At 34.1% G+C, this 70776-nt stretch overlaps 5 protein-coding genes across 10 annotated transcripts; 3 read left to right on the top strand and 2 right to left on the bottom strand.

Annotated features, from left to right (window-relative positions):
* Positions 1-10754: 10754 nt before the first annotated feature.
* Positions 10755-15356, top strand: LOC132635421 (butanoate--CoA ligase AAE1-like). Its single transcript, XM_060351802.1, has 2 exons — positions 10755-11037; positions 13657-15356. Exons 1-2 carry the CDS (start codon positions 10834-10836, stop codon positions 15121-15123), a joined length of 1671 nt encoding a protein of 556 aa, XP_060207785.1. The 5' UTR covers positions 10755-10833; the 3' UTR covers positions 15124-15356.
* Positions 15357-16529: 1173 nt separating this feature from the next.
* On the top strand, positions 16530-20394 carry LOC132635419 (replication protein A 70 kDa DNA-binding subunit A-like). Its single transcript, XM_060351801.1, has 2 exons — positions 16530-16939; positions 17748-20394. Exons 1-2 carry the CDS (start codon positions 16653-16655, stop codon positions 20044-20046), a joined length of 2586 nt encoding a protein of 861 aa, XP_060207784.1. The 5' UTR covers positions 16530-16652; the 3' UTR covers positions 20047-20394.
* Positions 20395-20982: 588 nt separating this feature from the next.
* On the bottom strand, positions 20983-25619 carry LOC132635423 (uncharacterized). Its single transcript, XM_060351804.1, has 6 exons — positions 25539-25619; positions 25146-25232; positions 24962-25057; positions 22834-22937; positions 22622-22758; positions 20983-21297 (listed from the first exon to the last, which is right to left on the bottom strand). Exons 2-6 carry the CDS (start codon positions 25203-25205, stop codon positions 21215-21217), a joined length of 480 nt encoding a protein of 159 aa, XP_060207787.1. The 5' UTR covers positions 25206-25232; positions 25539-25619; the 3' UTR covers positions 20983-21214.
* A 1123-nt stretch (positions 25620-26742) lies between these two features.
* Positions 26743-31067, bottom strand: LOC132635422 (uncharacterized). Its single transcript, XM_060351803.1, has 4 exons — positions 30901-31067; positions 29129-29283; positions 28663-28956; positions 26743-27701 (listed from the first exon to the last, which is right to left on the bottom strand). The coding sequence occupies exons 2-4, from the start codon at positions 29270-29272 to the stop codon at positions 27054-27056; spliced, it is 1086 nt and encodes a 361-aa protein (XP_060207786.1). The 5' UTR covers positions 29273-29283; positions 30901-31067; the 3' UTR covers positions 26743-27053.
* A 34066-nt stretch (positions 31068-65133) lies between these two features.
* On the top strand, positions 65134-70005 carry LOC132635418 (probable methyltransferase PMT21). Of its 6 annotated transcripts, none has more exons than XM_060351800.1 (8): positions 65134-65269; positions 66852-67153; positions 67244-67392; positions 67492-67687; positions 68185-68395; positions 68479-69154; positions 69265-69342; positions 69449-70005. In XM_060351800.1, the coding sequence occupies exons 2-8, from the start codon at positions 66878-66880 to the stop codon at positions 69663-69665; spliced, it is 1803 nt and encodes a 600-aa protein (XP_060207783.1). In that variant the 5' UTR covers positions 65134-65269; positions 66852-66877; the 3' UTR covers positions 69666-70005. The 6 variants fall into 6 exon arrangements, with proteins under 6 accessions (XP_060207783.1, XP_060207781.1, XP_060207780.1 ...); XM_060351798.1 differs by lacking the exon at positions 65134-65269 and adding an exon at positions 65447-65639; XM_060351797.1 differs by lacking the exon at positions 65134-65269 and adding an exon at positions 66055-66206.
* Positions 70006-70776: the final 771 nt, after the last annotated feature.

The raw sequence follows: 70776 nt of genomic DNA, 5'->3' as shown, positions 1-70776 counted from the left end.
GTCGAGCTTCGAGTCAACACGAATCAACTTCCCCCTCCCAAACTAAGAATTTTTCTTTGAGTGCAGGAACTTAAAATCGCGAGATCAACAGTCAAGTCTATCAATCAGGGCCATTGTGGCCTCGCCTCAAAAAGCCATACGGCTTTACTTCCAACCTTGTCTTTTAATTTATTTTTTGTCAAAATAATTTTGTAACTTTATACACCTGTTTTTGTAGGTTGACGAGATCGAAGGCGAATTAAATCAGGATTACGTGTCCTAAATTTGGCCTGTCACGATACCATCAACATCATGAGCCAGACGGCTATTCCACCACTTTACTCCATACTTTATCAATTATTTTATCATATACTTTACCAGCTTTAACCATTTTACTCTGAACTTTGCAGGAATCATTGTTGAGTTTCCAAAGACAGCTGGAGGCATCTCCCAAGACCGCTGGAGGCATCAATATCACACCCCGACGATAACTATACATTTTAGGCTCGTCCGCCTTTAATAGGACATTTTAGGCTTATCCGCCTTTAATAGGAACATCATTTTTTCAAAAGCATCGCATCACATATGCACTACTGATTTCAAATGCCCGACAAAGGGACAACATCATTGTTCGCAAACGCACAGCATTTAGGCTCGTCCGCCTTTAATAGGACACTCTAGGATTGTCCGCCTTTAATAGGACACTTTAGGCTCGTCCGCCTTTAATAGGACATTTTAGGCTCGTCCGCCTTTAATAGGACACTTTAGGATTGTCCGCCTTTAATAGGACATTTTAGGCTCGTCCGCCTTTAATTGGATATCATTTCTTCAAAATGCCTCACACGACATATGCATCATGTCCTCGAAAACAACCGGAGACATGCTTGGGTTCGTCCACCCTAAAATAGGATACTTGGGTTCTTCCACCCTAAAATAGGATACTTGGGTTCTTCCACCCTAAAATAGGATGCTTGGGTTCTTCCACCCTAAAATAGGATACTTGGGTTCTTCCACCCTAAAATAGGATATTGGGTTCGTCCACCCTAAAATAGGATACTTGGGTTCTTCCACCCTAAAATAGGATATTAGGTTCTTCCACCCTAAAATAGGATACTTGGGTTCTTCCACCCTAAAATAGGATGCTTGGGTTCTTCCACCCTAAAATAGGATATTTGGGTTCGTCCGCCCTGAAATAGGACATATCGGGTTCTTCCACCCTAAAATAGGATATCGGGTTCGTCCACCCTAAAATAGGATACATCGGGTTCGTCCACCCTAAAATAGGACATATTGGGTCATTCTACCCTAAAATAAGAATTCACATTTTATCTTGAATTTTACAGGATTGGCGTCGAGTCTCTGAAGACAACCGGGGGCATCATTCGGCTATACAGTCTCATATGCATAAGCCATACGGCTACACTATGAATCTACTCTCTACTTGTCATTTACTTCACCAATTCTAACGATTTTTCCTTGAACTTCAAAGGAGACACGTCATCAAATCTCTGAAGACAACCGGAGATGTATCATCAAGTCCCCGAAGACAACCGGAGACGCAACATCAAGTCCCCGAAGACAACCGGAGACATAGCATCAAGTCCCCGAAGACAACCGGAGACACAACATCAAGTCCCCGAAGACAACCGGAGACATAGCATCAAGTCCCCGAAGACAACCGGAGACGCATCATCAAGTCCCCGAAGACAACCGGAGACATCGCATGGCTATACGGCCTCACTCGCATAAGCCAAACGGCTATACACTTACTTTACTCCTTACTTCATTTCTTTATTTCATCATCTACTTTACCTACTTTAACGAATTTACCTTAAATTTCGCAGATATCATTTATCATCGAGTCCCGGAAGACAGCCGGAGACCTTATCACTATCATCTTCAACTGCAACTAGAGATATTATCACATCCTCAGCATACGCATCATGCATTCATTCAAGTCCCTGAAGACAACCAGAGACAACATTGGCCACACGGCTTCATTTTCATTCCCACGCTCATATTTACTATCATTTTACATTCTTCACAATTTTACACTTTCAACTCTATTACTAATTTTGACATGAATTTCAGTTTCGGCAGAAAATACAACCTGCAGGGACGCAACACAACGTGGAACTTTATCTTACGCAGTGAACTGGGGAAAATTTGCTGAAGAGGATTACCAAACTCACAAGCAAAGGTCACGAATCTACTCTCGAACTCGACTCCGCCTACATCCATAAACATGTGCTACGTAGGTTATCCAAAAATTTCTTTCATATTCACCGCTAAAACTCTACTGAATCTACTCTTTTCACAATCTCATATTCCTTTCTACATTCCCAGTGTCTCCCTAACTCAACACTGGGGCATCTTTGAAGAATACGCATCGTGCTTAGTAGAGTCCTACTCAAGGGTGTATTGCCCGCCACATTTATAACCAGGAAGCTATAAGCATATGTTCCATTTTCGTCGCCTGTCTACAATCCTTGCAAAGTTATAAAATTCATAAATAACATTCTCCCAACAGGGTTCGACCATAATTTTCCATACTTCCTTCGGTCCTCATAATATTTTCCATCAATTTTTCCTAAACCGTACTTTCTTACAAACTCATATTCGTCAGTCCAAACAAAATTGGCTACTACGTCAACTTCTTCGCCCGAAGACTCTTACATCATCTCCGGCCGAAGAGGGGCATCTGTTGACACCCAATTTTGTCCCTCTTTTATTTAATTTACCCGGGTTTTTAAATTTACTAACGAGCTAAATACTTTATTTTTCGCGATATTTTATTGCTACTACTATTAATATCACAACTTTTATTTTTTTTAACATTATAAGCATTACTTTATCACAAATTTCAAACGGTTAGCCATCGTCTCGTTTTCGGGTTCGGATTCGTCAAATTAATTACAAGGCAACACTTTGTAAATCCTTACATTCTATATACTGTTGACACCTAATTTTGTCCCGCATCTCCTCCGAAATACCTATTTATACTTCTGGTATTTCGAGAAATTAAAAAATATGCATTTAAGTTTTACTATAATTATTAGTCTTTTATTAACACCCACGTTTTATTTATTCTTCTGCAGTTTATTATTATCATTATTATTGTTATTATTATTATTATTATTATTATTATTATTATTATTATTCTTAAATTATCATTTATTACTAGTTGTCATTTATTATTATCATTCTTGTTATTTCCATTATTATTATTATTATTATTATTATTATTATTATTATTATTATTAATTACTAATCATTATTATCAGCGTTATTTTTTGTTATCAATTATTTATCATCATTATCATCGTTATTTTATTATTAATTATTATCATTATTTTATCAATAATTGTTATTTATCGTTATTATTTTTTATTTATTAATTTCTATCATCTTTATTATTATTATTATTAATTATTATCATTTTTTATTATCAATGTTTGTTATTTACCATTATTATTATATCTACTATTATTTTTTTTATCACCATTATCATCAACATTATCATTATTACCATTATCATTGTTATTTATCAGTATTACTACCGCTATTTATTTGCTACTATTATTCAGTATTATTGAAATTTGCATTTCTCAACGTTTCTACCAACTTCCGCACACACATCACATTTATTTCGCACATTTAAATAATAGCGTTTGTTATTAAATATTATTGCACGGTCATTTGCGACATCATATAATTTTTACCCGGGTCTTTTTATAATTACATATTTCCGTATTAGGTGATATTCTGGCACCCTTAGTACATCGTTAATCAAAATGAGTCTCTTATTCAAATTTAGAAGCCAAACTATTTCTTGCACTCGGTCCGTATTTTGACTTACCGGACCCCAAATCAAAGTCCGATTAACTCCTAATATCTTTTAGACTAAACCATATTTTTTATCTCAATTTTTTAGACCAGGCTATGTTTTTAATTCTAGACATTTCTTTCAATACTCAGTCCAAAATTTGACCCAGTCCACAAATGGACGGGGTCCGGCCCATTTTCACTCAAATTAAGGGAAAACCCTAAAGGGTTTCCCCCTTCACTCTTTCCTTTCCTTTTCCCTCCTTCTTTCCGCCTCCCACTCTCATTTCCCATCTCACTCCGCTCCCTTCCACTCGCCGCCTCACGCCGCTCCCACTCACCCCCTTTCCCTCCTTCTTCTCCGCTCCCCACTCACCCCTGTCCCCCACTTGTCTCTCTCTCCCGCTCCTTTTTTTTCAGTATAAAAACAACGAAAACAAACTAAGAAAAGGAGAAAAGGACGGATTGAGTTTGTTTGGGATACAACAAGAATCACCCAGAAATCTTTAGCATTTTTTAGGACTTTCATTTTGATTACGATTCTAACTTTAAGATTGGTAAATGTTCGTTCTGTCTTGGTGGACTTTGGCTGCGATAGAACTCTTCGAATCCATTTTTGTCGATTCCTAATCTGTTAACGTTCGAGTGTAGATTCGACGACTTCGACACCCTAGTTCATTGCGCACAAAAAAGGTAAACTTCGATGCCTTATCACTCGTAAGCTTTAATTTCTGTTTTGGTTAAGATTTTTAGTTTATCCTGCTGTATGTTTAGTGATTATGTAGTTTCGTTGTTGTCGCATTATTTGTTTGATGTTTGGGAGCTGTTAGGATAGGATATTAATCGTTAGTCGAATTTGAAAGGTGTCTGTAGTAGTTTGGAGGCTTAGACTGAACTTTCCATGATTCATAATTTGTTCCAGAGTCAGATATACATATGATATACAGTAGGTTACCGGGATAAGAAGAAAATATACATTCAATATATATTCGATATACACATCACTGTGTGTATATCTTAGGTATACTCCGTATGTAATTAGAACAGGCCAGCATTGCCTTGCTTTTACTCTATTTTTTCAGGTAATATACCCTATCATAAATGTAATCCGCTTAGATTTAAATACAATGAAAGATTACCTAACATGTCGGTATTGGTTGTTGAAATGTGTTTGTTTCCAAATCTGAATTCTATGTTTAGTTTCCTTAACAAGTCGTTTATCAAACCTTGTTCCATTTTCAGTTGGTTAGATTAAGTTCAGCATCTTAGTAGTATTATGCAGGCTACTGTTTACTTCTAACTAATTTAGTCTTGCCCTGGTCGTTAATGATTATCTCTCATTGCGTTTGTTTCTTGGAACTGAATTTGCATTTGAACTAATAGCTAAATATATCTACATTGTTTAATTTGTCCTGAATCAAGTTTAGTATCAGTCCACCATGTAGAATACTAATTCTTTATCTCCTTTTTCCTTGTAATGTATGTATGAACCTTCATTCCTGTGATAACACTGCATTCTGTTTTTCTCTTGATTTGTTGCTGGGCCTGGATGTGAACACCCTCTATCTATGCTTAAGTCAGTATCTCCTAGTATGTTTTGTATCTCTGTACTGTTTTCATGACTAGTTTGATCACAGAGTGCATGTTAATCTTAGTCAAATTCTGAAACTTTTGTGCACTAGTTGAGCTTTACCATGATCTGTGTAAAAATTTTGGGTATGCAACTGTGTTTAAATAGATTAGTAATTCCTTGACATGCTTCTGCTAGCTATAGGGTATATCAGGTATTTCATTTTTCATATTTGCCACTGTCCTATGCTTTCTTTTTGTGCCCTCATGTCTGAATGTCACCCTAATTATTCTTGCAATTGATAGGCTTCTCATCTTTTCCTCTGTGGCTACAAAATGAGACGCAACTTCTATGGACCAGATATTGATCTTATGTTGTATGTTGTCTCAGTCCTGAAACCTGAAACTCTTGGGAACACACACCTTTTCCTTCTGTTTTACATTATCTGAACTATTGGAAATTGTTCTAATTCTGTTATTCCATGGATTTTTTTTATTCGAGTGCTATGTTCGTTGTGCCCTCAATAACATTGGGCTGCTGTTTCTCCCATTTGTGACTTTATGCTTTGTTCCTTTCCTATACTTAAAAGAATAGAAATGCTTAACTGTTTTGTCTAGTTGAAGTCTGACTGTACACTATCATCCATGCTATTTTGAGTAATTTGCTTGGTTTAACACTCTTGCCTAGACCAGCTTAAGTCATGGACTTAATTTCTATGCTTAATATGTGTGTGTCATGCTAATAGGTCGTTTCCTCTTTCCTTTCTGGAAATCCTATATGCTCAATACTCTTTTGAATGTTGCTGTTATCATTTGAGTTGTTCTGAGTTTTGTTTCGAGTTCCCTGCGCTCCCTTGTCCCATTTTTGGACATGTTTGTTTTTTTTAGATGGACCATGACAGTTTGGGGTCATCCAAGCCTTTCCCGGTGTTAGCCATGCCTGGGATTCATGAAAATTCCTTGGAACTTGTGCGGCATCGGGAAGATGGAGAGGAAGTTTTCCAACCTTAACCTTTTACACATCCTTATGAATATGTATGCATGAGATATATTTAAATATACACAGAATATATACAACCTGCTGATCTGGTTTGAGTGTGTATTTTACATATTCGTTGATCATATACTAATCGTTTCCTCTCGTTTTATGCATGATCATCTCGCACACGAGTCCGAGAGACTCGTTTTCTTCCGTATTTTGGCGTTGGGCTAAAAGCCCAACATGATTCCATTCTCTATTCAGCCCAGCCTGCAGCACCAATAGAAGATAAAATTTGGGCCAAGCCCAACATCAGCAAACAGATCCGCAGCAGCGCATAAATCTGCTGGGCTGAAGCCCAGCAGTGGCCCAATAGCAAACAGCAACAACACGAAAATGGGCCTGAGCCCATTTGAATCATTTTGCCCTTTTTTTTTATGTGTATTTAATTTATAATTACCTGATTAACACTTTACTTATTTTATTTGCTTAGATTAGGTGAACCTTAGCGAAATCAGTGGGGTTTTGATTTTAGTAAAATAGGTAGAAAGAACCAATAATTAATTTCATAGTTTCATTTTTCATATTAAATTAGTTACAATACCTACAATATTTATCTATATTAGAACAATCGGTTTTTCAAGGACGTGAGGTCGTAAATATATATTTTGAATTAAGATCACGTTTCTAGTCTTACATCACGGATACACAAAAAATATAAACTCAAATACATTTTATGAACACACTTTTTAATCATGCATATTTTAGCGCAAATAATGTTAAATAAAGAGATAAAAATATAGAAAGAAATTCATGGACTTTTTATCATATTTAAGTCTAGGCGTTTTTATATTATCATATTCATGTAATATCATTTTTTACTTGAAGATCACTTTTGTCAAACTATCCTTTAAAAATGCTATTATTCATAAGCAAATCATCCCATTTTACAAATCTTATTTTTGAATGACATTATTATATTTTTATCTAATGCCTTAGCAATATCTTCCAGTCTCATTTAACATTTAAAATCTTCTTTTACGCAAATTATTATGTTTTTTTTTATATAAGTATTACTTTAAACAACACTATTATACTTTTATTTAAAACTTTAACAATATTTATAAATTGTATTTCTAAACAACATAAAAAATAGTTTTTTATACAAATTATTATTATTTTTACAAGTTCTATTTTAAATAGCATTCTGACATATCTATCTTTGGCCATACTTACAAACTGCTTTCCTTTTCCTATAATACTATATTTACACTCAGCCTAATTAATCATAAGTCCGGTCGGTTAACCATTGTTAATGGGTCTTAAAGGGTGCCTAATACCTTCCCTTTAGACTAATTGAACCCTTATCCAGAATCTTAAATTTCGCAGACCTTAAACAGAATTAACTTTAGACATAACTTTAATAAACTTCAGGTGTCCTAATTCACCGTAAATAATTAGGTGGCGACTCCTTAACATAACACAAACAAAAAACAGGAATCTCCAATACGTCATACTTCTAATTTTAACCTCCGGGTAAAAATGGGGTGTGACATCAGGTTCTATATAAAGTATTGACATTTCGGAGTCTTGACACACGACTAATCATTGGTCAAAGTATGGAAAAAAACACTAAGTGTTGCAAAAAATAAAGTTGGCCAATTTTTATTTTTTTTGGTACTGTTTCTATAACGTAGTATTTTATTGCGTTATAGGAAAAAAAAAATTAACTGCTTCTATAACGCAGTAAAATACTACGCTAAAGGTAGTTTTGTAACATTTTTTTTGTTGGAATATTTTGGTTCAAAGTAATTTTTTGGGGGGCATTTTGGTTCCGGACTCACCTCCATCATCACTCTCTCTCTTTCCACTCCCTATTCTCTTTTCTACTTTCTTTTTTTTGTCTACTTCTCTCTCTCTTTCTACTCTCCTTCCCCAAATACTCTTATCATTTCTAATCCCTCTGTTTCAATTTAAGTGAATCTATTTTCTTTTTAATCCGTGTCAAAAAAAAACTTTTTTCCATATTTGAAAATAATTACCTTTATGCAATGATTTATAGCCACACAAAATATATGTGTCTCATTTTACACAACAAGTTCAAAAGACTTTTTTTTTTTTTCTTAAACTCCGTGCCCAGTCAAATAGGTTCACATAAATTGAAACAGAAGGAGTATTTCTTTTTCTACTCTTCAATTCTTTATTTCCCTTCTAATTAGAAAATGAGAACCTGTTAATTTATAAGGGTGCTTAACCAAAGAAAAAAATTATAAGGGTGTCCTCCAGACCTTCATGAGTCAGCACTATTTCACAATTTGGTTAAAATTAAACTGATCCAAATCGATTAAATAAATCGTTAGTTATTTGGGGTTGATTTATTTTGATTTTCAATTCTTAAAATCCTGTAATATTTGGTTTGATTTTATTACAAACAAATCGAGCCAAACCAATAAAAGAATATGCACAACTTTAATAATTATATATATACAATATATTAATTTTTATAAATAATTTTAAATACTTTATTTTTTTCATTACTTTATCTGTATCTCGATTAAGTTAATATGGTTTACACCTGTAAGCCCATTTCTTAAAAGAAATTCATGAATTCAAACTCATTTATTCAAAAACAACTATGAGATTTACCTAAAAGAAAAGGTTGTACTTCGTATAAACTTTATTCACTTGATTAAAACTTATCTTAAGCATTTTCTCCAGAACCAAGGAAAATTATTTCTCCCACAATAAAGGGTAATAACAAATTCTAAGTTGGAAAGAGATAAAAAAAAAAAAGTCTTTCAGCAAAACAAAAATGAAAGAGAGAAATACCATTAGATTTCTTAAAACACTGACCCAAAACGATAAAAACCATACAGATGGATATGCATTATATTTGATTTCATTTGGTTTTAATAATTAAAAAGTCGACTACATCAAATGGATTTTTGTAATCGAAAATCGACTCAAACCAACCCATGAAAAAAGTCGACTACATCAATTAGATTTACCTCTTAAACCAAATACTATCGGGATTTTAAGAATTTAAAACCAAAATAAATCAACTCCAAATAACTATCGATTTATTTAATTGATTTGCGATCTAAATCGATTTAATTTTAACCAAATTGTGAACACCTCTAATGCTGACTCATGAAGGTTTGGGAGACACCCTTATAATTTATTTATCTTTGGTTAAGCACCCTTATAAACTAACAGGTTTTCATTTTCTAATTAGAAGGGAAATAAAGAATTGAAGAGGAGGAAAATTCAATTCCCTTTTCACTGAGGAAATAAAGAAAGAGAAAAGATAGGGTATTTGGGGAAAGAGAGAGAAGTAGACAAAAAAAGAAAGTAGAGAAGAGAATAGGGGCGTGGAGAGAGAGAGCGATACTGGAGGTAGGGTCCACAGCTCCATATGTAAAACAACAACTACCCTCACGCAAGTATGACGTGGTGTGCCACGCACACCAAAAAATTTTGATCTGCTATACTTGTTGGAAAAATATTACTACTGGTATTTAATATCTCAAAAAGAATTATTATGTCTACAATTACAATTGTAAGACTATTAATTCTATTTTTCAATAGTCTAATGAGATATTTACTTCCCCTCCTTGAATAGTCTTTATTGGCCATCATTCTAACATTGCTCTAATCCCTTCATCCCAATTTATGCGATATAGTTTCACTAGGCACAAAGTTTAAGAAAGAAAGAAAGATGTTTAAAACTTGTGATCTAAAACAAGTCATATATATTTGTGTGGTTGCAAATCCCAAAAATGAAAATGGAGGGCACAGTGAAATGCTCTGCAAAACTTAAATGTTGAATTGATGAAATAATATTTCTACCCTTTAACTTTTGGGTCATTTGCACTTTTGTCCCAATTTAATGTTGGTCTTTAATTTCTGCCTCTCAAGGTAAATAATTTTTTCGCTTGACATAAGTTTATATTTTGAATGATAATATCTCACAAATTATGTCCCGCTCCCTTAAATAACTTATGTCACGCTGGGTATAAGTTCGATTTCTAAGGGCCAAAATTAAAGACCATCTCATTTGAAGGACAAACGGTGCAATTTCTTCTTCCGTGTGCGACTAAGAGCCCGTTTGGATTGGCTTATAAGTTGCTTATAAGCTGTTTTCAACTTTTTTGAGTGTTTGACTGGCCAGCTTAAAGTCATTTTGTGCTTAAAATAAGCTCAAAAAAATAATTGGGCTCATTTGACTTAGCTTATCTAAAGCAGCTTATAAGCTGTTTTCAGCTTATAAGCCAAAAAAAATAAGTTAGACTACCCCAACTTATTTTTTTTAGCTTATAAGCTGTTAAGCCCATCCAAACAGGCTCTAAATATGTATACTAATACAACTTATCTACTTTTTCCTAACCACGTGATGCCTCTACCATTTATATATCGAATAGGAACCCATATTATGTTGTAGAAACCTTAAAACATTTCACCTAATCTGCAAATTCCGACATATGAAAATGGAGGGCACGGTGAAATGCTCAGCAAATTATGTGCCACTGAGTCCTATAAGTTTCTTGGAAAGATCAGCAATGGTGTATAGTGATAGGCTCTCAATTATTCACGGTAATATCAAGTTTACGTGGAGAGAAACCCGTGATAGGTGTCTCCGAATTGCTTCTGCTCTTACCCACCTCGGAATTTCTCGTGGCCACGTCGTATGTCCTTCTCTCCCCTACTTAAATTTGTTACGGTACTACTGTTACATTAATTTCAATTCTTACCGCTTTAAAGTTGCAATTTTTAATTGGTATGTGTATATATATATATATGCATCTTTTTGCTCCATGATTGGGGGAAAAAGCGTAAAAAGATACTTCTTCCGTCCCAAGTTAGGTGTCTTGAGCACAAAATTTAAGAAATAAAAAAAGAATTTTGAATAACTTTTTTTTTCCTTGATAACCGTGGTGTCGGGACCACTTGCGCGCACCTCGGCACTAATTTCACGGGATACCTGCCACCTCCCACCTAGAAGCGGAGCCTAGGTTCAGCTGAATCTACACCCGAAGGGCTAGCTCCGCCCTTGGTCCCACCAACAACAATTACCAGGTAACTCTATTCGCAAAGGCTAGAATAGATGGGAAGAAATCACCGAGTGTTTGTCTCGGTTGGGAATTGACCTGAGACCTTATAGTGCTCAATCCACTTCATTGACCACTGGGCCACATACTTGGGTGTTAGAGACTTTTGAATCTTGCGGTCCTAAATTAAAGATGTGTGTAATGTACTAAAATATAAACTTGACATATGAGATATTTGAATTGTTAACTTACTAAATATAGAAAAAGACAGCCTTTTTGAGACTGACCAAAAAGGAAGCAAGAGCGCAGCTAGGTGGTGGCTAAGGAACCCCCTTCGGTGAAAATTACCCTGTATATACAAGGTTAAAATTATTTTTTATGTATATATAGTAGATGTTGAACTCCCTTCTTCATTTGTTTACTCTTTATATCCCTTGGTGAAAATTCTGGCTCCGTCAGTAAGACACTTAATTTGGGACGGAACGCAATGGAGGGAGTAGTTTTTATTCATATCTGGTCTTTGTTTGTGTTGGTAACTTTGAAAAGTGAAGATAAGTTAATCTAGAGATTAGTGTAATATAATAGATTATTTTCTGGCTGCATTTGGTGGATTGCACGCTTTCTTTATATTATATTTGTCGATCTCTGGTGCATGTCTAATCAGCATGTTCTTTTATATTTTGTTTTAGGTAATGTAAGTTTGTCTTTGATACTAAACAAATCAAATTGTTGAGAATCATTGTACTTAGTGTAAGATATAGAGGAATCCACCAGATTAATCAGAAAAGTATCAAATTTGTGGGATGGAGCATGGATAAGCTATTTGGACAAGAAGCAAAAGAATCTTTAGACCTAATTTTAAATCTAAGAAGCCGAGTCGGTGGGTTGGTCCGGGTGGAGAAAAAAAAAACGAATTGAACTTAAAATCTTTTCTAGAGATATTCATTTTCCTAGCGAGACAGATAAGATATTCAGACATGCCGGTGTTTTGATACCACCAGGAACACGAAAAAGAAATTCCAAGGAATCTAAAAAAGTGAAAAACTGGATCTATGTCCAACGGATAGAAACGTAGCTAACCTCGATTTCTTCTTTAGTTGACATTGTCAAGAAAATGCCTTCTTTATGTTAACCCTTTTCCAATGTAGGATTGCGATGAAGTGCAGCTAAGACATGAAATGTAATATATGCCACTTCTTTAGAATTATTGAGGGAAAAGGATACAAGTGCCTCAATGTGATGTGTGTCACTTCTTTAGGGCTATTGGGAAAGGGGGTTTTGGAGGCGATATAGCAATGTAGGATATGCTTTTCCTCTTTCTTCTCCCTCTTAGGTGGTGAGATAATTTGTATTTTATTTTGAATACATCTATGATGAGTTGATTCTCTCTTTATGTTCCTGCTCTATGCATCAGATAAGGTAGATAACCCTTCCCTAGAAGGCAGAAGTAATTGGCCTTTAATTAACCCATTTTCTACTTTATAAACCATAACAAGACACCCTCCCTCATAGTGCATTCGTTTACCTTGTACTATTTCAACCATGTTGGCAGAAAAATGTACAAGCTCAGTATTCTTTGAAGTCAACTTCTACTGTTACATAAATTCTCATTTATGTTGATGTAACTACATCAAAGAGATGTGACATGGATATGGTTACTTCGTGCAAATTCTTCAAACTACACTATAAATTAATTAAAAAAAGCGTATATACCAATGTTGGATACTTACAGACATCCACATCGAGTACGTGCTACACTTTTCTTTTTATCAATGATACGGTCAGTCAGTGGCGGAGCCACATAGAGCCGAGGGTGTTCATCCGAACCCCCTCGGCGGAAAAAAACACTGTTTTTACAAGGTTAAAATTATTTTTTATGTATATATAGTAGATGTTGAACTCCCTTAGGCTTCTTCGTATGTTTACTTTTTTATATTTTAAACCCCCTCGGCGGAAATCCTGGCTCCACTGCTGCGGTCAGTTATTAAATTATGAACTCAGACTAAAGATGACAAATTTTACACAAAAGGCTTGTTCAAAAAAAGGATGTGGCATTATGACTTAGGTGTCAGTGGCAAATCCATGTAACACCGTTCACAAGATAACATATCTTGGGAGCAGATAAGCATTTGGCTCTCGACCACGTAGTCATTCTTGTTTGAGTTATCTAGATGCTTAACGTTAGCTAGCTTTTCTTATATTTTTACCAAGAAGGAAATGAGCTCTCATTCAGATCCCATCTTTTGTTCTGAGCAGGTTGCAGCGTTGGCTCCAAATATTCCTGCAATGTATGAGCTACATTTTGGAGTACCAATGGCCGGGGCAGTTCTTTGTGCACTTAATACTCGTCATGATTCAGCAATGGTCTCTGTGTTACTTAGACATTCAGATGCCAAAATCATATTTGTAGATTACCTGTTGCTCGATATTGCTAAGGGTGCATTAGAAATTCTGTCAAAGACAAGTGTCATGTTGCCCCATCTAATTCTGATCTCTGATAGAGAGAGTCAGTTATCCAGTAATAACAAGAGGAGCTTGGCTCCAGAAATTCTGGAGTATGAGTCCTTTTTAGCTACTGGAGAACCTAATTTTGAGATAGTATGGCCAAATGATGAATGTGATGCTATTGCTCTCAATTATACCTCAGGGACAACATCGAGACCAAAAGGGGTCCTCTATAGTCACAGAGGGGCATATCTTAACTCTCTGGCTGCAGTTATTCTCGCTGAAATGACTTCGATGCCTGTCTACTTATGGACCCTTCCAATGTTTCATTGCAATGGATGGTGTCTTACCTGGGCTGTGGCAGCACAGGGTGGCACGAACATTTGCTTGAGAAGTGTCACCGAAGAAGGGATTTTCGATAGCATAGTTCAGCACGAAGTGACTAACATGGCTGGTGCACCTACGGTTTTGAACATGATAATAAATGCACCACGAAGTGTCCAAAGACCACTCCCAAGGACAGTAAATGTTATGACAGGTGGTGCACCACCTCCACCTCAAGTTCTACTTAAGATGAAGGAGCTTGGTTTCAATGTAACTCACGGATATGGTCTAACAGAAACCTATGGTCCAGCAACTGTTTGTGCTTGGAAACCAGAGTGGAACTCTCTGTCACCTTATGAGCAGGCTAAGATTCAGGCGCGTCAAGGAGTGAACCATCTTGGCTTGGAGGAAATAGACGTAAAGGATCCTGAATCAATGAAGAGTGTACCCTCTGATGCAAATACAATGGGCGAGGTAATGATTAGAGGAAACACTGTGATGAATGGTTACTTAAAGGATCTCAAAGCCACAGAAGATTCTTTTAGAGGGGGTTGGTTTCGAAGTGGGGACTTGGCTGTGAAGCATCCTGATGGTTACATAGAATTAAAGGATCGTTCGAAGGACATCATTATATCTGGTGGAGAAAACATTAGTACAATCGAAGTGGAGTCTGTAATCTTTAGTCATCCAGCTGTTCTTGAAGCTGCTGTAGTGGGAAGACCAGATGATCACTGGGGTGAGACACCCTGTGCGTTTGTTAAACTGAAAGATGAATGCAATGCCAGTGCTAATGAGATCATCAAGCATTGCCGTGATCGTTTGCCGCATTACATGGCTCCTAGGACTGTAATTTTTGATGATTTGCCAAAAACTTCAACAGGAAAGACTCAAAAATTTGTTCTGAGACAGAGAGTCAAAGCCATGGGAAGTGTTCAGAAAGCTAGCAAACTATAATGAATTGTGGTGTTGATATGGGACTGACTTAGTGGAAGTTTTATTGTTCTAGACGTAAGTTTGATCATATTGCATAAATACGATTTGTGCAACCAAACCAATAAAGGGTGCCCAAATACATATTTCATTGTTGCGTGTTAATTATTCGGAAGTAAGAAATGTGACGAAATCCAAAAAAATGGTTACACCAAAATCGCACTTAATTAGTCGTATAGATATATGTTTCTCATCAATGATCACTTACATGAGAGCTTTAGCTTGATTAGTTAAAATAAGTCTTAATGCACGCACGATTTTATTTAGACACTCGAACTAACACATGATAAAGTGGTTCAATTAGACACATGTAGTTCAAATTTTGGAAGAATTTTTGTGTGTGTTAGATAGTTAAAGATAATCTCACAAAATATATCACCTCCTCTAATTATATGCATCAATACAATTATACCAAACCAAGTCTCCAAGTGTTGCTCATTAGACAATTACACCAAACCAAGAATACAGCTAGCTTTGACTAGAGTTCTCACCTCTTTTCACTTTTAGGTTTATCTTTTAAGAAGTAAATTCATGGTCATTATTTTCCACACTAGGAGATTAACTAAATCGCAACGGCCTATTGGGCTAGCAGTGGTGTATTTAAAATTTTAATTTAGGGTTCAAAAAATAAAAATGTAAATGTGTTAGCCCTCTAAAATGTACTATCAATCTAGAATAAAGTTAAAAATTAATGTTGTTGCTGAGAATCCAACCCTAGACATTGGGAATATTTTGAACATATTGAGTTAGCCTTTTGCATGTTGTTCAGAGTACTCAAATTGATATATATGCAGAAACAAAAGAAAATCTATCTGTAATTTTTTGCCTAGGGTGTTCGGATCCCGCACTCCAAATCCGCCTGTGTGCTAGAATAATTATTTTTGTGGTTCAATTGCTTTGTTTTTAACTTGATAGTCTAAGTAGGCGTATGGCCATGAAACCAAATATTTTTCACTTTATTTGGAATTTTGAAGTTGGAGTTAAAGATGGAGTTGTATCTGATTATAATTTTTGTAAAAAATATTTAATTGTTTGAATGTATTGGAAGTAGAAAAAAAAAAAGTAAAAACAAGGTTTAGGTGTTTTTTCAAATTTCAATTATAACTTCATAGAATTTTCATGGCCAAACACTGATTCCTAAATAAATTAAAATAATTTTCCAGAAAAAAAGTAAAAAATTCTCTTGACAAACATAAAAAACCTAAGTGACTTCCTTTGCAATTACTCCATTCTTTAGAACCTTCCATCAAAATCTACAAGCGTCCCCACCCTTTTTTTTTTTTTTAATTCGAAAAGCTTCTCTTAGAAGCCTCAAACACCGAAGCAAAGGCCAATTCCGTCATTTCACAAATCACAAAAAAGTAAAAACCTCTTCCTTTATTTTCATTTTCGCGCCCACACCCTCAACTTCTATCCCGCTTCCGTCATTAGGGTTTCGAAAACCTCTTCCCCTCCACTTTCCCCCACTATCTCTTTCAGTTTGGGCGTTAAAGATGCCGCCGGTAAACTTAACGGAAGGAGCGATACCGATGTTATCTAACGGTGAATGGCAAGAAAATGAGTTTCAACCGGTGTTACAGATCACAGATGTTCGGTTAGTTAACACTCAGAATCAGAGTAATACTAATGAACGTTACAGGATTTTGATATCCGATGGACAGTATATACAGCAAGGGATGTTAGCTACGCAAAAGAATCAACTAATTAGGTCTAAACAGATTCAGAAAGGAAGTATTATTCAGATGAAAGATTTCGTTCGTAATGTCATCCAAAATCGAGTGTAATTACTCTCTACTTTTCTTTCTATTTATATGGTTTAGATAGTGCCGTGAATGTTGACTCAATTAATAGTTATTATCTCAGACTGTCACTTTCTTTGTTAAAGGAAATTGGAAACAAGAAGAAAAGGTGTCTTTTTGAGAGACTTTCTTTTAGATGATCAATTAACACAAAGATGATATCATGGATGCTATAGGCATTATTTCATTCATCTAATCTGGTGCTTTATAAACATAATAATCCAAGAATAGGCTCAACTTGGTTTTAAACATCTGTATATATGAAAACTTTTTCCTATTATAACAGGGTTCCTTAAATGACGATGGTTTGCTCCTGCAGTTGGTATTTTGCATCTTTTTTCTAGGTCTGTAGATTGGCCCAATTAGCAAAGTTTTGCTACTGCAGTCGGGATTGCAACTGTGTAGGTAACTTAGATAGGCATTTACATGAATAGCAATTCAGTGCCCATGCAAATTTGTACGTTTCTGGATATCATTTTGGTTTCATAAACTGCTAAGAGCCTAAGACTCTCTGATTAGTGGAATCACATCTTATATGTATATTCTTAGACCCTAATTGTTAATTTTCTTCCTCTAAGGTGAGTGTGTGGCACCTTTGTATGATGAGACACTTTGAAAAGATAATTACTAGCAAACAGCCAACTATACTAGTAATATCCAGTTACACTTTCCTATGAAGGAACTGCATATATAGATTTTGTGTATTTCACTTTTCGTAAATGCTTGTGAATCATACTTGCAGTTTTAAGTTTCTGTTTATTGATATGTACTGTCTAATTCTTCAAACAGGATCATTATTATCATTGAATTGGATGTTTTAGTTGAGGTGTGTGATCAAATTGGAGAGCCAAAGCATTATCTCAAAACTGATGGTAGTACTCCTCCAGTGCCACGGCCAGCTGCCCAAGTGCAGCCTTCCGCCAATCAATTTGTCGGTGTAAGTGGAAATTCTCAATCATTTCCTGCTGTTTCAGCTACTTCAGTCTCAACTCCAAGACCAAATATGACTGGAGGGGTGCAATCTCCAGAGACAAACCGTAGCAGTGTTTACAGTACTCCCTCTGTTGGGAATTTGGACTCTGGACGATATGGTTCAAGTGCACCTCTTTACCCCAGAGCAGAATCTGGTCCTGCGATTTCACGGGCTCCAGTGAATTATGTGCGGCCGCCACAGCCTTCTTATCAGCAGCCTCCTCAGTCTTCTTATCAGCAGCCACCACCGATGTACTCAAACAGAGGACCTATAGCCAAGAATGATGCACCTCCGAGGATTGTTCCAATTGCTGCTCTCAATCCATATCAGGGTCGGTGGACTATCAAGGCCAGGGTAACCGCAAAGGCTGAACTCAGACACTACAACAATCAAAGGGGTGATGGAAAAGTATTCTCTTTTGATCTTCTTGATTCTGATGGAGGAGAAATAAGGGTGACCTGTTTTAACTCTGTAGCTGACCAATTTTACCACCAGATCGAGCCAGGTAGAGTTTATCTAATTTCAAAAGGAAGCTTGAGACCAGCGCAGAAAGCTTTCAATCACCTTCCAAATGATCATGAAATTATGCTTGAGACCACATCTGTAGTTCAACCTTGTTTTGAGGATGACAGGACTATACCTCAGCACCAATTTCATTTTCGGCCAATCAGTGATATTGAAGCCATGGAGAACAACAATGTGATAGATGTGATTGGTGTGGTGTCTTCAATAAGTCCATCTACTTCAATAATGAGGAAAAATGGTACAGAAACTCAGAAAAGAGCCCTCCAGCTGAAGGACATGTCTGGCAGAAGTGTTGAATTAACTTTGTGGGGAAATTTCTGCAATGCGGAAGGTCAAACACTTCAGAATATGTGTGATTCTGGGGCTTTCCCTGTTTTAGCAGTCAAAGCTGGTAGAGTAAATGATTTTAATGGCAAATCTTTAGGTACTATATCTACAAGCAAGTTGTTTATCGAACCAGATTTTCCTGAAGCTCTGAAAACAAAGGAATGGTTTGAAAGGGAGGGAAAGAACGTGCCGTCAATGTCACTGTCACGAGAAGTCAGCAGCATTGGTCGGACAGATGTGCGGAAAACTATATCTCAAATCAAAGATGAACGGTTGGGCACTTCTGAGAAACCAGATTGGATCACTATAAGTGCCACTGTTACATTTATAAAGGTTGACAATTTTTGCTATACTGCATGTCCCCTCATGATAGGAGATCGACAGTGCAACAAAAAAGTGACAAATAATGGGGATGGGAAATGGCGGTGTGACAGGTGTGATCAGACTGTTGATGAATGTGAATATAGGTACATCCTCCAGTTCCAGATTCAGGACCATACTGGCTTAACATGGGTTACTGCATTTCAAGAATGCGGTGACCAGATCATGGGTATATCTGCAAAAGAATTGTATTTCATAAAATATGAGGAGCAGGATGATGATAGGTTTGCAGAAACCATGCGTAATGTTTTATTCAACAAGTTTATATTTAAATTGAAAGTGAAAGAAGAGATGTTTAGTGATGAGCAGCGAGTTAAGTCAACAGTGGTCAAAGCTGAGAAGCTGAACTTCCAATCAGAGACCAAGTTTCTGTTGGACTTGATAGACAAGATCAATGGGCAGGAATCGAGCACTCTACCTCCCATGACAGATAATGCAACTCCAAGGTCAGGGTTTAATAATGCTGGATTTGGGAGTAAACTCAAAGAACTGATGAACCCCATTACAAGCTATGGTGGCAGCAATAGCAGTATCAGCAGAGAGAGTGGACTGCAGGGAAATCGGCCTACTGGCTCGCAGTTTGCTCCGACTGGTTCTTCTACAGGCATGTATATGAGCTGTAATAGTTGTGGTGGAACGGGCCATAGTGCCTCAAACTGTCCAAGCGTCATGAGTGGTCAGAGCCAGGCATATGGAGGTGGTTTTGGCAATAGGGCAACTTCAGGGATCAGCAGTGGGGGTGCTTCCGGTGAGTGCTATAAATGCCATCAGTTTGGACATTGGGCAAGAGATTGCCCAGGTGTAAGCAATGCATCTTCTGTCAATAACATGACACCTGGAAGATACGGGAATACTCCAAGGCAACACGTTGGCGGATTTTGATGAACCTTTTGAGTGTATAAAGTTGTCCTGTACCGGTAGATGCCTTCTCTTAGGTACCTTCATGGATCATATTTTGCTTTAGAGAATGAGGCTTGCCTATCGCCATCTGACTGTACAGTGGCCACTTGGGGCTGAAATATTGGGCAGACTGTCCCTGGATGGAGGGGTCTGTAAGTCTAGTCCTTGTTTTGAGGAGTAACATTTTGTTGCTCTTTCCCTGTAAATTATTTTCCTGTTTTAAGTGATCTCTTTCTTTTTAGGTAATCTTTCTTTGTGGTTCGACCTTTTAAGATAATAACTGTGTTACATTGTAGACTGTTATGTTAATGTTATCCCATCTTTTTCATCCGTGACATGTCATCTGTATACACGTCTTGAATATCTTATAATTGGGTGAGCTTCATGTTCGATAGCACTCAAATGTGATTCTAAACGTGGAAAGACCAAGATGAACAATGTTTTTCTTTTGACGAGTAGTCGGAATTCTCTTTATTCAAAAGGCTTTCTGCCCGAACAAAATATTTCAATGGGCAAGTAGGTAATATACTTGCTCCGCCTGTAAGGGAAAATCTGAAAGAGCAAAAAAGTAAGTAATTTGGCTTTCTACCATGCATCCGCCTGTTGGGATAAATCTGCAATGGTTTACTGAGTTTTCATGTGTTTCTCTATTTAATCTTCTGAGGGTTCCTCCAGGAAATTTCCAAGATTTAACCAAAGATAGGAAGAACAAAGGGCACGTTTCATTTAAAATGTTCAAGCTTTTTATCAGGATATTAACGACGAGTATCGAACTGCGAAAAATTTCAAGCATGCCTTTATTCAAGCTGTTGATATTAATCTGTTAAAGTCATTTACAATTATTTGTACGTATCAGGTTTGTTAACATTGTATCCATGGTTTCCAATTAAAAAGAATCCCCGGATGACTCGTTCAACAAAAAGGAAAAAGAAAGAACTTGTATTTCCTTGTGCATACTCGAGTTTATTTTCAGACTTCAGTACCCATAACATCGACACTAACTTTCAAAGAACGTAGCAAATTCTGTTGGTCTAAAGCCAAACAGTGTACACTGAGTTTCTTACATGAAATAAATGACCATAAAGTAATGCGTGAGGAACTAGCTTCTGCACCACCTCCATATGTAGATCTCTAAAGAAAAACAATCTCCTTACAGATCTGGCATGCCTTTTCCTGTTTTTGGATCATATGTCCTCTCCATAACAACATCCATTGGAGTATCCTTAGGACCAGCTGCACAACCAAACAAAAACATCCAACAAGAAAGAAATGATCAGACCTGGCCAAACACACATAAATTGAGTGGGCAGAGCACTCAAAACATCTTAAATTGGTATTTGAACCGACTGGGAGGTTGAAAGGGTGGCAAATCTTTTGAAGGATTTACAGGTATTTCTACTGAGTCTGACAGGCTGGGATGGAAACATAACAGGGATGGGAGTGTTCTCAGCTAATAGAGTTTATAGAAGGGATATTATGGGACTGGCAAGGGACAACCCACACTTATGGAGGAAAATCTGGAAAAGCATAGCACCACTCAAAGTAAAATGTTTCGCTTGGCTGGTGGCTACGAGATATTGCCTAACACATGAGGTGCTCCAGAAAAAGGGGCTACCTGTAGTTTCAATATGCTGCCTATGCAATGAAACGGGGGAAACGAACAATCATCTGTTTCTTCACTGCAGATTCACAGCTCAGATTTGGGCAATCTTTTTTAGCCTCACAAAGGTTACTTGGACCAAGAGCACACCTCAGATCTACTGAGTTGTTGGGTGAGAAGAGAGGGAAGTAAGAATCATCAGAAGTGGTGGAGGATTATCCCTGCCTGTGTTTGGTGGTCTGTATGGAAGGAGAGGAATGAAAGATGTTTTGAAGGTAGGTCCAATTCTATTCATAAAGTAAAGGGGAATTGTATTGTATCTTTTTATTTTTGGTGCTAAGAACAATGTATAGAAGAAGTAGATCAACTTGTAGAATTCCTAGGATCTTTGTAAGTAGCTTCCTCTTGCCCTTCCCCTTTTTTTTTTTCTTTTTCTTTTTGGAGGTCGCCAGCATACCCTTAATGCTGAGGAATACAACAATACCATTTTCTCAACCAAAAAAAAAAAAAAAAAAAAAAGGTTGAACCAACTCTAAAAACATTTTCCCCGAAGTTTTGAAGTTTAATAGAAGGAACGTGGTAAGCAAAGGGAAGGAATAGAAGAAAAAACCATATTCTTGACCTCTCCAAATTGACGCTTCATCTAAGTTTTGACATATAATATAATTTAAATTAGGTTTTTTCAAACCGCACCATGATCTGTCAGGCATTTTTCAACAATTTGTCTTAAATGAAACCTCGTATACATTTAGGTTGCATCATGCAGTTGTCTACAATTGATCTTAATCTATCTAAATTTTTAACCTTTCATTTCTTCTTTTTAAGCAGAATTTTTTTTAACCCCTACCCAAAAGAAAAAAAAAGGAAGAACCATTCGGCATTTACTATATTTGAACACAACAAAATACTCATTTAGAAACATATAATCCGGTAAATGTGAAAGTATTTGACAATTACCAACTGTAGGCCTTGGTGTGCTCCTTATTTTTAAGATCTCCGGCCGGGGAATGATAGAACCTGATGCACCTATTCCTCTTGAGACTCTTACTTTGGAGCCATCCTCCAGGTATCTAATTCCGACCTTCGTTGGTTTCCTGTGTAAGTAGATATGAGCTACCATGTTCTAAGAGCAAAAAACAAAAGGTAAAGAGAAATAAATACATCCATACCCTGTGACTGGATCTACAACCTGAACGTTGGAAACATGCAGTGGGGCTTCAACTGTAAATATTCCACCTTCATGGCCTTGCCCTTGTTTAATATGTTTCTTGACCTGCAAAAATAATACAGTGAGTCTGTTTTACATACTAAATGTTTTTTGATAAATAAGGTAATTTTATTTATGAATAATACCAAGTGGGTATTGAAAGAAGTAAGAAAGTGATTTGTCCTCTGATAAAGCTTTACAAACTAGAAAGTCTAACTAAGGCCAAAATGTTTGTCATGTTAGATAAAGAATCTCTCTTAAACCACGAGTCTAAATATATTAGTTACATCAGAAAAATAGCTTGAAGCGTTTCTTTGTCAATTAACATCTCTCTTCCTTAATCCAGCTATCATTAAGTGTAATGTAAACTAGCTACTTTTCTAAAACACCACCAACTGATTCCTTCTTGCTGTTTCGCTATTAATCCAATCCACAGAAAGGCTGTCTCGAGGTTCTTAGTTCTTACTACCGAAGCAGACTCCTATAGCCAGCTATATCTCAACAAAATTACCTTGAGCAACTCCGTTTCTTGTTCTAATATATTGAGGTGGATTCCTCCAACATAAATCGACAAAGGTGTAAAATACTCGGTCTATCCCATAATCTTATAAATACGGTCACAATGAGGATTTACTACATTGAAATTTAAGATCTAGGATTTCATATATCATCGGGTAATTAGAACCAAGCATTCTTCAATCTACAGCCATTCTCCAACACTACCACTAAACCTTAAGTCAAAGAACACACAACAAAGGCTGATACTATCACCACTTGAACCCAGAGAGAACATGAAAACATGGCATAACAGAGTAGCGTCATGAAGGCCGCATCACGTCTGATTGGATCATATAGGACTGCTAACATCTCAATATCCTGTGTTCTCCCTCAAGTGTGAGCTATTCAATTTAAAGCTTTTCTTGCCAGGAGTTGCCACATCTACAAACGTAACAATACTATATGCTGTTAACTGATTAACCAGCACCTATGATATATAACACTAGAACATTTTTCTTTACCCCCTTTTTTTTTTGTTTTTTTAACAGGTAGCATTTTTCTTTACCCTTTACTTTTGTAATATTCGCGAACCATCTACTGTTTAGTGCTTGTTCAAGGTTTTTATATGTAGACCTATTATTAGTATTGTGCAAAACATTCAGACAACTCATCTACATTAGTTTTTATAGCGTCAAAGACATTTTCTTTTTCAAGATATTTTTGCAGCCAAACAACGGAAAATAGGAAAACGTTTTTTGTCATACCAAACACACCCTTAGTCATATGTACACAAATGAGCTTTTCCCGCACAAGTTTAGCGTCTTAATTTTTCTCTATAGTTGTTATGATTGTTTAGGATTTTCTGGAAGTCGTTGCTCTTATGAATATTCATTTTTTTTTTCTTTTTTCTGGTGAAGTAATTGATTCTATTCAAGGCATCCAGAAGATGTAAATAGTTACATGACACTGTAGATACAGAGATAAGCTAGAATAGATGATATACAACACTTAAGTCTCACCAACCAATTACAAGTTGTTGAGGAGGCTAAACATGCCTTTTACCTTTTTTTTTTTTTTTTTTTTTTTTTGATCGGTAAGCATGCCTTCTATTATTGAGACAGCCATCTTACACTTGTAAGACTTACGAGGAGTAGTTTTTATTGTTAAAATCATTCCACAAGACTATCAGTGAAGCTTTAGGTGACCAAAACATCAAACTATCAAAATTCCCTTTTCAAGCCAAAATAATCAGTTTTCAGGCTTCTGCAGGCAGGGGCGGACCCATGTGTAAAGTTTGGGTGCTCCGGCACCCATTAAACTTAATCACGGAGTGTATAATTGTATAGAAAATATAAAGGAAACAGATATAAATAGTTAATAGAGCACCCCCGAACTCAAAATTCCTGAGTCCAGCACCCCCGAACTCAAAATCCTGGGTCCGCCTCTGTCTGCAGGACTAAACTAATATAAGGTACTTTTTGTAAGTTTCATGTAAGCAGACAAACTGGCTCATAAAAAGATGTTTAAACAGAGGGTAAATTATGACAAGATATGCTTAGAGATATAAAATAAGTGCCCAAAGAAATGCTAACCAGGTTTTTTCCCTCAACAATTACACGATTTTGAGAACGTACGACACGCTTAACGACACCAGTCTCGCCTCTATCTTTTCCTCTAATAATCATGACCTGATTGTTGGAAAAACAAAAAGGGAAGCATGATACAAAAGTATTAAGAAAGTGAATCAACCATGGAAACAGTATTGAATTAACTTACATTATCTCCTCTGAGAATTCTCCACTGATGAATAAGTTTCTGATAACTTTTCCACCCCATTTTGAGCTTAATCAAAGTAAAAACTCCCTTAACATCAAATAAGACAAAAAAAAAAATTAATCAAGAATCATGAAAAGTTAAATCTTTTGCAAACCCATCTAAGAAACAATGTAACAAATCCAGATAATAAAGGGATTTTTTTTTTCCTGAGAACAAAACCACAAAATGTTGTCTTTTAAACAGTTTAATCAAATGGTATATAACCCTAACTTCTGGAATCTTGATACCCCATTAAAAAAAATTGAGAAAAAAAGTGATTAACTTCACAATAATATGTTTTTTTAAAAAAAAAAAAAAGAAGAATAATCCGTATAATATTAAAGAGAAGTGTACCTGAAGCTCAAGGTACCAAAGCTCTGCACTTCACACACAGGGTTTTAGCCTGAGAAGGTGGTGAGGTTTAATGGATTCTTTTTTATGGGCCAAAAAATGGATATTTTACTGCTCTGTCTTCATTATTTTGGGCTTTTGATTTTGGGCCGCCTAAACTTGGCCAGCGGCCCAATTACTGGTCTTTAATTTATGTCCCTCATAACTATTTTTTTTTTTCCGCAGGATATGAGTTTATATTTTTGTATCATATATTTGACTAACGAATGTAATTATTTTTAGTCGATCAGGAAAATGTATAATTGCGCATATTTGTATGTGGGTCATTACATTTTGAAAGAGGGATAATCTATGATTAGATTTTCTTTTAGAATATTATTGAGAGGTGAATAATCAACCTTTATTAACACTAACCTCAATAATATGTTAACTTTATTGGTAATCTATGGTCAGAATTCAGATAGTCCTTTGGATTTTACTTGGAAGGGAGCAATCAACATTTATTAACATAGAATCTTTTTTTTTAGATTCTAATAACCAATGCTTGAGGAAGTTATATTAATTTCATGTACGATAGTCAATTTAAAACTCTCCACCCCCAGCTCTATATAACATCTTCCTAATCAAAGGTGATATATAGGCGCTCAAAAACTTTAGCTCTAATACATCTAGTAAATTTATTTGCTTAGCGCTTCACGTTTTATTAGAAGACTTAATTTTAGGTTTGGCTATTTCGTGTTGTGTTAATTATTTTTGTTGCTTAAGTAATGTTGTAGTTAAATATAGTCTGACTTTCAGGCATATAAAAATAAAATAACGTGCTCAGACAATGTTGATACATCAAGGGATTATTCAAAAGGTTTGTTGATATTATATTTTCTCGAGTTACAATGAGGTTCAAGGAAAAACAAAGCTATCTAAATTGGAGGAGTCAAGAGTGGAGGAGCAACTTCCATTATAATTTTTGTAGTACGTCAAAAAGCCTTCTAGCAAATTGCTCTCTATTACTCCATTCACCCTAAACATTTTTTCCTCCTTCAAGAGTTTCTGAACCTGATGAACTTATGTTGTAAACTTATTCCTAATCAAAAAATTTACGGCAAACATACATAAGCGCTGCCAAACATTATCTACATTCAACTCAAAAAAAAAGAAAAAAAAAAAAGAAAAAAAAAACTGTAAGGAGGAGTTAGGAAGATTGTTCAACTCAACAAAGAACCCAATGAATAGTTTGAATAGTTTAGGAAGAACGATAAGGTCGGATGGAGGGCGGTGGGAATATGATGGGTTCATATAATAGAGGTTCCATCCAATAGTACATTATATTTGAGGATTCTGCAACACTCAGACCATATAGGTCATCGAAATATATATCCTTTACATAGAGCTTAATACAAACACTAAACATGTAATAATGCATATTACTGTTAAATCTCTTGGACTCTGTGGCAAGGGTCACACACCACTTATTTGCAGCATTATAGATCTCCACTGCCTAATTACCAGTTCTAGAAAAGTTTAGAAACAGAGACTGGCAGATGGAGAGATAGTATTGGCAGGTTCGTTCGAGGGTTGGTCTTTAAGCATCCCCTGTGTGCCACAATGAACCCCGGGTGAACCATTGACCTGGATTGAGTTGAGACCTGCAATTATGCCATCTGAGCCAGTCTGTGCTACCAATTTAAGACTACTCTCGGCTTTTGCTTTCATTCGAAGTCGCTCTGCTCTTGAACCGATGACCTGTCCCAAGATAGAAGCAGCAATGGTTAATGCCATAGCTGTTTTGGGCATCACGACCGACTTCCTCAGCATAGCTATGAAGGGAACAGCAGCATGGACTGCAGTAAACCAAGATAGTGAGAACTTCTCAGTGTGCTCTCTCCATATGCCTAATGGAATATTAGCTGCCATGCCTAAAGCTCCAATAACAAGCATCTTTGAAGATAGTGGTTGTGGTCGCACGGTCTTCACAAAGGCAGTCCTGGCAAGGGCAGCCCTAGCAGCAACAATTGCAGGTGGGCATTTGAGCTTCATTCCAGGAGGCAGCTGAAAAGCTGATGCCACAAGTGGGAGAACACCGCTAACAGCTCTATAAGATTTGGCGATGGGACAGTTCCCTGACTCCAACCACTCATTTCCCGTTGCCTCGTGTTTAGAGGATTTGTCCTGAAGATACAAAACAAAGGATTAACAAAGAAGGCAAACTTTATAAGATGCCATTTTTGCAGAAAAAAGCAACACTTCATCGAGAAGACTTATAGTCAATTTCTTTACAAATATCATATAACATTTAATTTCACTTTGTTAAGGCACATTCTCAAAATCTTGCAGAAACAAGAAAAAACTATCAAAATAAGTTGTGAAGTGATATTCAAGAACAGTTTACCAAATTAGACCAATTACGATGACCATTTATGATAATGTCACTGTCCAACTTTATAGTTGACAATGGACATTAATTCAATGAAGCCCACCTGTTGCTCAGAAAAAAATCCAGAAGCCCCATATACCGAAACAATTTTAGTCGTCCAACATGGTGAGACCTTACCTACAGTGTCTTAAAGTCATCATCTTATCTTACACAAATTCAATTCAAAACTAGCAATAGGCTAGAACATTTACGCACAGATATAAGCAAAAAGATATACCACCAAAAGTAATCAACAGTGTGAGTAATTCTATAATGCAAAAAATTCAAATAATTGAAGAAAAAATAAAGTTAACTTATCAAATTCCTAGGAGAATATTTAGGTTTCATGCCATTTCCTTCTGATATCTGATAGACAGAACCTCAGAAAAAAATGACAATAGCATTTGACATGACAATTATGTTTACAAAAGAGTAAATTTTGAGAATTTTCAGCTCTATCTCAATTAGTAACAGTTTTATCACCTAGCTATTTATTTCACTTCCTTTCATCTTTTGAACATCAAATTTTGGACTCCACAAGATAGAGAATAAGTTGCAGATATCCCATTTCCTGGCCAATTAACCCAATTTACTTTGCAACCATTTCAGTCTTCAAGTAGCTAGTCAAATAACAAGAATTTAGAACAGGATCACAATGTTAATCACATTATAACATTCTCCAATACCACATATTCTTGTTAATCGCAGCAAACATACCTGAGATGAAGGTTTTTTCTTTTTGGATGACTCCGGCTTCTTCTTCTGTGAATTCCATTTCCGAGAGAAAGAATCAAAACTAAAAGGACCTCCTGGTCCGAATGATGACAAACTTATGGTGGCAGCCTTTGCAGCTAAAGGATGAAATTGAGGGGAAGACTCTACTTCCATGTTGTCATTGGAACGTTGAGATCTCCCAGAAAGTGGCACAACCCCATCTTTTCCATGGAAGACTTTAAATGCCATATCGAAATTGGGGCCATCTTCAAAAATTGGACCTTTACCTTCCTTTACCTGAAAGTAACAGAGATTAAAGTGTGAAACAATGAAAGATTAGAAGCAATAATAGAATAAGAATAAAAGAAAAAAATAACTAGCATGCTTATGTTTAAACAGTAGAACGGCACATGGATAACCGTATCACTTGAACCACCAAGTATAATAAGATTAAGAAACTACAACTTACAGGGTTGGGAAAGTTCAGAGCAGAAAAGAAAGACAAGCTTGTTGGCTTATTGATGTTGCTCAAGAACGGGCATCGTAGAATGTCCTGGCCATTGAAGGAACAACCAGATGTGTCCTCATTCTGTGTTCTGAAGAAGAACTCCATTTCTTTTGATCCTAAACAAATATATCAGCAAAGAAGACCGTTAAAACAGGTATGAAATGTTGATTACACATTTTAGCATTTATGTCCATGTTTATATGGATGCAATTCACGCAAAACTAAAGATAAATAATAACTACGCCTTAGTCTCAAACAAGTTGGGGCTATACGAATCCTCATTGACCATGTTTCTTCAATTAAATTCATCTCAAGCCAACATTATACAAAGTGAAAATAAAAATGAAAAGTAGCACTAGAAGTTTCTATATTTTTTTATGACATGGGAACCCGCAGCCGCTACCCTTCGGGTGCGCACAGGGTAAACCCAGCTCCTGTGCAATAGCTCGCAAACCACACAGGAGAGGTAACCCGCACTAGGCAAGCCCCGTGCGAGGAGCTCGACCCAGAAGGCAAATCCCCTGCTGTTGTAGGCAGGGGGTTTCGAACTTGAGACCTCCATTATGAAAGCCTCATGCTCAACCAACTGAGCCACCCTTGCGGGTAGAAGTTTCTATATTTTCTACTAGCATAAATATACCAAATAGAGCTCAAAGACTCCTGGAACGCATATGACCTCAACTAAACATACTAACATGACCATAACATATTCCCAACTAACTGGACAATCTACATTCTAAATCACGCCTAAAACTACAAAATACATGTCTTGTCCATGTTTTACCAAGTTACTCGGAAAACACTTAAGCAAACACATGGTTCCCAGCAGTTTTTGATAATACCTAGTATTGTTACTATTTCAGCAATTGACTCTTTCAAAATATCCCCTTTATCAAATTATAGTAAAGCTTCATTTTTCTCGGTGATCTTCTTCCTCACAATTAAATCAAAACCCCAATTTACTTCCACTTTTATTAACTATATTTTAGCTAATTTTTGTCTGCCTAATGTTATATCATCAACTACAGCTAGGTCAAAAATTAACCATCAATATCCCCAAATTAAAATTAAAAAAAAAAAAAAAAAAAAAAAAATCTCAGCTAAACATCCCCTTTATTAAATTATGGTAAATCTCCATTTATCTTATGAACTCCTTAACTAGGTATATAATCTTCTTCCTCGGGGGTTGGCCCGGTGGTAATTGGCTTGAGCCTTGGGGTGCTCCCTTTCAAGGTCTCAAGTTCGAAACCCACTGGGTGCAAACAATTTCTGAGGGCCATCGGACTGGGGTAAAACCCTGAATTACCCGTGGTGCACTTGCGGGAAACTCCTTGCCGAGGGCCTGTGCACCCCCGGGATTAGTCGGGGCTCAAAGAGACCCGGACACCCGGTGCTTAATCAAAAAAAAAAAAAAAATCTTCTTCCTCACAGTTAAATTGACAATTTTCATAAAGCAATTGGGTGTAAATCATAACACAATCAATTACTTTCAGTTCTATTACCTATTGTTTTAGCTAATTTGTTTCCCCTATTGTTATATCATCAACTACAGTTAACATCAAAAAGTCAAAATCCATCAATTTCCCAAATCAAAAAAAAAAAAAAAACTAATCACAGCTAAACACATACAAAAGAAATCAGCATCCCTAAAATTTATACAAATTAAAAACAAACTGAAATATAGATGCAAGAGAAATAACAATTAAATGACGAGAAATCGACTAGGGAGTTACCGGAAAAGTGTAGAAAAACCGAATTCAGACAGGTTTAAGGTTACCGGAGGAGTTGCAAAAAGGGCCACAAGCAATTGAAAGCGTGTGGTTAACACAGATCGGAGCAAAAAAAGGAAGGGAAAATAATCGTGGTGTTCGTATTTTGTGGCTGTTTTTTCAATTTAAGAAAGTCAATGTTATTATTATTATTATTATTATGACTGGCTATAACCGGTCAGCCGTATTAGTTGAACCGAAATGGTGGTGCTCCACTTCCTTGCTACACGACGTAAGAAACGTGGGAGTTGGACATCTAATTTGTCGTAATATACAATTTTATAATCCTCCACCAAACGATAGTTATTCTTTTATAGGAAATGGGAGTTTACCTAATTTGATTTTAATTAGGAAACGTTGATTAGTATAGTTAATTTCTTTACCTGGTTTGATTTAAATTAGGAAACGTTGATTACTATAGTAGATTTGTTTATCTAATTTGATTTGAATTAGCAAACCTTGATTAGGATAGTAAATTGGGAAACAATACAAAATACCCCTAAAATGTAAAATATTTACCCGCTCATGTCCCCTCCTAAACTAATTTCGTTACTTAACCAACTAGCCAAAAATATTTACCCGAGTAACTCTTGTCCAAAATTCTTCATCTATGATACCATCGCAGTAAATTTATATATCATGATGGTATCATGAAGGACTAAGAGAATGATTGAAGCAGTCCTCCATAATATCATCTCAGTATATTTATGTACCACGATGGTATCACAGAGGACTGAGGAGTGTCTCATTGAACACTGAGTAGTCCTCCATGATACCATCACAATATATGTATATAAGATGATGGTATCATAGAGGTTTTTTTTTAGAAAAGTATGTCTTTTGAATAAATGGAATATGATACCATCTCAGTATATTTATATACGATGTTGGTATCATAGTTTTAGGGATATTTCAGGTAAATAGTTTTAGGGGCATGAAAGTAAGGGTATGACGGTTTATTATTTTATTTTCAGAGGGCAACAACGTTCTTTCCCCTAGTAAATTTCCAAACAACTTATACGTCGATGTTCTCAACGGTTCAAAAATCGAATTTCCGAGAAGGAGTCCAATGATTTGGAAATTTTATCAAGTCAACATGTTACTTTTAATTGCCAGATTAAAAAAAAATAATTGAAACATAAAATAAATTATCTCACTTTTAATGGTAAAGTGTATTCTAGAGGGGGCTAAATAACACATTACTTGCTTGAATCTTGGTGTTCCATTTTGTAAGGGGATACTGACGCAGAAGAAATAAAATCAATAAAGGTCATGTAATGATAAGTATTCATTTTATGTTTAACGAAATGTCTCGAGTTCAATCTTTGAAATGATATTGTCTTTAGTAAAGGGTGTTTTTATGCCCAGATAAAACTTCTCGAGTCTAATCTTAATTAATCAAAACCCCAAAACTAAACATTGGATGGTAAACAAAAGAATTGAAAAGGGAAAGAACAAAATCACCACATAGAACAATCTTGACTAATTCTTAGCCTGTAGTTTTCCATGGGCCTCAAGGACAACCTAATAATCTAACCTGTTGTACATGCTATCTAGTTGGTGGATTTTTCTCCTCTTTATTTTTTCCATTTATTAAATATTTTGCCACAATTAAAATAGCTCAATGCTCATGTCTATAAACTTTGCTTTTCTTCGCGGGAAAATTTCGTTAAATATATTTAATAACATTTTTGGCTCCTAATTGTTGGTGTTTTGATTTTATTCCTTGTAATATTTGACTACACATATTTAACTTTCAATTAAATGAAACTTGCACTTTCAATCTTTTTTGCTTGTGAATATTCACAAATTTACCATAACTATCAATTACTCCCCGACATAATTACTCATGTGTTATGTTAAACTTGTATTGTTACTTGATATTTAGGAGTTATGTAGTCGTAAAAATAGTTCCATACAAGATATTTTCTGCCTAAAGGGACCAAAATACACATTTTAATTAATTAGTCTCCTACATAATTACTCATATGTTATGTTAAGCTTGTATTGTTACATAATATTTAGCAGTTATGTAGGTGTAAAAATAGTTCAATACAACATACTTTCTACCTAAAGGGATCAAAAATACACATTTTAATTAGTTGAATGTTAAATATATTCATCAAATGTTACAAGAACAAAAATAAAAAAATTACTAATAATTGAGGAACCAAAAAATATTATTCCTTAAACAATAAATTAAAAAGAAATACAAGATAAATAAGATTAGAATAACACATCTTGGTCGAAGGAGGTGCTCTGGGCAGCGCCGTGGTTACACAGCAAATGTGTTGTCACGACTTCCATTCTTTCAAGTGTGCTTCATCTAGTTTTTTTTTTTTCCCCCCTTTTCATTTTACAACTAAGAAGAGTATTGCACATGCAAAGACAGTTCAGCAGAAATCCAAGAGAAAGAGAAAAGAGAAAAGAAAAAGGCAAATGAAAATTTTGGCCCTAAAAAACTTTATCATTAGGAATAAAACACATAAACTCTTTTTGAATTTTATAACAATATTCTAAAAAATCCAGTATTAGTTGAACCGAAATGGTGAGCACGCAAATCAATGTGAATTGGAGATATGGGGAATCTTTATCAATATTCATCTGTTCATAAATTTACACCATCATTTAATTCTTGAATATATATAAAATATTTATGACTGTTGTATCAATGGTGCTGTTGGTGAGGAGACCACAAGTCCACTATCACGGGATAAGTAAATAAAGAGTTTGAATAATATAGGAGTACATTATTAGTGTATATAATATTTACACCAAGTCATTTTCTAGTCAATAACAAATCTAATTTTTCAAATTTCAAATCCATTTTAAGAAAACTTACATATAAATATCATTTGAATAATTTGATGGTGTAAAAATTACTCCCTCCATCCCATAATAAGTGTCACCTTAGTAAAAAACATGCATATTAAGAAATCAATCGTGCAATGTAAATTTTACTAAGCCACTCCTATATAATAAAAATAAGGCCAAACCCATCGGGAGCCACTTGAGGTGCTCAAAATCTTTCACTCAGACACCTCAAGTACGCCCTGTTCCATTTAGACACCTGAACTTAACTTAAAATGTGTTATTAGACACCTTTTGCAGATGTGGCAATGTGCGTGTCCTTCACATTTTTTTGAAGCGTGAAAGAGAATAATTTTGTGTTTTCGTTTTTTTTTTCTCCTTCATCTTCTTCCTCCCTCCTACCACTTTCTTCACCATATCCACCATATCTCTCAAAGCCACCAAACGGGCCATAAAAAACACAAGGATTCTCAAGATTCTTTCAATTTCAACTCAATTTCTTCTTCCTCTAAATCTCCCACAAGAATCACTAAATCTCCATCCTTCTAATTGAGACCCAATTGGGTTAAGAATTCAAAAAATTGAGACAAACTCCACAATCTCTAGCTCCAAATTGTTGGTGGCACATGTAGATGCAATGATCTATATAAAGAGGATGGAGCTGTCGAAATCACTCTTTCAAGAAAATATTATCTCTGTTTCCATGGCCACCACTATATTCAAGAAATGAAACCCAATTAAAGAGAACATAATATTATCTCCATTTCCATGGCCACCACTATATTCAAGAAATGAAACCCAATTAAAGAGAAAACATTATTTCATCTTTCCATAATTCAAAATCAATTGAAGGAGCCATCAAAATCACTATTTTGTTAGTTTGGATTGAAGAAATTGAGATGACTTCATTAAAGCTCATTTAAAATGGAAAATCATAATTGAAGGAAAGATTTTTAGATTTCATAAATTGTAGTCAATTGAAAGCTGTGGCAGTAGTGGTTATGGCAGAGGAGAATGGAGGTTGAAGAAAATGGGAGGTGGATCGAGGTGGTGCTTGGAAAATTAGGATTTTTCTTTTCTTTATTTTTTGTTTTTTAATTAACTAAATAGTGTAAAAATATTGCTTCTAGTCATATTTTATTTTTAATGATTATTTTGAATACATATGCCAAGTGTTTTTATTTAATTCGTCACCTTGCCACGTCATTGGCGAGTGTATCACACTCACTTTACATATTTGGCTGATTATGCAAAAAGTGTCTAATTTAAACAAATTTTAGGTAGTGTAAGTGCTCAATAGAAACACCCCTAAGTTGAGGTGTCTAAATGAAAGATCTGGAGCACCTCAGATGGCTCCCGATGGGTTTGGCCTAAAAATAAATTACTTTTCCCTCCGTCCCACAATAAGTGTCACCTAGCCGCCACATGTAATTTATTTTTACAAGAAAATGATAGAGATGCAAGTTATCATATTAGTGATAAGGGTTGGCTACTAAATGATTATCTCCAACCTAATGTAACCTAGCCGCCACATGTATAAGAGAGTCCTACACATATTCTAACTGATACACGTATTCTAAGTGATATATCAGTGATTGTATAGAATCATCTAAAGTAAAAGACTAAGCCAGGAATTATTAGGACTTTAGGGGCTATGGATGTGTATATAACATTGTCCATGTACAAAGAAAGGAATAACAAAACATAATCCACAACTTCTTATCTCTGTTTCATTCTTAATGGTATCAGAGCCTAGGTATCAACTAACTAGAAAATACATACTGAAGCCTCTTCCTCGTGAAAACCCAGTTATGGCCGCATCATCGAGCACTAGTTTAAGTCTTTCATCCTCCTCGCTCCATCAACTAATTACCATATGCCCAATTAAACTAAAACTATCAAATTATCTTGTTTGGAGGACACAAATCATTCAATTCATGCAAACCTTGAAACTTGCGTCCATCATCAAGGGCGAAGCGCCATATGAGGCTATCGAAAACGCAAAACGAGAACCAATCCCTAACCCTAAGTTCATAGACTGGGAAGATTGTGATGTTCTAGTTAAAGTTGGCTATCCGGTACAGTGACAGAAGAGTCGATGTTGCTCATTATAGGGTGCTCAACTGCAAAACAAATATGGCTGTGGCTTGAGGATACCTACCTACAGGCTAGTAAAGACAAGAAATTTCAGTTCAAGAAACAACTTCAAACTATGAATCTTGGAACAAAATCCATAGATGAATACATCAAGGAGTTTAAAGGGATTTGTGATAGTCTTATGGCCATACACAAATCATTGGATGAAGATAGCAAAGTAATTAACTTTTCTAGAGGCCTTGGAACCAAATACAAGACACTTTGCACTGTGATGTTAGGGAAGCCACCATACCCTACCTTCGATCAATTTGTGACTGCCTTAAGAGGATTCAAAATGAGGGAAGATGCAAACAACGTTCAGCAGCCTCATATTGAGTCGATGATGGCATTTATGGCATAAAAATCACAAGGTAGAGGTCGAGAAAATTACTATAAAGGTAGGGGAAACCTACAAGGAAGAGGGAATAAATGATTTAACAACAATCAGCGGTAGTTCAGTGCTCCTCAAGATAGAGGTGAAGCTAATCAGACAAGAAACAATTAAAAAACAAATGCTTGTCAGATTTGTGGAAGAAATAACCATACTGCGCTCTCTTGTTTTTATATGCAGGATTATTCCTATCAAGCGCAACAAGAAGTCAACAAGCACTTGCAGCAATGAGTTTCAATGATCACTCTGATAATAATTTATATATGGACTCAGGATCTACCAATCATATGGTACAAACTATGTGTATTCTTAAAAATCCCATTACTCTGTAATGGTAGGAAACAGTGATAAACTCAAAATTACACACATAGGAAAAGAAACTTTACCTAATTTGATAAAATTTAGGAAATGTCGATTAGCATAGTTAATTTGTTTACCTGATTTGATTTAAATTAGGAAATGTTGATTAGTAAAGTAAATTTTTTTAACTGATTTGATTTAAATTAGAAAACGTTGATTAGTAAAGTAAATTTGTTTATCTAATTTGATTTAAATTAGGAAAGTTGATTAGTATAGTAAATTTCCAAACAATTTATAAATACTCTCAACAGTTCAAAAATCGAATCTACAAGAGGGAATCCTATGATCCAGAAATTTTATCAAGTCAAAAGGTTACTTTTAATAGCCAGATTAAAAAAAAAAGTAATTTAAACATAAAATAAATCAACTCACTTTTAATGGTAAAGTATATTCTAGAGGGGGATAAATAACACATTACGTAATTGAATTTTGGTGTTATATTTTGTACGGGGGTGCTTAATATTATGAACCTCACTTATGAAGTGAGGAAGCAATAAAACCAATAAAGATCATAATAAAATGATAAGTATTTATTTATTTTTAATAGTAAGTCTCGAGTTTAGCCTTTAAAATGATATAATTATCTTTAATAAAAGATGTTTTACTCTCAAACTAAAACTTCTCGAGTCTTAATTAATCGAATCCCAAAATTAATAATATCAAATATTGATGGTAAACCAAAATAATGAAAAGAGAAAGAACAAAGTCACCAAATAGAGCAATCTTGACTATTCTTAGCGTGTACATTTCCAATGCACTTTTCGAAGGCATGGGTCTCACAAGGACAATCTAATAACCTAACCTGATGCATGCTTATCTAGATGGTGAGACTTTCTCATTTTTTATGTTTTTCCATCTTTTAGATATTTTGCCACAAATAAAATAGTTCAATGCTCATATCTTTAAAGGCTCTGTTTTTCTTCCTTTTCCCTTATTTAATGAGAACAGGTAGATTTCCACTACTAGAAATATTTTCTTTTTTCCCACATAATAAGTAGAGATTTCACATAACACAGCTTAAAAATTATTCACTGAATATATTTAATAATATTTTGGTCCCCAATTATTGGTGATTTTAATTTTATTTCTTGTGATATCTGACTAACTATGCATATTTAACTTTCAATTAATTGAAACTTGCACTTTCGATCTTTATATTTATGAATATTCATTAATTTATCATAATTATCAATTGTTCTCCAATTTAATACTACATGTATGTTAAGCTGATATTGTTACTCATTAGACAAAAATGTAGTTCTAAAAATAGTTCAAATGCAACATATTTCCTATCTAAAAGGACCAAGAAAAAACACATTTTAATTAATTAAAGGTTACATGTATTTCGTTAAATATCTTCTTTTGGCTGAAAGGAAAACTTTAGATCAACCAAGTGTAATATTTACAAACTACTAGTTCAATTTGGACTGTAGAACTAGTTCTCATTTGTTCTATGTCTACGTATCCACAACAATATGGACATACAATCCGTCAAAGCCAAGTTCAGATGTGTACATGTGAAGTTGGCATGAATTCAAATTTTTAACAATAAATATGTTTGAATTGGTATGCTCAACTTCAAAAATATATATGTTTGAAGTTATTAGTTTGTGTTGACACCTCCCAAAAGTAATAAGCTTTGAACTATTTCCTCCAACGTTTATTGCTTTTAGCAGTTGGAAATTTGTTGCATGCTCCTTTAGTGGTTACTAAAATGTTTTTTTCTCATGAAAGTCGACGTACAACCTCTTCAGGATGAGTATTTATGTTCTATATCCTGTAATTTGCTTGTGTATTTGGCTATAGCTTTTCATTGAATAACAACTTTATGCCTTTTACGCTAAGTTTGCAACTCAGCTTCATGACCTTGGAATCACAATCAGCTGTAGAAATTACACTTTTAAAAAATGGATATATATGGAGTAAATAACGAGGGAAGAAAACATAACTAGGCAGTATTTTAAAAATAATTGCACAATAGTAGCAGCATTAGTTAGTTATCATTTCATGTCAATTATATATTTACACATCTAGCAGCTTCTAAATAACGATCCCTAAATTTCAGCTGGACAAGAATCAACTACACGAAATATTCCTATTCTTTTGGTCAACTTTTTATCTTTCATTGCTGATACAACCACTCCATTATTTTTTTACTTTCCTTTTCTCATGCACTTTTTTATTTACCTATATAACGTATATATACAATTTATATACTTAGTTTAACATACATATAAACAATAATATATACAGTATATATAATCACATATACAGTATAATAAGGATATACCTGGTATAATAAAGACATACCTGGTATAATAAAGACATACATGATATAATAATTTTAATGGTATATTTTGGAGAGAACTAAAATCGTCCAACATTTTATGTGTGTATATCTAATCATATATATAGTATAATAAAGATATTCACGGTATACTAAAAGACATACATGGTATAATAAAAGACATACATGATATAATTCCTTAATTAGTGGAAAGATAGGGAGAATATCTTATCTTGTTTCGTATGGAAGGAGTGAATTAAGCTGGAGAAGTGCGTTTGAGACGGCCCAGGTATGGAAGGAGTGAATTAAGCTGTAATTTGCTTGTGTATTTGGCTATAGGTTTTCATTGAATTACAATTTTACGCCTTTTACGCTAAGTTTGCAACTCAGCTTCATGACCTTGGAATCACAATCAGCTGTAGAAATTAAACACTTTTAAAAAATGGATATATATGGAGTAAATAACAAAGCAAAAGATGGCCCAGCCCATGAAATTTTAGGGAAAAGAACACTGTGAGTCCACTCAGCCAAACTAATCCACATTTAACCACTATTTGAGTTTAATCCCACTAGGTGTCAGTTCGCCCCAAATTAATGCCAAAATATCGCCGGTCGGCCCAAAATAGTGTCAAGGTTGGCCGGCCCAACAACCTAGGCGCTTAAAAAAAAAGACTTTTTGTGACGACTAAGTCGCCAGTAAAACATCGCCACTAAAGGGCTGCTACAACATATATACATATGTTGGAATTATATATACACTTTATATACAATAATTATACATGTTATATACATATGCTAGAATTAATCATACTTTTATTATACATAAATTATACGTCAATTATACATTTATTATACACATGTTATACAATAATGATATGATATTTATTTTTAACATATACAATAGTGATACATATTATATACCACAATGATACGGTTTCTATAATACATTTTTTATACATATGGTAAACTTTGTATACAAGACTGATACAGTTTATATACATATGTTGAAATTATATATACACTTTCTATACAAAAATGATACATATTATATACAAAAATGATACATTTTTGATTCTTTACAGGGCAGTTGCACTGTGCTGATACACATTATATACACAAATGATACATATTATATACAAAAATGATACATACCTTAGTGATTCATATTTTATACAGTTTCTATATATTACAGATAGGTACTGATACATACTTTATACACAAATGACACATATTATATATAAAAATCACCTCAAACATTTTTGTGTTTGGGTTTTTATTTGAAAATTGTCTTATTTAAGTTTTGGCTAATGGATGGGATTAGTTGCCATTAGTTTAATTGTTACATTTTGGGTTTGGGGAAAATTGGGCTAGAGGGTGGGATTATTTATGGCCAACCGGCCATATATGTCTCTTTTCCCGAAATTTTACTACATTTAAAGCCCATGAAATTTTACTAAATTTTCTGCATTATTCCGTAAATGAGATATTTAAATGGACCAGAAGCCACTCAATTGCTGGCTCAAAAGTTAGTTTTGGGCCAGCTCAAATTGAAGTCGAAATACTTCAACATTTTTTTGCACGGATTGCCCTTCTTTTGGGGGTGGTCTTTAAATTTTGCCCCTCATATTTGTGGTCTTTAAATTTTGCCCTTCGCTTGGATACCTGAGGTTCTGGGTTCGAACCCCCGCTCAGGCATAAAATAAAAAAATAATTTCGCAAGGCAAGGCTAGGGGGAGTGTATGCCGGATCCGGCATAAAGTCCTTAAGGAAAAACTAAAGTTATGCCGGAGGGGGCATAACTTTTCCTCAAGGCATAGTTTAGTTATGCCTTATGGGGCAAAACTTTTCCTTAAGGAACTATGCCTTATGGGGCAGACTTTTAATTAAGGCATAACTAAAAGTATGCCCCATAAGGCAGAACTTTTTCTTAAGGTATAGACTTTGCCTTATAAGGCAAACTTTTAGTTATGCCTTAAGAAAAAATTCCGTCTTATGTGGCATACTATAAAAGTTTGCCCATTAAAAGTATGGCCCCACCGGCATAAACTTGTGAAGGAATTACCAAAGTTATGCCGGACCCGGCATACTTATGCCAAGTCTGCCCATAAGGCATAAGTATGCCGAGTCCGGCATAACTTTGGTAATTCCTTCATAAGTGTATGCCGATGGGGGCATATCGAAATTTAAACTCTGTCTTGCGAATTTTTTTTAAAATTTTGACTGTGTGGGGGTTCGAACCTGGAACCCATGGGATTTAACGGAAGGACAAAATTTAAAGATTTCAAATATGAGGGGCAAAATTTAAAGACCACCCCAAAAGAAGGGCAATTCGCACCCCATACTTCAATTCTAGATATGGACCACCATGAACACAAACACAACTGGGCCTCAGTTGGCTACTGATGGAGTATTCAGCTATTCTGGGATGGTCCCATATCCAAAATGCTAACTCAATTAGCAGCGTCCTAAACTCAAACCAACTTAGTCTATGTTTATTTGTTCATATTTGACTTTGAACACCCCTTAAAAAACAATAAATAAAATGATAATTTTATTATATCGCCCTTAGTATAAGTCATCTCCCTCATTCGGAAATGAATTGGAAATAATTAGTACTTAACCATAAGAGTAAAATAGGTATAGAATGGTAAATTATTTCTTGATTTTCTAAAATGGACATGTAAAAATGGATTAATTTTAGTATAGGGGACAAGTAAAAGTGGACGGATGGAGTAAATTATAAGGATTCTTTGACTAAATCTTTAATCTCCCCTCGAAGTGAGTAATAACTGTTACAAGACTTTTAAAAAAATTGTATTACTGGATGGTTGGATTTTAAATAAATAAATAATAATAATAATAATGACTTCTTGGTTTCGTGAAACGACAATAATTTTTGTACCAAATTTAATATTAGCTAAAACGACATTCAAAATATACATATATTTGGTATTTCGTTTATTAAAAAACGAAATGTGATTTTTTTTTTATTTCGTTCATATCAAAACGAAATTGGAATATATATATATATATATATATATATATATATATATATATATATATATATATATATATATATATATATATATATTTTATTTTTTTATTATTATTATTATTATTATTTTTTTCTATAACGCAGTAAAACAATACCAATTTTTTTTTCTATAACGCAGTAAAATACTGTGTTATAGAAACAGTACCAAAAAAAAAAATTGGCCAACTTTATTTTTTGTAACACTTAGTGTTTTTCTCCATACCTTGACCAATCATTAGTCGTGTGTCAAGACTCCGAAACGTCAATATTTTTTATAGAACCTGATATATTTTTTCTGCGTACAGTAATGTAGGCCCAATACATCAAGGATACGTAGACGTTCAGATCGTCATTTTAGGTGTTGAAAAGGTGGCCGAAGTAAGTTTTGTTTGAAAAAACTTAGTGTTTGACTGTAAGGTTATTTTAGTTAACTTTATATGTCGAGAAAATTAGTCAGCTTTATTTTCAAAAATTGAAACCGCAGAAGTGAAATTGACATTCACAGCTACATTACCCCCGGATTTTTACGTTGAAATCTATTGCGTATCATCATCTTATAAGTACATAAAATTGAAAATTTCAGGCCAATTTGGGGGAAAATCAAAATTGAATGGGATAAAAGGCGTTTTTTTAAAAATCGGCTCGGCCAATTCTCGAAAAAATACGCAAGTTCAAAAAAAAAAAAACGCGTAAAACGGACGTCCGAGTACAAAGTTATGACCATCTAAAGTTTGACGACTTTACAACTAGTTTTTCTCCCTATATTTTTTAGAATTATATTTATATTCAAAATAAAGTTATGTCTTGACTTTACAACTATTTATTTTTTTGTTTATTAAAAACGAAATAAGATTTTTTTTTTATTTCGTTCATCTAAAAACGAAATATGAAAATATTTTTTTTTGTATTTTTGTATTTTGTTTATATAAAAAAATAGGAAAATAATTTTATATATAAAAACGAAATAGGAATACATATACCAATGAAATAGGATAAATATATATATATATATATATATATATATTTTTTTTTTTTTTTGTATTTCATTTATATAAAAACGAAATTGGAAAATATTATTTTTTTATATGAATATATATTTTGTTGGTATATAAACGAAAAAAATTAATTATTTTCCTATTTCGTTTTTATATAAATGAAATACAAAATATATATATATTTATCCTATTTCATTGGTATATGTATTCCTATTTCGTTTTTATATATAAAATTATTTTCCTATTTTTTTATATAAACGAAATACAAAAATACAAAAAAAAATATTTTCATATTTCGTTTTTTAATAAACGAAATACAATTTTTTTTTTACTATTTCATAGATATACCAACGAAATGCAAAATATATATATATATTATATATATATATATATATATATATATATATATATATATATATATATATATATATATATATAATTTCCTATTTAGTTTGTTTATTCACGAAATGCAAAAAAAAATACATATTTCGTTGATTAATTCACGAAATGTAAAAAAAAATAAAAAAAATTGTTGCATTTCGTTTATTAATTCACGAAATGCAAAAAAAAAAATAAAAAATTGTTGCATTTCGTTGATTAACTCACGAAATGCAAAAAAAAAATAAAAAAAATTGTTGCATTTCGCTACAAGTGTAGCGAAATGCAACAAAAAATTCCGGCTATGAACAGTGTCTTGTGTGGGTATTTCGTTGGATAACCAACGAAATACCCATTGTGGTATAAAAAAAAAAAGGCAGCCTATTTTGGTCTAATGACTGCAAAAATAAGCCATTTTGGCTCCGGACTCGAGTTTATTAGCTGATTTATTTTAGTTCCTTCAGCATTCATTCTGTTTCGGCATGTACTTGAAACAAACAATAAGTATGTTTAGATTTGCATTAGAAAACCTGCAAATAAAGCACCGTTAATGATTAAACCAACTACAAATCCTATGCTTATGATGAATATAATCTTAAGAGTTGAGTATAAGATATTTAATTCAAAGATCCACGCAGTTTGCACTGTCCAAAAGCAAGCCTTACTAATAATTAGAAGCATTACTTGGAGTATTAATTTACATTTAATTATTGACACTGCTTTTTCTTTATTTTGTTGCTGCCTAGTTATTGGATTTCTTCAAATAGTAGCTTGGAGTACTTTCTACTTTTCCTCTCTCCCTTTTTGCACTTTCTGCTTTTTACCTATGCTCACTATACTGCATTTGGTCCTATAATAACGAGAACTCAAACTTGTGCCCGCCTAGTTTATTTTATTTTATTTTATCCTTAAATTGTAAAGAATCGGAATATCAATAGAGGAGAAACATAACGAGGATGAAGAATGGGAAATATAAGACGTCAAAAATCTAAATAAAGTTAGTTATGATTTTATAATAAAGTAGAAAAAAATCACCAAGGGCTGCGATATAGGATGGATGAGATATTTTTTTTATCCATGTTTAATCACATGTTTGGTTCAAGCCGAGTGAAGGGATAAATATCTAGTAATGAGCGCTTCCCCCTCAAATAGATTTAATGTGATGTGAATTTGAATTAATTGTGTCAGTACATTTTGAATACTAGATGATTATAAAAACAAAAAAGTGAAATCATAAAATATCACAACTAACAATTTATACGTTTATTTATTAATATTGGGATTCCACAAAATTTAGTGACGGGTATTATTGCATAATCCTCATCGACCTAATTTTTTGTGACACTGACAATTTTTGATAAGTTCCTAGCACAATTTATGATGCCAATGGTCAGCAAGATTATCTGGTCTTTGAAAACGATAATTAACAAAACAACGAGGTTGATTCAAAGGGACTAAGTATGATCATGGAACTTATTCACTCCACAAAATTATTAAAATTTACTTAATTTTGTTCTTGGGGATTTTAAAAGAAGTTGAAGGATAAATTTTTCTAATTCATGAGTTGACGGGCAATTCTTTTTGGGTGGTCTTTAAATTTTGCCCCTCATATTTGAAATCTTTAAATTTTGCCCTTTGGCTAAAACCCATGTGTTCCAGGTTCGAACCCCCCACTCAGTCAAAAATTGTAAAAAACATTCGCAAGGCAGAGTTTAAATTTCGCTATACCCCCACCGGCATACACTTGTTAAAGAATTACCAAAGTTATGCCGGATCCGGCATACTTATGCCTTATGGGCAGACTTGGCATAAGTATGCCGGGTCCGGCATAACTTTGGTAATTCCTTCACAAGTTTATGCCTTATGGGCAAACTTTTAATGAGCAAACTTTTAGTTAAGCCTTAACTAAAAGTCTTTTCCTAGTTATGCCTTATGGGGCATACTTTTAGTTATGGCATAACTAAAAGTATGCCCCATAAGGCATAACTAGGAAAAGACATAGACTTTGTCTTATAAGACAAATTTTTAGTTATGCCTTAATGAAAAGTTCCGCCTTATGGGGCATACTTTTAGTTATGCCTTAACTAAAAGTCTGCCCCATAAGGCATAACTAGGAAAAAACTTTTAGTTAAGGCTTAACTAAAAGTTTGCCCATTAAAAGTTTGTCATAAGTATGCCGGACCCGGCATAAACTTGTTAAGGATTTGCCAAAGTTATGCCGGACCCGACATACTTATGCCCAGTCTGCCCATAAGGCTTGAGTATGCCGGGTCCGGCATAACTTTGGTAATTCCTTAATAAGTGTATGCCGGGTCCAGCATATACGCGACTCAAACCTTGCCTTGCAATTTTTTTTTAAAATTTATGCTCGAGCGGGGGTTCGAATCCAGAACCTCATAATTTCTGCGTGAACGCTCAGGGTTGCAACGCGAAAGATAAAAATTAAAGACCAACACTATGAGGGACATAATTTAAAGACCACAAATATGAGGGACATAATTTAAAGATCACCCCAAAAGAAGGGCAATCCGCGCAAAAAAAATGTGAGTTGACACCTTAGAATTGTGCGCCGCATGTCCCCATATGAATATCTATACAACTAACTACTGACCTGTAATTTGTCAATCATGGACTAAGTGTAAATAAAACCATACAGAAGAAACAAAATAAAGTCATGCTCAACAAGTCACCTTCAACTTGAAGTAATCTATAATACTCCATCCGTTCCCTTTTATTCATTCAGATTGATTATATTTATTTATTATATTTAAAAATCTAAATTTAACTAGTAAATATTCTGATAAGTTTGAGAGATACTAATTACTTAATGATAAAAGTAAAATTTTAAAAATAATTTGTTCTATCCTAATATGATAAACTTGGCAATGAAAAGATTAAAAAAACAAAAAAAAAACTATTTTTAATATGCACTTTAGACTTCAACTTTTGGATCCTTAATTGGACAACCTTATTTGTGTCGGCACACTGTAGACAAGAATGGGCCATCTTGAGGTTTGCGCTGATCCAGGAACTGGATTGGAAAAAAATAGGGATGGCAAGATATTATTTGAAAAATATTTTTTTCTAAAGAAAAACATTATTTCAAGTTATGGTGAAAGAAGAGTATTTTAAAGTTTTTTTGTGTTTGGACATAAACGTTAAAATGAAAACATATTTTTTTTTTGGTGAAAATCATCTTTTTACTTCAAAAATGTTAACTAAATTTTTATTTTCATATTAAAGTATCATTTATGGTTAAACGAGAAATGAAACTTAAACACAGGAAATATCTAATTATATCTAATTTTTTCGGCATTTGTAAAAGTAAATATTTTTACAATTTTTTTTCGCTATCGGTTTACAAATGAAAAGTTAGCCTTTCTACTCCATCTTATTAACTCTATTCTGCTTCCGTTTAAATTAAATACACTATATTTGCATCGGCCATGTTTCGTTTGAGTTGAAGGTATATCGAAAACAACTTATCTATAACGCAAAGATAAAGATAAGGTAAGCATACATCCTACTCTTCCCAGAGGTCACTTGTATGATTACACCGATTATGTTATTATTTACTATGGATAAAAATATCAAAGTTTATTATACTACTCACCTAACATCATTAAGAGTCGCCTCATATACCAGCCCGAGAGTACGAGAAGAGGCACTAAGGCAGGGAGGGTCACATGGAATTTGGGGAAGATTGCACATGCCATATGCCCCCTATATATGGAGAATCACACTTTATATTAATTCTCTACGAGTGCATAAAAAGAACAACTAGTTTTAATTCTCCAAATAGTGGCATCACATTATAACGTGCCATATTATTTTCCTTGGCCTAATTTCTTTATCATGCGAAGTACTTGTTGATTATTTGGTATTTAGAATTAATTTATTAGATTAATTAAGATTTGCATGGGATAAATTACTAACAAACTTGGATTGAGAAGAAATTATATTATACTATATAGAAAGATAATTTTTTTATGTAAATTGTAGATGATAAATATCCTTTAAATTTTTCTTAATTTATTAGTCATATTTAATTGGACCCCTTAGTAAGAAAATTGGATCAGTCAATGCCAACAAGTAGAGCAATTTATACCAAAAAGGTTTTCAGTTCCCAAAATTGGAACTCAACTAATAAGATGAAATAATTTCAATAATAAATTTAGAAATATCTATAATATAATTATGGTTTAGGGGGGAGAAAAGGACCAAAATCATCCATAATGTTTGGGTTTGGATCAAAATCATACATATTCTTTCACATGGTGCACTAATAGTACATTATGTTTGCATAAGTGGTGCACTTTTAGTCACAATCCCAAATAAATTTAACGGAAAAGAACAAAAATGCCCCTGAACTTTTAGAAAAGGTATAAAAATACCCTTTATTCATCTATTTTGCTAAAACTACCCCTCAATTCAACTTTTTGAGAATTTATTCCCCTTGACTAACGGACAACACTAATTTTTTTTTAAAAAATAAATAAATAAATTGCACATGACATTTTATTACTGAAATTTTATTACTGAAAAATTGATTTATTCTTTTAAAAAGAAATCTGAAACCTTGGAATTTTTTTAAATTTGGAAAACTTTTTTTTAACGAGTAAAACCTTGACTAACGGACAACACTAATTTTTTTTTCTTTTCAAAATGTGAAAAATTGGATTTTTATAAAAATCTGAAAAAATTAAATTTTTTATGGAAAAACTGTGTTTAAAAAAAAACCAGAAAACTATCTTTTTTTAAATCTAGAAGAAAATTATGGAGTATTAGTTTTGCACATTTTACTTAAAAAAACAATCAGTTTTTCAGATTTAAAAATTGAATTTTCTAAAAAAGAAATGGGGTTTCCACCCGTTAAATTTTTTTTTCCAAACTTAAAAAAATTCCACATGTTTTAATGAAAATCCAATTCTGTTATATATATATATATATATATATATATATATATATATATATATATATATATATATATATGTATAAAAGGCTTACTACATTTGTTTTTTTAAAGAAATGGATGTTGAAAAATTATTTTTCCTTATTCTACAAATAACGATTTTTCAGATTTCTTTTTAAAAGAATAAATCAATTTTTCAGTAATAAAATGTCATGTGCAATTTATTTTTTTTTTAAAAAAAAAAAAATTAGTGTTGTCCGTTAGTCAAGGGGAATAAATTTTCAAAAAGTTGAATTGAGGGGTAGTTTTAGCAAAATAGATGAATAAAGGGTATTTTTATACCTTTTCTAAAAGTTCAGGGGCATTTTTGTTCTTTTCCATTAAATTTATTTGGGATTGTGACTAAAAGTGCACCACTTATGCAAACATAATGTACTATTAGTGCACCATGTGAAAGAATATGTATGATTTTGATCCAAACCCAAACATTATGGATGATTTTGGTCCTTTTCTCGTTTAGGGGGATATCCGCGATTATGTGTTAGTATCCAACAAAACTAAGAAACGCGTTGATCTCATCACAATAAAAGAAAGGAAAATAAACGCTATTCTTAGCACCGCAATTCCATCAATATTCCTCACGTTCTCACCATTGGAAGGGTCCACCTTATAATGTGATCTCATTCATATGCTCCCAATGGAACACCGAATTATATTGTACTTTAGAGGGTATTTAATGAAGTATTTAATCGAAGTACCCGTAAGAACTGCAATAAAGTGATTGCCTAATTATCTGAGTGGAGTAAAAACTAAATAAGCGCCCCTTCTATTTTTTTGGCAAAGCGTGCCGTAATTTTGTTAGATTAAAGAAAAGTCAAGCTAATCTGGTTATAAAATACTGAAAGATAAAGCTAATATCCACGCTAAAATACTAGAATTACAAATATTAACCACAATATTTAAAGCTCTTCAAAAGTTGTTACTGTTTAAAAATATTGGAATTATTGTAATTTCTAATTAATAATGTATAATTAGGTTCGTATCATCCCAATTTTACTCGCGTAAAGGGGACATAATTAAGGTATAGTCCTGAGTAGGCATGGACGGCGTGAGGGGCCAAGGGTTCGACATTTATCAAAAAAATTATAGTGTATTTTTAAAATTAAAATTATTTCTTACATATAATATGTTGTATCCCCTTAACTTATAGCTATGCCTATATATATTCACTTCTTCATATTTTATATATCTCAATAAAATCATGGCTCGATCCCCATAGAAGTAGATTAGTGAATTAATATGTATCTACATATATGTAAAACTTGTTACCAACATAACAAAGCGCATTATTACTCTTGAATAATAAGTTTTCCTCTATTGTATAATGTTCGACGTAACTCCAGTCAACTAAAAGGGGAAAAAGACAAACAAGCAAAAAGAAAATTAATTTAGAAAAAGAAAGAAGAAAAGGAAGACAGAATTATTCGTAGTATATTCATAGGGTCCAGTGAAGGCAAACTGAGATTGATTGGAACAATCTATCGTTTACGTGTTGCCATGCAAGAGGTGACACTTACCTTTCAAGAAATTAATGCACTATTATTACATACGTACATGATACATGCTTGTTTACGAACAATTTAATTCTTTCATTTTCAAAATTTATCGCCTTCAAATGGTGCAAATTCATGATGTGATTTAGTTGAAGAAGAATCCGACTTCCAAAGTGATATATATAAATTGGAAATATCTTCACGAAAGTCAGACTTAATTATTTGCTTCCTTCTTATCAAAATTAATGCTGTGGTTAATAATTTTATGGTGAAAGGAACTGGATTGGCATAACTGATACCTTTCGTTTTAAGTGTATAATATTTGACATCAACTGGTTTTCTCTGATAACGTATTTATCTAGTGTATATCTTTTGTACTCGTGTTTAAGGTTAGATTACTTAGTCCTGGTTCTGTACATGTTGATTATTATAATTTATAAATACACCATATTGTACTTGTATAGTAGTTGCATTCATCAAGCATAATATTATTTCAGTCTCTTCTCCGATCCATTTGCTATTTCGATCCTTAATTTAAACTTTAAAGTAAATTTCCAGCAAATACTTTTCAAATGCAAGTTAATGGGCAAAAGTCGCTGTTTGAATACCAGTTTCTTAGGACTCATAAGTATTTTTTCTCTCTCTTTTCTACCCTTAGTTATCCCAAAGTGCGTGGTTTTAAACAAAAATCTCAACCCATGAAAAACAAGAAAATACTAATTTGCTGATTTTTTCGTCGTGAAGGCAATGTGAAATTGATTGAAAAACGTTTATCCTTTAGGTCAGGTCATGCAAGTAGCAGACAGCTGTCAAAAGTATTTATTATATGCATGTTCGTATGTACTTAATTCTTTCATTTTGTAATTCTGTCGCTTTCAAATTGTACACTGAACAACACACATATAACAACAAAATAGGATTCAGTAGCTCAATTAATTGATAACTTTCACAATCAGGGTTCAAATTCTCACATTATAACTCTCCCTCTCATTTTCCTTTCCCCTATTCCTATATAATAAAAAAATAATTTAAAAATAAATAAATATATAACAACAACTAATTGGAGTTAGTTATACAAATCTTCCACAATAGGGGGTTAAAATCGAAAATTACAATATATACATTAGATGTTAAATTCCTTTGTTTTCGTCGGATGATTACTTCTTTGTATCTTTTGAATTCTCATAATGTAAATTCGAACTCACGCTACTTACTCTTACCTAGACATAATTATTTCAATAATATTTAATAGTTTAGAATTTGCTAACATTAGAGGATCTAATGTGAACAACATTGAACCTTAAACCCCTTAAGCTCTCAAACTTATTTGCTTCTTTATTAACAAGACAAGTTTTATGAGGCCCGAGCTTAAAATTAAAATATAAAAGTAGACATTATAATTAAAGCAATATAATTAAGTTACACTTTTTTACTGCATAATAATTAAAACTTTAAATAAGTAAATTTGTAATATATGAAAGCAAAACTTTCATTTCACTCATTTAATATTTTAACTTTCATTGTTGAAATTATTTATTTCAAATCAGATGAGGAGTCAGGATTTAAAGTTTATGAGTTCCGAATTCTAATCTTTTAAGTTATTTGGTTCTAAATTAACAATCTATACATAATCAATGAATTTTTAAAACAAATGCAGAGTTTAAACCAAAATTTTCGGATCCGACCAAATTCATAGCCATCACTCTAACTCCGACCTGCTTCAAACCCATTTTGTTCTTATCTTAAACTCATTTAAGAGTTTAATAATGTATTTTATTTTCACCTGTATTAACAAAATTACTTATTTTTTCATCTTCTAGAATCATCTAACACAATAATTTTTTTTAACCATAACGTATAGGACAAATAATACTGTCTCAAAATATTTGTCACGTTTCGTTTTCAAAAGGTAATTTGACTAATTTTTAGAGCTAAATTGAATTAGATTAATTCAATATTCTAGAATTAATTTTTAGATATTCGAAATTACACGAAAAATATATCGATATAGTGATTTTTAAAAAGATCCATTAGTTACTAGAGACGGAGTAAAAATAATTAAGGAACAAAATAATCACAAAAGGTTATTGCTCCAATATTAACCAATAACAAAGGCCCATGTGGCCTGTGCGTCTTAAGAAAGGAACAATGACAAAGGTAAACATTTAGTGGTCGTTTGGTTTGAGGTCAAAATAGTCCCGGGATTACAATCCCGGGACTAATTTATACCATCTGTTGGTATTATTTTATACCATCTGAAAGATGGTATAAAATAATACCAGTATAAGTGGGTTAAGAAGGTATAAGTTGAGTTATTCCAGCACTAATTTTTATACCACGTTTGGTACAAGGTATAAAATAATCCCGAGATAAATCTATACCTTATACCAAACGTGGTATAAAAATTAGTACCGGCATAACCCATGTTATACCTTAAACCAAACGACCACTTACAGAAAAAAGCAAGCAACAGCCCACGTAGCAGCTTCATCATCAATGGATTGTGGTATGTGAGGACGACAAAAGCTCTATATCCTTGCTTATATATAATAGTAATTAAGAACTTGAATACTGCGAATTGAGTAGAAGGCTAGAAGGTTATTATCAGAATTGTTTCCATGCACGTCACATGCTTAAAGTTCGAACTCTTATCTTAGATGTCGCACATGTAAAGTTCAATTCTCATCGAACATTTAATTTCCTTTCGCTTAAGCCAATTTTTCTTTTTCAAACTATTTTCTCATACAAACTAATGGTGGTTGCAAATTTCAGGGTTTCGCTCTTGAAAACTATTGAAGACTGAAGAGTATTTTTTTTTTCTTTTACAATAATTACCTTAATCCCTAAAGAAATACATTTACAAAAAATACATAATTGCCCGATTGAGAAAGCTAGTTAAAGGAAGGAGAGGTGGTCATCACCTACATATTTCCAATAGATGTAGGTTTTTGGTCTCTCTCTCTCTGCACGACATTATTGTAATTTTATATATCCTCCGAAAAAAAAAGTAAAAATATTATTTTCGAAATGACAAAATAAGGGTGAGATGTATCTTAGTCCTTGAATTTGTTAGTAGTTTTCGTTTAGACACTCATACAATAGCTTATTTCATTTTGACCACCTGAATACATGATATAAAGTGTTATTCAATTAGATACTTTCGATACTTCCGGCTCAAATTTTAAAAAAGTTTCTATATGTGTTCTCAAACGCTCATTATCTGGATAAGTCAACCGCTTAAAATATATCAATTTTTTCAAATATATGTGTTAGCCTCAATAAGCTGTAAAACCTTATGCTTAATCTATTTACAGAATAGGTATTTGAGATCATGCACAAAAGTTTTTCCAAAATTTGAGATGGAGATGCCTAACTTTTTATCAATAAATAGACCTTATTTCCAATGTTTAAATAAAATTCAGTGACAAATTTGAGGGATTGTGCATTTATTCTGCCGTAAATGAAAATATATACTCTAGAAGATAGAGAGATTGTATAGTACTCTCTTCGGATAAAAAAAAGAGTCCACTTTTTTTTTTTTCTTGGATTAAAAAAAAAGAGTACACTTAGCAAATCAAGAAAGAGTTAATCTTGTTTTTTCATATTTGCCCCTATTAAGTGTTATATGATCATATCTTAATGTCTATTTAATTAGGGGTAGTTTAGTCAAATAACCTATTTTTATTTAGGAGTTAGTATTTTAAAGAGTGTGTAAATGACTAAGTGAACTCTCTTTTTGATCCGGAGGGAGTATTATTTTCTCTGAATCTCTCTTTTCTTTTTGGATGGGGTCAGAGTATGCGTGCACATAAAAAAGTTTTTCCAAAATTTGAGAGGGAGATGCCTAACTTTTTTTCAATAAATAGACCTTAGTTCAAATGTATAAATAAAATTCAGTGATAAATTTGAGTGATTGTGCATTTATTCTGCCGTAAATGAAAATATATACTCTCGAAGACAGAGATATATTGTATAGCATTATTTTCTCTGAATCTCTCTTTTCTTTTTGGATGGAGTCAGACTACCGTCAGAGTATGCGTGCACATAAACATTTTCACTTGTTTCTTATGGTTTTGTCAGGATTGCAAAAAGTAAAGATTGGACTCCCTCAGTTTTAATCTATGTGAACCTATTTTTTTTAATTATGTCAAAATAAATGATTGTTTTTTTAATTTGAAAACAAATTCACTTTATGAAATGATTTACAACCACATAAATATTCAAGACTTATTTTGAACTACAAATTTCAAAAGTCTTTATTCTTTTATAAATGTCGTGCCCAGTTAAATGAGTCACATAAATTAAAATGGAGGGAGTATGTATTTTTTTTAATATATTTAGTGAATACTTTGCATGCATAAAAGGATAAAGTTATACTTTTAAAAACTTAATTACCGATTATGATTACTTTCCTTGTTAGAGGCGAGGCATCCAACGAGACAATTCCCTTTTTGATATTAAGAATGAGAAATAAACAAATCAAAGAATAAAGTAAAAGAAAACACAAAACGATATGTGTCGGTGATTGGTTCATTTCCTTATTTTTTTTGTTTGGGCGGGGGGGGGGGGGGGGGGGGGGGAACTTCTGTGCTTTAATATTTATTAATATTAATTCTTTAGTTTCTCAAAGATTAGAGGAAAGAGACATAAATATAAAGAAAACGACATCGTCGGTGGCCTGTCTATCCCATGATCCCACAATCCGTACAACTATAAGCCTCCCAATTTGATGTTAAACAAAACTTAGCAAACATAAGTATTTAAGATTGAAATAGTATGTGATGGGCCAAGTTCGCTAATTATGACTTCACTTTCCTACTTCCCTATTTATATAATTTTCAATAAGGTCTTTAATGGCATTTTACTTGTGAAAAAAGCATGTGGTAAACCGAAAAAATTATTCTTTCCAAACAAATACGAACACTAACCCCTTGAAAAACAAATCAAAGGGTTTTCTTTTCGCGTTAAGCTAAATACCTAAAATAGATCTTAATAACACTAAGGGCAGTTCGGTGCACTAAGCTCCCGCTATGCGCGGGGTCCGGGAAAGGGCCGGACCACAAGAGTCTATTGTACATAGATCTTAATAATACTCTCTCTCTAAAATCTTTGCTCTGACTTCTCTCTATGAAGTCTAATAATACGATCCCTTCCCAACCCCCCGACCCACCTGACAAAACAAAAAACGGTCAAATTGAAGCCCCTGTAACGGCTACTTTGGCTGGAACTACTGCCACTGATACCATCCCCTCCACACCAACCACCACCGGAAACACCAATGTGAATGAAAATCACCATAAAATACCCTGCCAAACCAAAATTTCACCACATCTGAGCAACCTAATCAGTCTAATAAGCAAAACCCCAACCCTCCTTTACCCAAAATTTCTTCAAATTTTGACCGGACACAACCCAAAATCATTGATCCAAACCTGATTAACAAACAACACATGCAAGCCTCAAATACAAACCCACATGTGAACCCTAACCCTTTCAAACCTCTGTTGGTAAACAACCAAGAAGGAAAAAACTGCTATGGGGGAAATAGTGGAACTAATTCTTATACCAAACCTGTTATTTCACAACCGACCTTTGCAGCAATTGTTCAAGATCGACTAGCCTCTCCGAATAGTGAGGAGGATCTAATTGAGATCAGACATGGAACTCATCTTGGGAAACCGGCAGTGTTCTTCAATGCTGATGATTACTTCATCAATTTAGCCAACGAATGCAGATTAACCATCATTGGTAAGTTTTACCGGAATAAACCAACTATGGATGAAATAAGGAAGACCTTTTGTTAGCCAATTCCAACTCACAGGTCGGGTTGACATAGCCTATTTTGATCCACATCATGTTTATTTAGTACAATCATATTTTTGCAAAAGAATTTATTGATACAGGAGAAGCTCATATGAAAATCCTCAAATGGACTGCCGATTTCAAACCTGAGGAAGAAACTACTATTGTTCCTGTTTGGATTTTAATCCATCAACTTGCATGGTATTTGTTTAAGTGGCAAATTGTTTCTAGACTTGTTAGTGATATTGGTGTTGCCATTGCTCATGATCAAGCGACATACTCTAAAATTAGGGGTAATGTTGCTAAGGTTAAGGTTGAGATCGATCTTCTGAAGCCTAGATAAGACCAAATTTGGTTAAGGTTATAAAAGGCTTGATGTTACAGATGATGGCAAGTGGCTTGACATAGAATATGAAAAGGTCTCAAGCTATTGTCTTTACTGCAAAATGCAAGGTCATTTTGAAAGCCAATGCAGAACTAAGGCCAGAGATGCTAGAATCAAAGCACAGAAGGATGAACAAATGAAAAGAGATGCTGATAACAAGAAAGAGAATGATTTCCAAACTGTCTTTAGGAGGAAAGAAGGGTACAAAGTGAAATTTGCACAACATTATGTGCAACAAAACAACAGCATGAACACCAGCAACTAACAAAATGAAAATTCCACTGCTGAAAATACTGCGGACACATACCAGGCACAAGAGTTCACTCAAAATCAGACTCATAATGTTGATATAAGTAATAAAAACAATACGAAAAATACAGGCATAGTCATAAAAGAGCATGTAGAGCAGCAAAAAGCCCTTGTTCTGAAAGAGGTTCCTGGAAAAGGAAAGGACATTGTGAATGATGGAGCCACTGACAACAACAACAACAAAAAACAAAAAAAAGAAGAGAAGAAGCAGGAAGAAGCATTATGAAGTTGATAACAATGAAAGACAAAATAACATGATTTAGACAAAAGAGACCAACAATGAGAAAGGACAAAGAAGTGACATCAGGATATAAATCAATACTGACACCACTATGATTTAGGAAGAAATTGATAATACTGTGTTCAAAGCAACTCGGACCAACAATGCTCAAGACAAAAACCAACAGGATGCCATAAATACGACAACAATCAAGAGCAACCATGACACACAAAGTGTCAAAGCTAATGATCATGAAGTGTTTAGCTTTAAGATCAATCAAGCAGAAAACAGTGAGAGGAACTATCCAATTGATCTTGGAGATACTCAACACAATTACTTGAAACTCATCAGTGGTACCAGTCTTGAAGAAGACCAAGGCAGTGATGGGATTGTTACTGGCATAAATGGTCACCAAACCGACTCATCCGGGGATGATGGAGGTAGTTCTGATGACTATAACTATGAAGATGAAATGAGCTCAGAAGAATCTGATGAATATGAGAGTGTAGACAGTGAAAGTTTGCATGATGAAGACATATCAGACAACTTGAGTGACAATGACAAGAAAACTAGTGATGAACATGCTGATCTTTTGATAGAAAGCTTTGGTTCTCAAGCTCTTGTGGAAATCAATGTAAGTTCTGAATTTGACAAAGCTATCAACAACTCTCATTTATCACCTAGAGGAAGAGCAAGAGGCAGAAACAACAGAGGAGGCAGACAAAATACTAGAGGAAGAGGTGGTACCATCAATTAACAGCATGTGCATTTGACACAGGAACAAAATCTTTCCAATTAATTTCTGATGTTTAAGTCTCTATTTTGGAATATCAGGAGCATTAATTCAAGTGGCGCTCTTGAAAGAATTCAACAATTCATCAGATTTCAAAAACTTACATTCATTGCTATTTGTGAACCTTTTCACAAAGCTGATCAATTAGATAAATTCAAAAGATTACTTGGATATTCTAATGCTTACTCCAACTGCAATAGTCAAGTTTGGTTGTTCTGGGATGAGCTTTTGGATTGTAGGGTGGTGGAAGAAACAGATTAACATGTTACTTGCTCTATCAACTGGATAGGTTCTAACATCCTTGTGTCTTCTGTGTATGCTAAATGTGATGCTAGCTTAAGAGAAGAACTTTGGGATAGTTTGAAGGACATTTTAGATAAATACAGATTACCTTGGTTTATTGCAGGTGATTTTAATTGTGTTACGGATCCAAGTGAAAATCAGGGTGGTAATTTACATAGAATGTCTAAAAGTTTGCCCATTCTTTAATTCATCATGGACTGTGATCTTATAGACCCCGGTTTCTCAGGGTCTAAGTTCACCTGGTGCATGGTTGGAGTCCAGATAAAAGAGTTTGGAAAAGGCTTGACAGGGTCCTTGTAAATCAAGATTGGATGAACTTGTATGATTCCACTAGTGTCAACCATTTAGTAAGACAGGTTATGATCATTCACCCCTCTTTACTATTGCTCAGTCCATTCACAAGGAGCCTCCTAAGTACTTCAATTTTTTAGATTTATGGACTGAGGAATCTGGCTTCATGGATGTGGTGGAAAAACTTGGGATATTGAAGTTCAAGGGTCTCCAATGTGGAGATTTCACTTGAAATTGAAAAATACTTGTAGAATGCTATCAGAATGGTCAAGAAATTCAGTTGGTAACATCTTTGATGTGGTCAAAGATCTAGAAAAGAAGGTTGCTGACATTGAAAAATAGATTCTTATTGACAATTCTGAAACCAACAGAAGCAATTTAAACCAGGCCAATGCTCAGTTGATTATTGCCTACAAAAGAGAAGAAGCTTTCTGGAAACAGAAATCGGGTATAAGATGGTTTGTTGAGGGTGAAGTAAACTCCAAGTTTTTTCATTCTATAGTTAATGGGAGAAAGAAGAGGTTGTCACTAAAGAAGATCAGAATGGATGATGGGAACTGGATTGAAGGAGATGAGGAAATTGCCACTGAGGCTATATCCTTTTTTCAGAAACAATTTTCCAAAGAACCTACTGCTAATGATTTCTCTCCTATCAATAACATCCCTAAAGTTATTAATGATGAAGATAATGAAAAACTCAAAGCCATCTCTACTTTGGATGAGTTGAGAGATATAGTTTTTTCGATGAGCTCACAAAGTGCTTCTGGTCTAGATGATTTATCTGGAAATTTTATTGTTCTTGTTGGGATGTTATTAAAAATGATGTACTACTTATGGTTTTTGATTTCTTTGCAGGAAACCAGATCCCTAAGTCCATCACACATACTTGTTTCATTCTATTTCCCAAAGTAGAGCATCCACAATCATTTACTGAATTAAGACCAATAAGTCTTAGCAATTTCTCTTGTAAAATTATTTCTAGCCTAGTGAACAAGAGGTTGAGTTTCTTAATGCATAAATTGATCTCTCCCAATCAAACAAGCTTCATAAAGGGGAGATCAATTACTGAAAATATTATGCTAACTCAAGATATGGTTCATAATATTTCCAAAGCTTCTACTTATGATAATGTTGTTATGAAACTTGATATGGCTAAGGCCTATGACAGGGTTTCATGGGACTATTTATGCAGAATACTTAGACAGTTTGGTTTTGATGAAGGATGGATTGAAAGCATTTGGAGATTAATCTCTAATGTTTGGTACTCTGTCAACATAAATGGGAGCAGACATGGATTCTTCAATTCAACTAGAGGATTGAAGCAAGGAGATCCATTATCACCATCTCTTTTCATCATTAGGGCTAAATTACTCTCCAGGATGATGGATTTGCTAACTCAATCTAATTTGATTCCATATCATGTGGATACAAATAGTCCTATTATTACACATCTTTGTTATGCTGATGACACTATTTTGTTTTCTTCAGGTGATCTTGAGTCACTAAAAATGATGATATCCAAGCTGGAGAAGTATGAAAAAATATCAGGACATTTGATCAACAAAAGTAAATCTGGATTTTATGTCACCCTTGAGCAGGATGATCTTAAAGTCAATGATATCAAGCAAGTTACTGGATTCAATCAATGCCATTTTCCTATGCAATATCTGGGATGTCCTATCTATGTAGGCAGGAAGAAGGTTGTTTATTTCAACAATATGGTGGCTAAAGTTGCTAACAGAATGCAAGGATGGCAAGGCAAGATGCTTTCATATGGTGGTAAAGCTGTTCTCATCAAGTTTGTCCTACAAGCCTTACCCCTACACTTATTAGCTGTTGTTCATCCTCCTAAAACAGCCTTGTACCAAATAGAAAAGATTATTGCTGATTTCTTCTGGGCATAGATGGAAACAGAACTAAGAAACATTGGGTGGCTTGGGATGACTTGAATTTTCCGATTAGTGAAAGAGGTGCAGGATTCAGATCTATCAAAGCTACTTGTAATGCATTCTCTGCTAAGCTTTGGTGGAAATTTAAAACACAACATACTCTTCTCAAGGAATTTCTGGAGGCTAAATATTGTAAAAGATATCATCCAATAACTAAGAAATGGGCGCCAGGACAATCTAATACATGGAAAAGAATGATGGATATTAAAGATATTGCTGAACCTTGTATTTTCTGGACTATTGGGAGAAGGGATGTTTCCTTTTGGTGGGACTCTTGGACTGAGTTTGGCCCTTTGGCTAATCAAGTTCAGGGTATTAGAACTCATAAAAAGACCCTTGTGAAGGAATTCTTAAATGGTACAAGCTGGAAACAGGTGATGTTGAGAAGGAGGTTACCTCCCAACATTGTCAATACAATCATCAACATCAAATCAATATTGACAAGCCAGATTGTCCTATTTGGATGCCTGATCCCTCGGGAAATTTCAGTTGCAAATCAGCATGGGATATTGTAAGAAAGAGAAAGGGAACAAATCTGTCTAGCAAGAATATTTGGTACAAGAAAGTTCCATTCAGAATATCTTTCTTTTATGTTGAGGGCTTTGATGAACAAAATTGCTACTGATATTGCTGTAAAGAAAAGTGGAATCGGCCTATCCTCCATTTGTGACTGTTGTACTAGTGACTACAGGGAAGAGATTACTTTTCATCTGCTCAGTGAAAGACAAATTGCTAATAAGGTTTGGTCTTTCTTTTGCAATTCATGTGGCATCAAAATTGTCTAGGGACAGGTTAGATAGAGAGCCATGAACTGGTGGCTAGCAAAAGGCAATAATGAGGTGCATAATTTTATTCTCCATTGCTTGCCAACCTTTATTTGTTGGGAGATTTGGAAGAATAGGTGTTCTGCCAGGTTTGACAATATCAAAATGTCAGCCTAGTTCATTATTCAGAAAGTGATCAAACTCACTACTATGTATATCAACTGTACATTCCCTGGGCTTTACCTTCCTTTATCTTGGAATGATAGTTGCAGACAAGTAGAGCACCTAAGACCTGCTATTCAATCAAAAGCAGTTCTATGGCTCAAACCTGATTATGGATGGATAAAATTAAATGTTGATGGATGCAGTAAAGGCAATCCAGGATCGTCTGGTGGTGGTAGCATTATTAGAGATCACAATGGAGATTTTATCTTTGCTTTTACTGAGTATTATGGTGTTTGCTGTAATAATATGGCTGAAGCTAAGGCCATTCTTAAAGGCATCAGCTTATGCTACAAATATGGCCTCCTAAATGTCAATGTGGAAAGTGATTCTTTGATTCTCCTTAATCTTATCAAAAGGTTGAAAAAACCACCTTGAATAATCCGTCATGTGATAGACCAGATCTGGGATAAAATTAAGGATGGTAATTTCAAATTTACACATACCTTGAGAGAAGGTAATTGCACTGCTAATATTTTTGCCAACATGGGTGAAGATTCAAAAACTGATACTATCTTCAATGAAGCTGGCTCTCTTCCTTCTAAGGTTAGAGCTTCAATGAAGTTAGAGTTTGATGGCATCCCCAACTTCAGATTTAAACAAAAGAGGAATAAGCTTGTTATCAATGACAACTGAAACCTTCTATGTGCTTCTTTATGTGACAAATTTGCACACAACACTGCCTCATGGTGCTACACATTACCCTAGGACTAACAGTGTCTTTATTGATCAACTTGTAAGTTTTTGCGCACAATTATGTAATATGTTGGTCATAGCTAACATCTCCAAAGTTATCGAGGCTAAGGTTTATGTCCTTCTCCGTGTAATTATGATTTTTGGTAAATATACAGGTTGGAGTCATGCCTAACTCCTCCATCGTAAAGATGGAACTCTTGAAAAGAAAAAAAAAAAGGGTTTTCTTTCAATCATTTGTGCACATTTGTTCAAAATAATTTTATGCCTTCTCTATTCTTGTTTATTCTTCAGGATAAACACTTCCGCATGATAGAGTTGCGTTAGTTTGATCTTATATAATTTTCAAAATACAAATGAATTAGATAGATGTATACTGCTTGGTAAGATGAATAAAATTTTAGATAAATTTTTAACTCAAATAGTAATAACTATCGGTGCAAGAGAAAAAATTCTGTTGCCTTGACCTTTAATTTCAAATGTAGTAATATGGTTCCTACTTCTTGTGTGGTTTGCGAGCTGTTGCATAGTGAGCAAGTTACTCAGTATGCATCCAAATGATAGTGGCTTCGGATTTCCCATAGATTTCCGAAAAAAAAAATATGTTTCTTACTCCAAAAAAATTAAACTGCATAAATACAATACATCTCCAAATCTCCAAATATAAAAGCAAAGGAATGTACGGATTTGGCGGCAAATGTACATTTCCCATTCCTAATTTCATTAATAACCCTCGTGGATGGCTTAATGTTCATAGCATATATAATAAGATTATTACGTGCCATTTATTATTATTTTCTAATTTATTCTATGGCATTTAAATTCATCCGAGAATATAAATGAAAATCTTGGCGACAATCAGTGACGGATTCAGGATTTTCACTCAGGGGGTTTGAAAACAACAACAAAAAAACCCAGGAAGCTAGAGACAATTTTGAACACCCTGAACCACTTGAGCTAACCTTTTACATTTATTTAAGGTATTCAAAAGTATATATATCACATAGAAAAAACGAAAATCAACCTAGTTTTTGCCGAACACCCCCACCACCTTATAAATCCGTCCCTGATGACAATTGATCGACTAGGGAAGTTATAATCAATAAAGTAACCGCCGCCCTTGACCTAAAATTTTCGGTAATGCTAAAACTCTAAAGTCAAAATTCATGTGAACATGTTCTCCTAAGGAAATTAAAAGGAAATAGAAGAACAAAAAGAGATCCAGTATTATTGGTAGTATACCATTGACCTTGTGTGAATCTTATATTCTTACATCTTGCCTTTACCTAAGATTCATTTTTTCCAAAAATATATTTGATTATACGTACTTCTATTTTCGATCTTGTCATTCTTAGGTAATTCATTTTGTCCATGTTCATTCCATAAATAGAGAAATAGTAACAAAACTAAAAGTAGATATGTGCCTTTATTTTTAACAAAGCCATTGCATGTAAGGAGAATGTAATGCCATGCAATTCTGTTTTCTTAATTTTAGGCATTCGATATTAGGAATGTAGCTAATTTGGATTACTACAACAACGACAATATACCCAGTATAATTTTACAAGTGAGATTTGGAGAGGATAAAATGTATCCAGATCTTACTCTTATCTTTGTGGGGTAGAAAAATTATTTTTGATAGATACAATCAAGGCTTAGGGCCCGTTTGACTTAGCTTAAAAAAAGTAGCTTATAAGTCAAAGAAAATAAGTTGGGCCACGCCAACTTATTTTTTTAACCTTATTTTAAGCACAAAATGGCTTATAAGCTAGTTAGCCAAACACTCAAAAAAACTAAAAATAGCTTATAAGCTGTTATCAGCGGCTTATAAGCCAATTCAAATGGGTTCTTACTAAAAGGATAAAATACTATCTAGCAATAGGTTCTAACGGTTTGAATTTAAAACTGAATTAAGAACGAAAGAATTCTAATCACCCTACCAAACTGATGGTGAGTGCCTAGCAATTACTATTCCACCATATAAAATACTACACATTTCTAAGTCATCTTATACTAGTGATAGCACTAAAACAGAAAAGCTTTTTTTTGGGCATAAATTCATCACCAAGATGCAGAATCAATGCGGTATTTCAATAAAAATGGTAAACTGATAATAAGTAATTGATGTATTGGATAGAAGAAGATATTAGATAAATTTTTTGTGTTAAAAAGATTAATATGTCCTTAATGCGGTATTTTAATAAAAGTGGTAAACTGATAATAAGCAATTGATGTGTTGGATAGAAGAAAATATTAGATAAGTTTTTTGTGTTAAAAAGATTAATATGTCCTTAAAAGTAATTATTAAAACTATAAATTAAAATGTATCTTTCTAGGAGAATGACAAAATCAATATGGAATAGAGAGGGAGTTAGAGTTTGATTTAGGCAAGATATTTTTTGCCTGAAAAAATTATTAGGGATGAATAGTAAGGAATCTGGATTAAAGCGAAAAAGTTTTGGCGCACTTTGGTATTCGCCAAACATGTAAATAGATCTAAAAGTACATACTTAACTAATTTAGCTTATAAGCATACACAAATACTCTCTAAACATCATGAAACTTAGAAATTAGATTAATTAGTCACAGATCACAAGAATATTATAACCTTAATATGGTGGAACTCTAATTTCTTCATTATTAATTAAATTATATGTACAATTTATTGGAAAACCTATAACTATTGTATGTTCTCCTCAAAAGAGGCATGTGTAATTCGTATGCTAGACTTATTTTTTCATAACTATGTCCAGAGGCGGAGCTAGGTTAGGCTGAGGAGATTCATCCGAACACTTTTGGGCAAAAAATTACACTATATAGTTATGCATATATATATATATATATATATATATATATATATATATATATATATATATATATATATATATATAATTAAAATTATTTTTTTATGTTTATATAATAGATGTTGAATCCTCTTGGTTTCTTCGTGTTTACTTCTTTATATTTTTAAACCTCTTAGTAAAAATTCTGGCTCTGCCACCGACTATGTCATATAAAATGTTTGTGCTGTGAGACTAATTAATTCTTTTGCTCATTTGTGTTAGGATTTTGCTATGATTTTCTTAGCATATTTGAGTTTTACTTTTATCTGGAAGGAAAGTCAAAGTATAATCATAATCATTTTACTTTTCCAGAAAGGAAAATATAATTCTCTTTCATATTTATCTAGTCATTTTCTTGGAGGAAAATGTTTTGGACGTCCATAAAGAGACGAATCCTTCTCATTGACACAACACAATAACATCCACAATATAGTCATTAAAGAGTCTTGTTTAGGGAGAGATTATTCTCCTAATAGAGTTTATGCTTATTTATATTAGTTTTTCAATATGTAGATCATTTGATCAAATCATATTATAATATTATGTCTTTTTAGTATATTTTATTTATTGTTAATTTATCGTCGTTCAATGTTTGCAATTATAAGCTTCCGCTCCTGTTATTTCGATCTAACAATTTGGCCTGTTTTTATTACCTTAATAATACTAGTCTAAATTTCTACCAAAGGAAATAAAAAAGAAAAAAGAGAAGTCAGCGCTAACATCGTGCGTGAGAATCATTTTCAGTGGTAGAAATCACTCATTTTTTTACCGTTTACCTGATCAAGAATTCACCCAGAAAGAAAACAAAGCCATTAATATTATTTTTGCTGATATACGTAGACAAGGAACAGAGATAAAGAAAGGAAGAGAAGAAGAATGGAAGGGACAATCATGATGAAGAGGTAACATAATTTTAATTACTTCCAAAGAGAATAAAGAAGACAGCTAGACAATTATAACCAGAAAGAAAGAACCACGAACCATCACATTCTACTATTTTTTAATCCTTATTTTTCCCACAAAATTAATCTTAAAGCATTGCTTTTTTCATCCTTCTTCTCTTTATTTTTTGTATACATATATGTGAGAGGTTTACATATATTTCACTCCATTCTTCTCCTCCTCTTCCTTAAGGTCCATATTTCTGGACCCAATAATCTTTCTTGAAATACATTGTTGTATAAGATTTTTAAGCACAGTGTGAGAGGAGAAATTTTGGGTTTTTAACATTTGTCTGATATATAATTGTATCAGACACGTAATATATTAGAGGTACTGTGTTTTTTTTTTTTTTTTTTCCTTCTGATCTTTCAATATTGATGTGCATTTCTTTTCATGTAAAAGCTAAATTATTTAGGTGTGGTACTTTTGGGTACCATCATTTTTTTTTGTGTCAGATCTTTTTCAGATCCTGGCATTGTGTCTTTACTGTCTCTTTCACATTTATAATCTTGATTTGTGGATGCTAATTGGCTTGTTTTCACCATTTGGTTTTGTATGATTTTGTCAGAAAAGAACTTTTTTTTGTTTTGTTTTACTTTTTGTTTTCTTGAATCAATATGAATGATACAGCATTATGCAAGATTTGGTTTTAGTGGAATGAAATGACAATAAAGATGGAATCTTTTTGTCATTTTGAACTCTACTAGGGATTTTTGCATTTAATATTTTTTAATTCTGTCGGCAAGTTTATTTTGGGTATAAATATCAACCCATAATCTTTATTTCACTAAATTTTTCAACCACATAAATATCTACATGAGAAATATCAACTGATTGGCCAACCATCAAGTTTTGTTGGAATTATTATTCTTGCTGGATTTTTTGTCATAGACAGTTGTGAGTGATGTGCTTTCCTTCATTTTTTTGTTTCCTTTTTGCTTTTACAGTTCAAGTTAGATCCAAATGCATTGTTTTGGTTTCATAATTCTTCTTTTGGTTTGTCGACTTTAGAGGCCATGGAGGGCCCTCATTAGGACAGCTGAATTTGATAAATCTATGGGGGCCCTTTGTCATGTGGAAAGTATTAAGATGATATGACTTGTAAAAGTCTAATAAAGTGTTCCTTAGTATAAGTCTTAGCAGATCTCATGGTTTTCAATAGTTAGTTATTATTGGCTGACTCTGACCTTTAGATCTGTAATGGTACTATGCTTTACCAAGAACTGTGATTGCCCCTTTTAGAAAAGCCCCTATATTTGGTGGTTATTTGATGCATTATTCTTGATTTTGGGATTGTGAGTTTTCCAGTAGTAAAGGTAGTGGAATACTGTATTCTTAGTTGTGACTCTATTCTATTCTGTTCTATTCCACTTAAGTATTCATGCTGCAACATTTACTTTCTGATTGATGCTGCTCAAAAGAAGCTAGGATTGTAAGCATTTTCAAGTGTTTTTTTTTTTTTTTTTTTTTCACTCACTAAGATTTACTCCATTAATAAAAGAGGTTGAAATGATTTACCAGGTTGTTTTGTTACTTATGCAGGTAAGTAATCGATACAAAGTTACACCATGAAGCACAATAAAGATAAAGATGGAAAACCATATCCACCAAGTAAAAATTCATGGAAAGTTCAAGTGGCACTAATGGTTGTGGTGCTCTGTGGGTTATCATTCTATCTTGGAGGAATATTTTGCTCTGAAAAGGAGACATATGTGGCTAAGGAGGTTAACAGGGAAGATGAAACTCCTAGTGAGAATGCTAATGGTCCTGTACAAACCAAAGCCGTTTCCTTTACTGAATGCAGTGCTGATTATCAAGACTATACCCCATGCACAGATCCAAGGGTATTTTCTCTTGACTAATCTAGTTCTTTTTAACTTCATTTCTTTTGAGGTGTAATCAATCATGTGAATGATATATTGTTGATATTGCAGAGATGGAAGAAGTACGGTCTTCATCGCCTTACTTTCATGGAACGACATTGCCCTCCTAATTTTGAAAGGAAGGAATGCTTGGTCCCCCCACCAGATGGCTATAAAGTGCCAATTAGATGGCCAAAGAGCAAAAATGAATGTTGGTACAGGTATTACTTATGTTCCTTCTCTGTTTGTCTATGTTCTGTTGTTGGATCCGTGCATACCATAGCGTATTGCTAATTTTTGCTGCTCCAATCTGGCATCAGGAATGTTCCGTATGATTGGATTAACAAACAAAAGTCCAATCAACATTGGCTCGTAAAAGAAGGGGAGAAGTTCATCTTTCCTGGTGGTGGCACTATGTTCCCCAATGGTGTTGGGAAATATGTTGATCTGATGGAAGATTTGATTCCACAAATGAAAGATGGCACCATCCGGACTGCCATTGATACTGGTTGTGGGGTGAGTGCCTATAAATTTTAGTTTGTTATATGGGAATTTTTAACTAGCATCATCTCTCGAGCCAAAGTGTTATTAATGCTTAAATACCTAAACTGCATCTTCTAATGGATATACATGAGCACCAGCTAATACAAGAAACAGCCGTTGGGATCAGATTGAGATTGACACCAACTAAACTACTTCTTTTCCATTATGATTTTGCCATAGATATTCACTTGATTTATCTCTGCATGTTCAGCTATCCTTGAGCATAAAGTCATAATTGTTCTCCTGTGTTTGCTTAATCCTACACAGCCACTAGCTGATCAATATTGTTTGTAATATCGCATCTTGTCTAATTACTTAATTATAAAACTTTATATTGTCTGATATGTTTTCTCCTGTGTAATTTTGTTGAGATATATGATCTGGAATTCGTTTGTTTGAGGTGCTGCGTCAGTGATTGATTGACATAAACTAGAAATTATACTTAATATATGTTTTTCTTCTTAATCTAGGTGGCAAGTTGGGGAGGCGATTTGCTAGAACGTGGAATTCTGACAGTATCTCTTGCCCCAAGAGATAATCATGAAGCTCAAGTTCAGTTTGCTCTGGAACGTGGAATTCCTGCAGTTCTGGGCATTATTTCTACTCAGCGTCTTCCTTTCCCTTCAAACTCTTTTGATATGGCTCATTGCTCGAGATGCCTTATTCCATGGACTGAATTCGGTAAGCAACATATTTAGAAAAGAAGTTATAATTTGAAATTCTTTATTAGGCTGCTTTTGTAAATCAGTCCTCTATGTTGGCAGGTGGAGTTTACCTTCTTGAAGTACATCGTATATTGCGGCCTGGAGGTTTCTGGGTCCTTTCTGGTCCACCAGTGAACTATGAGAACCGTTGGAGAGGATGGAATACCACCATTGAGGAGCAGAGATCAGATTACGAGAAGTTGCAAGATTTGCTAACTTCAATGTGCTTCAAACTATTCAACAAGAAGGACGACATTGCCGTGTGGCAGAAATTGACGGACAATAGCTGCTATAAGAAACTTGATAACCCTGACAACTACCCACCAAAATGCGATGATGGTACTGAACCTGATTCCGCATGGTACACTCCTCTAAGACCTTGTGTGGTCGTGCCAAATCCAGCTACTAAGAAACTTAAGTTGAATGCCCTAGCCAAATGGCCAGAAAGGTTGCATGTCGCACCAGAACGTGTTTCTGATGTTCGTGGAGGTAGCGAGGGTGCCTTCAAGCACGATGATAGTAAGTGGAAGGTGCGTGCGAAGCACTACAAGAAGTTGCTCCCTGCTATTGGAACTGAAAAGATCAGGAATGTGATGGACATGAACACCTTGTACGGAGGTTTCGCTGCTGCTCTGGTTGAGGATCCACTTTGGGTCATGAATGTGGTTTCCTCTTATGCTGCAAATACACTTCCCGTGGTCTACGACAGAGGTCTTATCGGGACGTATCATGACTGGTAATTTGAATTTTCTTGAAAAATTGATGAATAAACTGCAAAGTTTATTCGTTTCTGAGTTTTTGTGATATCCACTTTTTATTTAAGTCTCTATGTTTGTCGTTCTATAGGTGCGAGGCCTTTTCAACCTATCCTCGAACATACGATCTCCTTCATCTTGACAATCTCTTCACTGCTGAAAGTCATCGGTAAGAACATTGTGCCTTTAAAGCTTAGCTATGTTCCCACCAGTTAAATATAGTTTCTAAGCGAGCAAAAACTATGATCCTGACATCAGTTATGTGCGTCTTATAGATGTGAAATGAAGTACGTTCTGTTGGAAATGGATCGTATTTTGAGGCCCAATGGGTATGCAATTATCCGGGAATCCAGTTACTTCATAGATGCTGTTGCCATGATGGCTAAGGGCATGAGATGGAGCTGTCGTAAAGAAGACACGGAATATGGCGTACAGAACGAGAAGCTATTGATTTGCCAAAAGAAGCTTTGGTATTCAAAAGAGAGTTCATGATAAACATGGTAAACTATGCAAGTTCTGATTAAATACCAGCCCATAGGAGAAAAACTCCAGAGAATTATTTTTTCTATAGATTATAAGAAAATTGAGATTTTGAATTGAAGAATTTAGTCCAAAAAAATAACCATGCCTGTGCTAGTCTTTTAGTTCCATTTCATGCTATAATATTCTTTGTAACGTTCAAGTCTTGCCCTTGTTGGTTGTATTCCATCTTTCTTCCTTTCCCTTCTTAGAGCTGTTGAAAAGTGACAACACCACAGCCTCCTTATTTATGTATCTAATTAATCTGTTCCATTGTCAAGTTTTCATGAATGAAATGGTTAACATTCAAACATTTCTTTTCTTGTTGGAGCCCTGGAGCTCGTGTTCGACTTTTAAGGTTCTTTGGCACTGAGTTCATTGTACTTCTGAAATTATGAGTTCGGATTTAATATTTGTTTGGAATTTTAGTGACCTTTTACATCTATATCTATTCTTCGTGTAAAAAATATTGGGTTCAGTTGAACCCATTGCACAAAGGCTGCATCCATCTTTGGCTACTGCTGTTGTAAATGGAAATCATCTATAGTCCAAAGCGCTCTTTCATCTGGTTAGAGCATTATATGTATTCAGGCTAGGGGTGTCAGATGGGTGTGTTGGACTAAATTTGGGTCGGTCAAAATGTGTTGAATCAATAAATGGGCGGGTTAGTGATTACTTGGGGCTAATGGGTTGGACCGAAATGGGCTAAAAATGTATTGCGTCATGATCCGTCTAACTTGACCAAGGGTCCTTATTCTCGAAAAAATCAATTACTCTACTATTGTTCGTTTTGAGAATAAAGCAGTTTGTCCATATTTTTGAATCAGTTTATTTATCAAAGCATGACTATCAGTCCATCACCATCTTTAATGACACTGAAATTGTTCTGCAAATGCTTAAAGATAATAGGACAACAAAAAAGTTCAACACCATAATTATTGGATATAGAAGAAAAAAACACCAGTTTTGAAATAATTCATCGTCCCCTTGTCACAAGTCAATTGACTAAAACCACACATAGCAAGTTATTACGTAACACTAAATTTAACTAGTGTTAACATCAAAATTCAAGAAAATGGTGCAT

The sequence above is a fragment of the Lycium barbarum genome, chromosome 4, assembly GCF_019175385.1.
Source record: "Lycium barbarum isolate Lr01 chromosome 4, ASM1917538v2, whole genome shotgun sequence".
Taxonomy (NCBI): Eukaryota; Viridiplantae; Streptophyta; class Magnoliopsida; order Solanales; family Solanaceae; genus Lycium; species Lycium barbarum.
This window is presented reverse-complemented; position numbering and strand designations above follow the sequence as displayed.

Coding starts and splice junctions, on each gene's coding strand:
- LOC132635422 (XM_060351803.1), bottom strand. CDS start 29,272: ATGGAGTTCTTCTTCAGAACACAGAATGAGGACACATCTGGTTGTTCC. Junction 28,957..29,128: donor CTCTGAACTTTCCCAACCCT/GTAAGTTGTAGT, acceptor TGTTACTTTCAG/GTAAAGGAAGGTAAAGGTCC. Junction 27,702..28,662: donor AGAAAAAACCTTCATCTCAG/GTATGTTTGCTG, acceptor TTGTATCTTCAG/GACAAATCCTCTAAACACGA.
- LOC132635423 (XM_060351804.1), bottom strand. CDS start 25,205: ATGGGGTGGAAAAGTTATCAGAAACTTATTCATCAGTGGAGAATTCTC. Junction 22,759..22,833: donor GTTGTAGATCCAGTCACAGG/GTATGGATGTAT, acceptor CTACTTACACAG/GAAACCAACGAAGGTCGGAA. Junction 21,298..22,621: donor CACACCAAGGCCTACAGTTG/GTAATTGTCAAA, acceptor TTGGTTGTGCAG/CTGGTCCTAAGGATACTCCA.
- LOC132635418 (XM_060351800.1), top strand. CDS start 66,878: ATGAAGCACAATAAAGATAAAGATGGAAAACCATATCCACCAAGTAAA. Junction 69,155..69,264: donor ATCGGGACGTATCATGACTG/GTAATTTGAATT, acceptor GTCGTTCTATAG/GTGCGAGGCCTTTTCAACCT. Junction 69,343..69,448: donor TTCACTGCTGAAAGTCATCG/GTAAGAACATTG, acceptor TGCGTCTTATAG/ATGTGAAATGAAGTACGTTC.
- LOC132635421 (XM_060351802.1), top strand. CDS start 10,834: ATGAAAATGGAGGGCACGGTGAAATGCTCAGCAAATTATGTGCCACTG. Junction 11,038..13,656: donor GAATTTCTCGTGGCCACGTC/GTATGTCCTTCT, acceptor TGTTCTGAGCAG/GTTGCAGCGTTGGCTCCAAA.
- LOC132635419 (XM_060351801.1), top strand. CDS start 16,653: ATGCCGCCGGTAAACTTAACGGAAGGAGCGATACCGATGTTATCTAAC. Junction 16,940..17,747: donor AATGTCATCCAAAATCGAGT/GTAATTACTCTC, acceptor TTCTTCAAACAG/GATCATTATTATCATTGAAT.